General features: G+C 37.9%; 1 protein-coding gene across 1 annotated transcript; it reads right to left on the reverse strand.

Moving 5' to 3' along the window:
- Positions 1–29,013: 29,013 nt before the first annotated feature.
- LOC105057031 (uncharacterized) lies at positions 29,014–57,376 on the reverse strand. Its single transcript, XM_010939468.2, has 6 exons — positions 57,142–57,376; positions 45,740–46,121; positions 43,628–43,824; positions 35,683–35,824; positions 31,587–31,740; positions 29,014–29,507 (listed from the first exon to the last, which is right to left on the reverse strand). Exons 1-6 carry the CDS (start codon positions 57,207–57,209, stop codon positions 29,476–29,478), a joined length of 975 nt encoding a protein of 324 aa, XP_010937770.1. The 5' UTR covers positions 57,210–57,376; the 3' UTR covers positions 29,014–29,475.
- Positions 57,377–64,106: the final 6,730 nt, after the last annotated feature.

Below are 64,106 nucleotides of genomic sequence, written 5' to 3' on the forward strand. Positions count from 1 at the left end.
GCAGATTGACGTCTACCAGAAGATCCATCACCAGGCGATGGGAGAGTGGCTTCCTGGGACTAGGAAGAGGCATGTAAGTATTAATTGATTAAGTTTTATATTTTAATTTCATTATGAAGTTTAGACTTTTGATTACATTTTTTTTCTTTAATTAGGACTGGATGATGGAGATCTGATCCCAGCTTATCGCTGAGGGCTCTACCCCACTCACAGATAACGATATCTGTGATGAGATGCTTGGTAGGAGATCCAATTATATTACAAGATTGGGATATGCGGTTGCAGCCCCAGCTCCTCTAGAGCATCAGATGTTTCTTGTGATGCTTATCTCGATGAGACGGAGAGGAGACATGAGGAGGAGATGCGTCGAGTAGAGGAGGACCGCTGTAGATCTCAGGAGGATATAGCGGTCCTAAAGCATAACAATGTTGAGCTTAGATCCTAGCTTGCAGTATTTGGGACAAAGCTCGATAAGTTAGTTCGTCGCATACCTCCCCCATCGTTTCCCGACGTCCCTTTTGATGCTTATGATGATGACTCCACCGATGATGATGGGTGTCCTCCTGTGATCGATATTATTCTATATTATTTTTAATCTATATATTTTCATCATTTAGTAAATAATTAGTTTGCTAACTTAATTTTTCAATCTATTACAGGTCCGTGATATGGCTTGGCATGTGCAATTTTATTTTATATGGATGTATATATTTTTATATGATATTTTATACAATTGTATATGTATTTATTTTGCTACATGTGTGGTTGTAAAAATGAACACTATATATATATATATATATATATATATATATATATATATATATATATATATATATTGTATTATTGTTAAAGTGAAATGAATCTGATTCTGGCATATGTGTGAATGAAAAAGGTAGTGTACATATTATGTATATATTTTATATATTTGTTTGTCTACAGATTTACAAAAAAAATTATAAAATATTATCATGAAAGAAATTATTTCCTTTTGTTAAAAGGATAATTAGCGACACAAAACAAATGTAGGTAAAATCCTTTAACGATGCTAATTAGCATTGGCAAATAATATGTAGCATCGTCAAAGGGCGTGTCGGGGTTCCTGGCGCGCCACCATTAGCAATGCTAAAGATTTTTTCTTACGCTTGTTTTCCGTCACTAAAATCAATTAGTGATGCAAAATAAGCATAGGTAAATTCCTTTAGCGATGCTAATTAGCATCGACAAATAATATGTAGCATCATCAAAAGATGTGCTGGGGTACCAGACATTTCACCATTAGCGACGCTAAAAGTTTTTATCTACGCTTATTTTCCATCATTAAAATCAATTAGTGACGCAAAATAAGCATAGACAAAATCTAGATTTTTGGCAACACAAATTTAACATCGCTAATTATTTTTTCTGATGAAAATTTAGTATCATAAAAATTAATTTTTGTGATGCTTATTTTAGCGTAGATAAACTTTTGCGTCGCTATTTTAGTGTAGGTAAACATTTGCGTCGCTAAATTATTTTATCGATGCTTTTTGAGCGTAAATAAATTGACTATTTTCGATGCTAATTTTGCATCTCTAAAATATCTTTTTGCCCACGCTTATTTTAAGCATAAGTAAATAATAAACGATGCTAAAAAAAAATATCGATAAAAGACAAGATTTATCGATGGAAAAATTTTTCTATCGGCAAAAGGAATCAATGACCCTCTTTTTACCAACGCATAGTTACCGACGTATTTTACGTCGGTAGTTATATTTAACTATATTTTTTTATTATTTAGTTATTTTTTTTTATGTAGCTAATTATCTTATTTTTTATTGTATATGAATAAAAATACTAATCAAATACCGAGGCTGAGCATCCTCATTATTGATCAGATCTGATCTGCAAGGGGTTGGGAGTCACCTGCATGCAACCTAGCTAGTATCATAACGCGGGAGATATGTTGATGCGAGCACATCCGCTGTTAGTTTTGAAAAATTCTTCAAGGAAAACAGTTCGTAAAATTCGGTACGTTTGAAAAAAATTGATTGCCGGGCATCCGCATATTGAGGTCACGTTTGGTTTTGAATGAGATTTGTTTTAGAAGATTCAGCCAAACTATGGAGCTGACAACGGTTCGGTTGTCGGTAGAACGTCCAAATGCATCAAATCATGCTTTTGTTTCCGTAGGAACATTATTGGTGGCCCCATGAAACTTTATAACCCGGATAAATGGAAATGGACTCCACGTTTAACATTTACACTTGGTTCTTTGTTTGGTACCATTGGTGAAACGACAGCGCAACGGCCTACGCACAATCACGAGATGAGTCCCATAAGCCTTTTTGTTGTTGTTGTTGTTTATTTCACCCTGAAAATCAGATCGAAAGCGAAGCCGATGGTTTCCTTGTCGAGCCGCACATCAAAAAAACCACGGTCTCGTAATGAAAAAATTGGGACTCAATTTTGGCACACCCCGGTCTAGTATGTACTCCGGCCCAATTCACTCTTGCCTTGTAGCTTCGGCCAAGTCCCTAGGCATGCAGTTTAATCCTATAGAGGTAAATTTGGTTTGAGAGAGTTGATTTCTGGAATGAGAATGTGAATAGTATCGTTCGACTTCCATTCCCGCTCTTTGGTTGAAAAGAGTTCCAATATCATTACGAACCCAAGAAGAATGGGAATGCTCCAATCCTGCAAAATCTAATCCTAACTCTCTCTTAGCACTCGAATCCAATTCTGATTCTGATCATGATCCAAATGCGTCAGAGAATATAGCCATTCTAATTTTCATTTCCATCAATTCAAATTTTAATTTTGATTCTAATTCTAGTTACAGACCAAATGCAACCTAAGTGTATTCAAGATTAGGGCCAAACTGTTCGAAAAAATATCTCGAATTGGATCCACAGAAGTGAAAATCCAAATACGGAGAAGCCCAGCTCAAAGAGCATATCATGAGGAGCCCGGAGGCATGGAGCAGTGGGGCTTGCAGTGCACAGAGCAGTGGGGCCCACAGCATGCAGGCTAAGAGGAAGATCAAGGGGCCGCAGGGGGCGATCTAGTAGCCAGTGTGACCCAGGCCAGTGCGTGGGCTCAACACGTGGGGGTGCACAGCCCAACGTGGGCGCACACAGGCCGGTGCACGTGGTGCGCAGCCCAGGCCCAGGCAATGCATGGGACTCGCGACCTAGGCCCGAGACCGGTCCACTGCAATGTAAAATCATGATCCACACGATCTTTAGTCACGGTCCACGACGGCTAGTGGTTCATGATAAGTTTGTAGACTGGTGTGCGATCGGGTGGCTAAGAATCAATCTAACGCGTGATCGGATGACAATGGTGGCTTGCAGGCGTGATCTGGGTCTGATCTGATGCTTGGGAGCTTGATTGAGCGTGATCAAGCTCGATCCGACGGCCATGAGGTGTTGCGGCATAGATCGGATGGCTAAAGGCATTTTACAGTCCGATCAAGAGTAGTTCTTCAATGCGGTCAGGGTTTTAGAGCTTTAAACAATTCTGTGGGCAAACAGAACCATGAGTTCGCAGCAGAGAACCATGAGATGCTGGTAGAAGCCGTGAGAGGCTCAGACACCAATCGAGAGGAGTTCAACGGACGTTGAGTGCGTGCAGCGGGCAAAGAAAACACTGCAGAGCACCGACAGGAGATCAGAGGCAGAGCAGAGCATTAGGCAGAGCTGCTACGGTGAGGCATTATGTAGCAATTTGCTCTACAGAAAGCATCCAGGGGCATCGAAGATTTTGGTACTAGCAGGCCTGTGAGAGGGTCTCCTTGGGGGTTTTGAAAAAGCTTTTATGAAGATAGCTTCTAGTTGAGAGAGGTGTGTATATGAGAGTTGAGAGTGGATGTTTTCCTCCTATATTATTTTTTCTTTCATAGTGAAGCTTGCATGTCCTATGAAAGTAGCACTTGGGCTATCCACGTACTTGATTGTGTGTCTCTATTTTATTTCTTTTTTCTTTCTACTACAATAGGTGGTACCGGATCCTGGGCAACAAATGGTATCAGAACAAGTGATATTACAACAATTGATATCAAAGTCGAGTTGGTACTAGCGTAGGTTGCGACGATGGTGATCAAGATCAAAGATGGAGAAGACAGGCACAATCAATGTGGAGATCATTCACGAAGGGTTGATCAATACTCTCTTATACAAAGAGGAGCTGTTTACATTGGGGATGCCAGTGGGAGTCCAGTACAAGGTAGAGCTCCAGTACAAGATGAAGATAGATTGGGCACGAGATAGGAGACTCAGAAGGATGATGAGTGACGTCGCCAGGAGGCTATTCCGAGTAAGTCTCAGGTCAGGAGGTGCTGTGAGGTGCACAGCATATGACGAAGATGGGATCGAGTGGTCTGGCTCGACCGCCATATTTGTCCATCCATGAGTAGCAGATGATTGCCTCAAGGTGTGGGGATGAGATCCAAAAGCTCTCAAAGTCAAGTACAGGTTGAATATCGAGTTGAGATGGAGATTATTGAAAAAAATACCTCGAAATTGATCCACAAGAGCGAAAATCCAGATGCGAAGAAGTCTAGCTTGAAGAGCATGTCGCGAGGAGCCGGGAAGCATAGAGCAGTGGGGCATACAGCATGCGGAGCTTCGGGGCCACAGCGCACAGGCTAGGAGGTAGACCAGGAGGCGGCCTAGTAGCTGGCGATGCCCCAGCCAGCATGTGGGCTCGACCCAGGCACACATGGGTGTGCAGTCTAGCCATGCGCAGGTGTGCAGCCCAGTGTGCAGGGGCATGTGGCCTAGTGTGCAAGGGTGCACGGCCCAACGGGCGCGTGGCCCAGTGCGCGGCCTAGGCTCGGGCAACGCATGGGATGCACGACCCAAGCCCGAGATCGGTCCACCACGGTGTAAAATCATGGTCCACATGATCTTTAGTCACGATCCACGGTAGCTGGTGGTTCATGGTGGATTTTTGTGGACTGATGTGCGTGATTGGGCATGATCAAGCATGATCCGATAGCCATAAGGTGTTGTGGCATAGATCGAATGGCCAGAGGCAATTTATAGTCCGATCAGGAGTAGTTCTTCAATGTGGTCAGGGTTTTAGGGCTTTAAACAGCCCTGTGGGCGAACAAAACCATGAGGTCACAGCAGAGAGCCATGAGATGCTGGCAAAAATCATGGAAGGCTCAGGCAGTAGCCAAGAGGAATTTAGCGGGCATCGAATGCATGCAGCGGGTAGAGTAGACATTGCAGAGCACCGACAGAGGATCAGGGGTAAAACAGAATATCAGATAGAGCAGCTGCGGTGAGGCATGATGTAGCAGTTCGCTCCACAAAAATCATCCAGGGGTATCGAGGACCTTGATACTGGCAGGCTTGTGAGAGGATCTCTTTGGGGGTTTTGAGAGAGCTTTTGTGAGGATAGCTTCTAGTTGGGAAAGGTATATATATGAGAGTTGAAAGTGGGTGTTCTCCTCTTGTATTGTTTTCTCTTTCATAGTAAAACTTGCATGTCCTATGAAAGTAGCACTTGGGCTATTCCACGTACTTGATTGTGTGTTCTGTTTTATTTTTTTTTCTTCTTGCTGTAATGGGTGGTACCAGATCCTGGGTAATGAGTGGTATCAAACCAAGTGATATCACAACACAAACTACTCCAACTGAGCTATAAATATTCTTTTGACATATTAAGGACTCGTTTGGTTTGTGAGAAAAGGACAGAAGAAGTGTGATCAATGAAAAAATGAAAAAATAGCTCATATTTAGCTAGAGATTTTCAAGAAGAGAGATTAGAAAGTAGCTTTTCTATATGAATAACTTTTCATGTTTCATAAGAAAAAAATCCATGCATGGCATAAAAAAGTCACTTTCCCATGGGGTGAAAAATGTGGTTTTTTTTTAAACAAAAATGTGGTAAGCCATCATATTAAAATGAATCAAATTTGGTCTTTTTAAATAATTTGGAATGTGTGCAACCACCTCATATGACTAACTTTGGTTCAAACCTAGGATGCTCTATTGCCGATGATTATTCTAAAAATAATTATCATAATGTTACAAGAAGGAATGGTTATGAAGGCATTGACAATTATCTATCTCCGATTCAAGCATTCCTAGTTTACAAACAACGTTAGGTAGTGAAGCTCCTGTAAAGACATCTACATCTTAATATTCTCCTTCCGTTGATAGTACTGATGTTGCTATTCTATACATCATAAGTGAGAATATTGTATCTAATTTTAAGGGCATAATATATATTTTACATAATTTTTTAAAAAAAGTAGATACTTAACCAAAAATAAATTACTATGGATAGTGTGTCTTCTATACCATTTTCCTATGGTCAAAAAGAAATGCAAAAATATTTTTTCAAGAATCATATATTTAAGGATAAAAAAATAAAAAAAATTATATTTTTTTTCTGATTTACAAATACTCCCATGCATCTGCAATTTCAGCAATATCAACCCTATATTTGTTAAATTGTTGCAATACATCTCACCAATTTGAGCTCGCCATCAATGCCTATATGGTAAGTCAAAGAAGATATTAATCCGACCTGACAAGTTAAGAGCCATAGAGGAGCTGATGTAGATGGAGTTTAGGTAGAAAAATATTCACTACTTTGGATGTAATTTGCTGCAAACTTTGCTTCAGCCAACTAGGAAGAGAAACTGCTCCGATCTAAACCCTGATTTGGATCAAGGAACATCTGATTTGGTTGAGATATCTTCCTTTACTAATTTTACCATTCCAATGAATTATCCTCCAATAATCTGATGATTTCTTCAAGTTATGCTTGGTTTTCGATGTGTATTTGCCAAATCTCAATACTATACCAATGAATACTAAGTCCATGGCACAATCCAGATTGCTGAGAAAAGCACCCAAGATGAAAGGCAGTCCAACTTTGGATGATCAATAAAAATCCAAATTGCAACAATAGAGAGCTCTGTTTGAAGGAATATGATACCAGTAGCCCATGATGTGAAGGAAGAAGCACCTGTATCCTCATGTAGATGCACTAACTGTATCACAAACACCTCATGTTGCCAGTTTGAATGTATTGCCATCTAATATTGATAGTGAATTTGCAAAACCCCACCAGCACATAGAAGAGTGACATGTTTGCCTACATAGTAAAATTTGTAACCACTTTTCATAGCAAATATCTGAGTAGAAGAGGAAGCGTCTACGAAATTGTGCCAGCCCAAGCCCACGATCAATGGGATATCAGCCACCATAGTAGCCTGAACCCACATTTCACCCATATAAGCCATAGATCCTACAAATATTACCACCATCCCAACCTCCATACCCACACCTCATGAACCTTCCTGATGTGGAGCATAATATATATATATATATATATATATATATATATATATATATATATATATATATGGGGTAGATTTGGATAAGATCGATCGAATTTGGACTCAGATTCAGTCAGATCAAAATCCTATATCGATGATTCAAATCATTGGATATGATTTATAATCTTAAAATTACTTGTACATCAAAAATCATTTGATTTAAAGACCCCTTTTCCATACATCAAGTGATCAAAAAATATATCTAATTTAATTTTATTTAGGTTGTCCAACTTTTGACTACATGATGCATAGGCTAAAAACCTCAAAATCATTTAATTTTTTATGTGCAAACAGTTTTGAGATAGTAGATCATATTCAACAATTTGGATCATTGATATAAGATTCTTATATAAAGTTTTGATCTGACCAGATCTGAGTCCAAATTTGATCGATCTAATTTTAGTCTAGCTGTAGCTATATAGCTAATAGAGATAAGGGCAAAGGAAGATATAGGTTGAAAACACTTTATAGGTCAACTGGTGATATTGGATAAGTGGGAAGGAGAAGGGAGCATATAGAAACTAGAGGGTAGAGGAAAGTGAGTTTGACAGCATGGCAGGGGAAGAAAGGATGAAAGGTTGTAATGGGGCTGTAAGGACAGGAGGGAAGAATGAAAGAAATACTGACCAGTTAATTGCCAGTGATGAGATCTGATGTGCCGTAAGATACATATCATAATCTGCATAAAAAAGTTAGTTGCGTAAAGACTATACCATATATCCATCTGCATTAAGGAGATATAAATATAATAAGCCAATAACATCTGTAACAATCCATTTAAAATCACCTTGGAAAGCTTTGTTGGCCAAATAATCAGCAACCCGATCATTTCCTTGCTGAAAAATATAACATACTCCAAATGAAGTGCATGAAGACTTCCAAGCAATTATATCTTGAAGAAGAGGAAGATGCCTGTACCTATGCCCATGAGAAGCATGGATCCAAGAGACAACAGAAGCATAATGACCTTCGAGAACAAGATGAGTAGCATTTAGTGAAAAATTAGCTTCTTTTAGTCCTAGCTAGGCATGCAGCTGTTAATTCAGCAAATGGAATTGAAATATGAGGCAAAAGCTTACCTCCCGCATGGAGCAACTTTGCATTATGGTTCTTGATGATATAACATGTAGCTGCGTTATTAGAAAGAACCGAAGCATCAAATGTAACCTTGATAGTTCCAAAGGGAAGGGGGAAACCACGAAACTATATGAGGAGATCTAGGACTCTATGGAATGTAATAAGTATTACCCTAGTGCCTATCCGGAACCATCAAAATAGCCATGGTTAGAGCATGCTTAACAAGCTGCCTTGGATTAGAGGTTGTGTAATTAAAAAGCCTTTCATTACGGGCATACTAGAAACCTCAAGCAAAAAGCCACTAAAAATTTATGCATAGCATGCAGTAAAGGATCAGGCATATAATGTAGCATATGTTGTGTGAATGATGAGGACAGGACACATGACTCATTTGATACAAATAAGTTCAAGTATTAGAAGCACCAGGACAATGCAAAATCACATGATTTAGGTCCTCAATGACCCTACGATATGAATCACAATGTTGCTGAAAAATAATTAGCATGCCACAATGATGAAGATATGCTTTAATTGGAAATCTATCCTAAGCTATAAACCGCCAAAACATTTTCAATTGAGGAGGGAATTTTTGCTTCCAAATCCAGCAAAAAGAAGTCATGGGAATTTGAGGCTGCATATGTAAGTGTAATAAAATATTAGTCATATTATGCAAAGAAATATCAGGCATTTTCAACTTGCCCCAAACTAATTGGTCAGCCCACTGACCTTTCGGAATAGGAAGAGAAAGAATATGATGCAAAATATCCGAGGACTGGCTATCAATATTGAGGTAAGTAGGTATAATAAGCAATGGGTAGACAGCCATGGATTAGTGTAAAGATATATCTGCTCTCCAAATCCAATAAGCCATTGAACAGAATGTGCCATGGCATAGATTTTAGCCCAAATGACCGAAGAATATACATGGTTTAGACCAATGGACCCAACAACCCGTGAAATGATACTTTGCTTTAATCAATTAAGCCCACAAAGTATTGGGATACAAAATTAGGCAAGTCACTAGTTTAGATAAACATTGAGAATGCCGTAATCTCAAAGATACAATACCTAACGCACCCTTATATTTAGATAAGCAAATCTAATCCCTAGCCACCCGATGAAGTCCTCGGTGATCCATCACATGACCCCACAGCAATCCTCGAAATTCTTTTTCCAAGCTAATCAAATATATGAAAAAAAACATAAACATGATGATAATTGACACAAAAGATTGGTGGAATGAACCGACTGCAGTAAAGTGATTTGAGCAGCAAAAGATAATTTTTTCTATTTTTCTAAATCCAATCAGCTAGATACTTTATCGAACTATGATTGGAAAATCTATTCTTCGTGAAGGAGTAGCAAGCATCAAAGTTCATAAATAATACCACGAGAAGCTATTTCAAGTGATATTTAACAATCTACAAATTTGAGATTTAACTCTAGAAGGTGTAGAAGGGCTAAACGTGATATTGGATTTGAAGTAATTTACTATCTAGCCAGAATGATAGCAGTAGGCATCATCAAGAACAGCGAGAGAAGCAGTTTCTTTAACAGTTGCACATCCGAAAATGATACAGACATCGATATAGAAAACATGAGATATAACCAGATCACGACACGACCGATAGCCTTGAAAAAATGTTGAATAGCAGTATATAAAATAATAGAAAAAAATTCACAGCATAAAATGAGAAGCTAAGAGGACATATGATAATCTTGCCGAAGCCCATGTGAAACCAAGAATCATTAATTAACAAAGAAAATTGTGGATGTAGAACACAAGTCTGTATCCATTTCACAAAAAAAGGGATGAAATCCACAATGAGAAAGAATATCAATTAAGTCCAACTCATACGATCATAAATCCTTTTTATATTTAGCTTGAGTAACATCAGCCTTTTAAACCTTGGAGCCCTTGGCAGGAGATAAATAAGCCCTTGAGCTAACGTAACATTGAAAGAAATTTGACATCCATGAATAAATACTGTGTGCTCTTCGGAAATTAGAGCAAGTAGGATAATTTTAAGCCTATTAACGTATTATTTGGTCTTTGATGCTGGCCCACTACCCCACCATTCTGTGCTCTGCCCGCACCCCTCAGCCTGGGGAACGACACAATACGTACGGATAAGAAAAGGAAGGCACTTGCCATTTCCTTCGTAACTGTAGTTAACAATACTTTTTAATATTATTGACCCTTTTTTTTTTCTTTTGGAGCCACCGGCTCATCATCTGACGCTACGCGTCAGGTTGTTGCATACCAGGATCTCCGACGCAATCTTCACCGTAGATGTGGCAAAGCGAACGATAGCTGGCCATCCTTCGGTCTAATCGGCCACGCTCCACCATCCTGTCATGCATCCACCCTAACCGGCAGAGAGGCAGAAGGCGCGGGAAGAGGCTGGGCCGTAAACGTGGCAGAAGGCATGGAAAGAGACCAGACGGTGAGCCTCTCTATGTTGGGTGCCAACGGGTTCCTCTGCTTTCTTCTTCTTTCTCTCCTTTAATATTTAGTAATTGAGACTGAAATTCCCCTGTTGAGTGAATGTTTAGTTGAATGGTCAAATTGCTTTTCTTTCCATTTGCAGCAACACATTACTATAGAATTATATGGATGAGTCTTGCAACCTTGCAATCATCTCAATTGGAAGAATTTGCCTTACACGAGAACAAATTAATATTCAGACCGTGCACGCAATGTGTTCCAAACTAAACCAATTGGACATCCTCGCGATCACTCTCATGTTATATATGAACAAATATTCATGAAATAAGTATCCTCGTTATTGATCAGACCAGATCTGCAAGGGGCTGAGAACCACCTGCAACCTACTATCATAGTGTGGAAGATATGTTGATGCAACCACATCACCTGGAAGTTCTGAAAAATTCTTTAAGGAAAACAGTTTGTAAAATTAGGCGTGTGTGCTTGGACTGATTTGATTCAGGGGCAGGAAAACTTTGGTGGACAAATTTGATTGTCGAACATGCATACATTTAGGCCATGTTTGGTTCGGAATGAGCTTTATTTTACAAACTTTAGCCAAACAGAAACGGAAATAATAAGCACTACCACCTATATCAATGGAAGTATTTCTGGCAGTTTAAACTCTTGCTGGTAGAGACAGAAGAAATTGAAGTGCACTTATTACATGGGATCAAACCATTTAATGATCGTCTCATTTACTTGCAATGATCCATACTTTCTCTCATGTAGATAAACACATTATAAGCATCAGAGCCTATGATGGATTTCCTCTTTTGGTAGAAAGAAATTTTCAGGGATAGTCATCACTCAAATGAGTGTGGATATATTCTAGTCACCGGACTCCATCAGTACCAGCTATATAGATACAGATATATAAGCCTGATCAGTCATTCATCTACGTGTGATACTTTGTTGGAGGACATCTACTGGAAATCTGAACCTCTTCAACTTCATACGGAGGATAAACGAATCAAAAGAAAAAGCAAACTGATCTCTGATACAACCAGGCGAGCAACAGATTTCACTAGGGCCATGGCTCTCAAACATTCCTCTTTCTGCATGGCCTACATATCTAAACATTGAGGTGGAGTTGCCCAATGTGCAGGTGGCAGATTTTCTTTTAGCGCTGCACAGTGCACATGGAACTAGAGGCATTGGCAAATCTATTCCCAGCTGAAATGATGACCCGACTGCATGCTATCCCTGTGGCAAAGGGCCTATGGGCTGATCAGCTGTGTTGGGCCACTACGAGTTTCGCTTATATCTCGACCAGGGATTTTTATCACAGTACCTCCTTCTCTCCAATGACATAAATGGTAGGGTATAGTCCATCTTTGAATGCTATATGGAAACTTATGGTTCCCATGAGGGTTAAGTGCTTCCACAGAGAATTATAACGGCACAACATTCCTTGTAAACAAACCCTCTACAGCCGGGGGATCATTCTGGAAAGTAATTTATGTTGTGATTTATATCCTAACCATGCGGACGATGAGAATCATGTACTCCCACGGTGCCCTTTTGCGCCGCAATGGAGGAATCTGTTGGCCGCTCGCTTGCCCCACTGCTTTGCCGTCTTAGTGATCCAAGTGGATCACTATACTCAATGTGAATTCCTTGTTATTCAGGAGGACACTAAACTCGATGTGAATTACTTTCACCATTATGGAAACTTAATGTGGATCATGTTAGCACTACAAGCAGAGTTAGACAAAATCTATGAACAAGATCCATCATCAATCGGATCGCATGCCAAACTTGAAGAGACCATAATTTGATCATACGGTGCTTGATTGAAATGATCATTTTTTTAAAAAAAAATGAATATCTTTTCAAGATGTATAATTTTGGGCCAGCCCTTTAAAGGCTGGAGCGAGCTAAAATTCTATCATTATGGCTTGTAAACGAGTTGGTTAAACCAAAATTTTTTTTTCAAAAAAATTTAATTGAATGTTATCTTTCAGTCTGTGAAGAATTGGATAGAGTAATTAAAAACAACATTGATGTAGAAATCGAGATATATCTTTCAAAAAAAAAAATTTTGAGATTTTTAAATTTATTTTTTTAAGAAATTTACTTCTGTTCAAGCTAGAAAGATGAGTCCATTCCAACTGTTCAATATTAAATTTCCTTCTAGAGGATGACATGAGGAATTTGATCCGAATTATATAAAGATAAATCTCACTATTATAAACAGAGGCTATATACTTTAGTTTAAAATATGAAGAATTAATCAATGAAAGAAAAATTTAACTCTATTTTTATAATTTTTTCATCATCTTCTTTTTTTTATTTTGAGAGATCCAAGTTAAGTTAATTGAAGAAAGTTTTTCTTCTTCCCGATCGGATCATTTAGTCAATGTGATGATCGACACCTTGGTAGAGAATGAATGACTGTTTTAGGCTCAATCCTCTCTCTTCAGCAACTACTAAGGCAGAGTTTTATGTGCTGCAGTTGATTTAAGTTGGTATGGCCCCACCTTTATCCTTGCACACAAGCAAGGCCTTGGGGTAGTTTTCTCATTGTTATCCATGTTATTCACTTCTTCTATGTGTCCCAGCTACCCCCTTCCCCTTGTGTGTTAAAGATCAATTTTGATGGGGTTGTTTCTGCCAACTCAGTTGCCTATGGTCCTGTGCACACTGGCACCCTACTTTGGGCTACGAGTAAACAACTGGTCAAATGCAGTGTTGTGTGCTAAATTATCTGCAACGTGGGCTAGATTAGGCACTGCAATCAGAATATTTGGTGCTAATCAGGTTTGGCTTAAGGGTGACTACTTTCTCTTACTGTTGTCTCATGGCTTGCTTCTTCATCTACATGCAGGGTGTTTGATAATCTATTGCCACTGGATATTATCCTATGGAAAAGAACTTTTTTGCATTCCAAGCTACACATGCTCTTTGTAAAGGGAACCTGACAGCTGACTTTGCTGACCAAGCTATGTAAGGTAATCTTGCCATCCTCTGCAGGGCTGCGACTCCACCAGAATCTGGGCACATTTTATCTTCCGATGCCATGCAAATAAAGCTGAAAATAGGTTAGGTTGGCCCATGACCCAACCCAACCCATTTAAACCCGATTTGGATCCAATTTAAGGACCTGTGAGATCGAATTGGGTTTCAAATTTGGATCCATTCCACATTATGGGTCGGGTTTAAGTTTATTAAGTTCTAATCTGACCTGACCCTATCCAACACAACCTGATTGTTATATGGGTCTACTTTGGGTCTTCTCATCTATCACCCAACTTGAACCCGATGCACCAGTTAACCTGAGGTGATGGAAGGTGTTCAGCCAGTCTACAGTCCACTCTCCCCAAGTCCCGGTTAGAGATTACTCCCATATAATGGTGGCATCCATCATCAATTAATTAGTTTAAAATAAATAGCGTCAACATCCCACTAATCCATGCTTCTTGATTTGATTTTGTTCACATGACATAGAGGATGTTGTGGTAGACTAGATGACTAAGTGATCTCCTTTAATGAGAAGTTTAACTTTTAGATTGTAGATTGATATTGTAACTGACTTAGTATTCTATCTATGCTTTGTTTCAGTCTATTAGATATCTATAAACATAATAATTCATATAATCCATAGGGAATGCTCAACTTTTGAAACTATTTTTAATTTTCTTCTAAGTCTTGTTGGAAAAAATTATCATGTTAAATGGGTCATAACATACTATCCAAGAGATATTCCTGTTTTATGATAAAAGTAGGATTTCTTTTTGTCAAAATTTAATTCTTTCACTTTAGAACTCCATATGTATGACTCGCTCCTAACTTGGACTTGAGCTGCATCTGAATTTTTTAGGTTGACATTGGGTTACAAATGGACCAAACTCAATCCGACCTGAAAGATCTGTTGGATCAAAAATTTTAGACATGGATTCAACCCGATCTTCCATTAGATTAAATCTGAATCCAGCATATGAACTAGAATAAGAAATTGAGTTAGATCAGGGTCACTCATGACCTGATCTAACTAGACCCCTTTGCTGAAGCGTGACATTTTGGTTGCTGGCTACAGATGAAGTGTGTGGCATAAGTGATGTTCCATGGACTCCCAGATAGTATCGTTCTTTTGGAAATATGTGATATACAAATGTATAATGGAGCTACCATTCTGATGCTATGTGATATGTTGAAACTACTATTTGATATGGAATATATGGGGTCTTTGTTAAATAAATACTTAAATACCAAATTATTGGTATAGGAATTTTATAGAAGAAGAATTTTGATATTACTTTAGTAATTTACATGTAGTTTTGTTAAAAGCTATTATTGTATCTTTTTGGTGTATGTGTGCAGGATTCTTGTGAAGCTGTTAGCTCATATTATCATTATATCTCTTTTTTCAAAGATACAGCATACCTAGCTTCCCGGATTTAGTCTACAACTTTTGGTAAGAAAGTACTGATCAGATTTTTTTATCTAGTACCAAATATATCTGAACTCTGTGATTCAACAGCGATTAGTAAAATATTTTGTTAATCATATTTTCTATTATTCAGTAATTTGGTTCAGATCAATAGGTCTTGCATTATCTCCTGGTGGCATACTCTTGGGGATATGCAGTTGCGTCACGTACCTGGCTAAGTGACCGGGACTGGGTCATGATATTTAGAGTGGCGAAGAGATGATGAGACTGGAACTAGAAGGCTTGTTTTATCTATGGTGCAGTGCCCTTTTTTTTTTCCCCTTTTTTTCCTTCTTCTTCTTCTACATTTTTTTTTTAGCTGTTTCTGCCGCAAGAGTTGTGGTGGTTGGTCTCCACGGTTTCATAGGGCGGTTCAATGAGAAGATCTGAGATAGGCATCTCGTATAGTTTCCGGAGCTCTAGAACCAAAGTACCGCTTGAGGCTGAGTTGGTGAAGTTCTTGGGGTTTGTTACTCGGGACCTTCTTCAATTCTCAACCTTATCCCTATTCCTGCCAGGTTTAAATGGTGGAAGCCTAGAATCTCTCTCAGAGCCGGTCTGGATAATCTAGCACTTTGTTGCGTCGGAACTGATTTTTCACCGTCCTTTTTTTTTTTTCCTTTAGCATCTTTCTTTGATGATGAGGGAATCTGCAAAGAGCCGACCACCTTTTATTGAAACCTTTTCTTCTTTAGCATCGATTGTTTTCTTTTTCATGTTATTATGTTTTCCATGGTCGAAATTGTTATTATCTTCTCATGGGGCAGCTTTAAAAGTTGCAGCAGAATTAGAAGACAAAGTTGACCGCCATGCAAATTTATGATTATTAGAACAGGAAGAATTGCTGCAGGTCCAGGACAATAATTCTAACTTTCCATCTAAAAGATGGTAATAATATTCATGAGATATCTCAGGGCATGTGATCATCGATCAGATCTTAATGAGGCTCAGAGCAAGCCGGCATCCAATTAATCCATCCAGAGCAGCACCAACCACAACCTGCCCTGCACCTGACTTATACGAGACTCCTACGATATGAGAACAGAACGTTTGTGGCTATTTTGAATAAATTTATTATTCATCAATGTATGCGTTTTATTAGATGATTTTCTTTTAATCACTCATGATTTACCTCAGAAGTATTGCTATGGCAACGCTTGCTCAGTCCCCGGCTCATTTTTCTTGTCCTTTACGGCAATTTTTTCTGAGAAAACGGTACAAAGACACCGATTTTATTGCAGAAATGATATGATAAAGAGAGCATCCCAAAAAAAAGAAAAAAGATCATAGAAAGAGAGAGAAAAAATGAATGTCGTTCAAAAAAAAATAATTATTGGTAGAACCATGAGCTCCCCATCCTCTATGCTCCGCCCGGCACAACGGACGACGCAACGAGGCACCCTATGGTGACCTCCCATTCCCCATTCCTATCCTTTTGGTCAAATTTTCTTGATTTTTCTTTTCGATTTTGTTTCCTTTTTCTTTACACAATACCAAACCTCCTCTACGAAGTCCTGAACCCAAGGATCGGAAAAAAAGAAAAAGAAAAGGCCATTAAAGGAGCAGAATAAAGAGGAGGAGAAGAGGAGAGAGAGAGGGTGGGGAGAGGAGACGTTGGTGGGGGGCAGCGTTGATGAGATTCTCTATCTCATCTATATCGGACAGGGAGGAGAGGTAAAGGGGGATAATGTCGCCATGGGACATCTTCGCCATCCGAGGTGGTGATCAGTGGTGCAACCACCAGATCCGGCAAGGACAAGAGGAGAGGGGAGAGGGATTGGGGAGGCCGGTGACTTGGAAGATAAGGTGGGGAACGCCATGATCGGCGGTGAGGGAGGTGGTCCAGGGAAAGAGAGAGTCAGAGATGAGGCTGTCGACAGAGCGGATGTTGCAGAGGAGGTTGTCGAGGGGCTTGCGGAGGGTGAAAATGGCACCGAAGAAGTTGGCAGCAAGGGAGGGTGGTGAGGTTCTTGCAGCCGTCGGGGAGACCGAAGTCGGCGGCGGGGACAGGGTTGATGCAGAGGTCCATGCGGGGCTGGTGGGGGGCCGGTTGACACAGCCAAGGGTGGGTTGGATGGGGCGGGCATTGGCTCGGGTTGTCACGGCGGTGGCCTTGATGCAATCAATTGCAATTTTTTCCATCGCATCAGCGGTTTTTTTTCCCGTCCATTAAACTTGTGATGTATCGAGCCTTGGTTGAACTGGTCCGAAACTGACCTGATGGATCTGGTTCAACCAATAACTTTTCGTTCAGGGATCGGCAATAGTAGGGAGCTGCATGTGAGATTTAGCTTTTGTCGAGGGTGTGTCCAGCGAAACAGTTCGACTTTTGCACTGTAAAGTGCAGTACCATCTCCTTCCACCAAAAAAAAAAAAAAAAAAGAAAAAGAAAAAGTATAGTACCACCTCCCACGATAAACGCATGAGAGATTTGAGAGCCGAGCCGTCCGTCTCCGAGTGCTCGGTTACTTTCATCAGCCCATGGGACTGAGGCAAAAGCAAAAGCACAACATTATTGCACGGGTCTGGCGATCTGCGCCTTTATATTTGCCATCCGTGCCAAAAGAGAAGGAACAGGAGTGCTGGAACTGGACGAAAGGCGGATTGGAGGACGGGAGCAAGCAGTGGGTTTTGGGCAGAGGAATTCCTTCTTGGTTGTGGCGTCGGTCCTCTTCCTTGCTGTTGCTGCTGTCGTCCCTACTGGAGCTTCGGTGGCATCTGCCAACGCTTACAATGGCTCGTTCAGCATGCAGTGGCATGCAGTAGAAGAAGAGGAATGGGCTATAGATTCTGAAACAAATAGAAAGATTCTCTAGTCTACCAAGAACTACATAGATTACCGTCTGATAGGAAGCAGGATGGCAGCTGTCCCTGCCCCGTCTGGGCATCCATATAAACGTGGATGCACTGATATCTATAAATGTAGAAATGATCATCCACATCCACCTATTTAACTTGATTCCATTCTTCATGTACTCTAAATTAATTTCGTGTGTTGGAGTACCTTGTTGTTATTGTTGTTGATGCTGTTGCTGTTGTTTGTAAGGCTAAGAAGCCCTCTTGCCTGTAGAACGAAAAAAAAACAGGGAAATATGTTTTCTAGGTATTTGAAGATAAATAAGAAGGAAAAATTGTGGTGTTTTGCGATCTTACTTGAATATTTGTTTGATTTTTAGCTAGATATCCCTTTCTTGTGCTTCATTATGGTCTAAGAATTAAATAGTCAAGCCATTTGGTGAGTTCCGGATGGAAGCACACACAAAAAAAAAAAAGATCTCATAATTGAGGATGCATCCTAGGAAGAGGACATGCATGTGATCTTCTGCTTTTCATGCTTCTACAAGGCAGTTCCTGCAGAGAGCCTCATGTGGTTGAGGTATGCTTAGATATAACTGCCTCAAAGGGGGGAAAAATACACTAATCTTCTCATGATGCTATCCTTGGTGTTGCCTGATTTTCTTAAAATAATCTACATTTCCACTTGAATTTGCAGATCCAAACCATTAAGAAGCTTGTTTAAAATTCCTTGTTGCTTTTATAGATCAGTTTATCCAAACAAATTACCCGAGAGCATCAGTATTACCTAAGACTTACCGCCATTCAATCTTTTTCTTGGCAAATACAAAGCAAAGCATGCCTTCTTATAATACAAATAATGTCAAACATGTTTATCCTATATGAGTCATCATTGTTGTCACATCAGTACATAATTTTTACACATCTTTGCCATTCCTTTTACATTCAGTATGCTTCTCATTTTGTTCAAGTGTCCGCGTAGTTGGCTGCAAAACATTTAGGGCCTGTTTAACTGGTTGGGCTTAAAATTTTATGAAATTTAAGGCTCAACCACCACCAGATTATAAGCTGGCTAGACTTATATTTTCGAGTACCAAGGGTCATCTTTTAAGTAGACTGGCCCAAATTATGTAGAAAGAAAAAAAATAACCCTAACAAGTTTTTTTTTTTTCCTCTATAAAATTCTAGCCAGCCCACTCGAATGGTAGCTCTAGATACTTGAAAACATAGGCCTAGCAAGTTTATAGTAAATACTATGAGATGTTGGGCTAAGAATATTATGGGATGTTGAGCCCAACCATCCAAACAGGCCCTCCATATGCTTAATGCCGATTGATATTGTAGGAATTGCAATCCTTTAATCTAGGACAAAATTGAAGGATTTGCATAATCTCTGACCATTGAAATCTTGTTGGCAAGGTTTAGAAGATGCCTCACTTCACGTAATTTGTAACTTTCTAATGAAGGATTTGTTTTTCATGGTTCATGTCCCTGATTTTTTTGAGCTCAAGCACTAGACTTTCTACCAATATTTGATAAACCTTATATACTCCTTCATCGAGCTATACTTTATTTTTTCGTTGTTTAGCTTGGATTCAAAACTTAAAATACTTTTTTTCTCTTACAACAACAAATTCTTGGCGGCTCCTTAAAATTTGTGAATATATGTTTTCGTATTATATAGCTTTGTCAATACACCTCCATTTGTCAATGCTGTCACTCTTTACAAGTCCCTACATTTTTAAGCCAGTGGAATTTTTAAAGGATGTTCATTAGTCGCAGGGTGACAAATAATGCCACAATTTCAGTTAAAATACCAGCAAATTTGCATCTTTCATTTCTTTAATTTATCTTATAATTATTACTATCATGCTTGAAGCAAAATTATTAGCTTAATGAAATAGTATAACCAATCTTTTCACATCTCCAATTGATACCTTTGTCAATGTTTTAAATTGCCAACTTGATATTGTTTCATTGAAAAACTTACCTTGTATTTTCACATGGGGTTAGTTATAGGTCACCTCTGATGTAAAAATTATTATTTACATCCTAACTGCACTTTCCATTTGTCCCTTCCCCTTTCATGTTTATGTTTATTCATGACAAACTACAATGCGCATCACATTTCCCTTGAATCAAAGTGATGCTTTCCCATTTTGGTATAGATGTAGAAAAGCAATGCTCTAAAAGTTCGTTTGGTTGAGGTATATCAGGTTACGAGATAATCTGACGATTCTTAAGAATCATTTATTATAAAAATTGATTGTAGAGAAAAATAATTTTTTTTATATTTAGTTGATTAAAAAATCACTCTAAAAAATAACACCACAAAAGATTACTATGTTTGTTTAGATGCATGAATGTTGCCAAATTTTTAATAGTACCCTTAAATAATAAAAAAAAAAAAATTTAGTACATTTGTTGTCCATTTATTGTTCACTTACATGGATGCTATCAATATTGGCTATGTCAAATATTAAAATATAGGGTTAATTATGCTTTGAGTCCCTTAAGTTATCCATCTTTTTTAAAAAGGTCCCTAAAGTTCAAAAATGTGTAGCTTGGTCCCTCTAATTTATGAACCACTTTAATACAGTCCTTCACTTGGATTTCGGCCACTTTCTCTCATCAAAAATATCGGTTAGCAAAAACCAGTGCTTATGTGGTAAAAATAAATGCTTATATGGCAAAACCTACATCAACGAAGATGATATGGCATTAATTGAGGTGACATGGCATAGATGACATGGCATATATAATAGATAAAAATTTTGTTTTAGTGATATGATATGGGTGATGATGTAGCATGTGCTGTAAAATTTGTTGTCTGAAATTGTCCACTTGTCCAGTGACACATCAGTATTAAATATGCCACTTCATCATTAAGGCTGGATCTAGGCTCAGGCCAGTCCAAGGCCCATTGAATCGGGCTAACTTCAGATCAGATTTTGGGCTAAGCTTAAAATAGTTCAGACTGAAGTCGAGCTTAAATACAGGGCCTATTTATCTTTCAGACTGAGCTCAAGTATATCTTTAGTCCGATCTGAATCCGAAGTCAACCCAACAGTAGCCCGAAATCCATCTCACCAAATGCACATGGACAACCAAATCCCATAGTGAATAACATGCCACGTTACCCCTTGTTTTCTTTTTCCTCCACGATTTGCCCTGTTTGTCCGATCAAGAGCCTCTTCATCTTTGAGAAGCTTCTCCAGTTCTCCTTGCGAGCCGTCTTCTCCTCCTCTGTGGCCTTCCGTGCGGTGGCAGCAGCCTCCAAGTAGGGGCTCTTTTGCTCCTCTCCCTCTCTGTGATGCAACCTCCTCCTCCTCCTCGCAATGCGGCATTCTCCCTGTTTCTCTTGACCGCCCCCAAGCCCCAGCAGTCCGGCCCCAGAGATCTCCGAGGGCATCCTCCTCCTCCGCGGCCTTCCACACGACGGTAGTGGCCTCCAACCAGAGGCTCTTCCGCTCCTCTCCCTCTCCACGATGCGACCTCCTCCTCCTCCTCGCGATGTGGTGTTCTCCCCATCTCTCCTGACCGCCCCCAAGCCCCAACCATCCCTAGAGATCCTCAAGGGCATCCTCCTCCTCCTTCACAACATTCTATGCGGCGACGGCCTCCAACCTCGAATGCCTTCCCTTCCCTCTCTTCAATCTCGAGCTCTTCCTCACGCTTTTGAATCACCTTCCACTTTTTCTTTCTCGTCATGCCACGGTAGTCATTGGGTTCTCCCGTCGGTTCTAACAGTGCTCCACCGGCAATCAAGAAGGATCACACGAGATTGGTGGAAGTTGTGTGAGAGAGAGAGAGAGAGATAAAGGAGAGAGAAACAGAGGGAGAGGGAGAGGGAGGGGTTCGGGCTGTGTCTTGGGCTTGGACCGGTCCGATTGAGTTTGGACCAGACTCGGGTTTGGGCTCAGATCGAGCTCAGGCCTTAAATCTCAAAATATTTTCCGGCCTATGTGAAATCCAAAAAAAATTTGGAGCCGAGCTAGGATAGGGGTGTGGCCGCCCGGACCGTTTTAAGCCCTAATCATCACCCATTTGGAGCATCATCATATATGGGTGCCACATCACACATATCCGACATCTATATGGATAATAATGTGACATATAGATGCTGACATGGCATATACCATGAATTTTTTTTATCTAAAAATATCCAATCACTGAGCATCACATAAGTACCATAAATTATGGTTTTAATTCTCTAAATTTTGCAAATATTTTTATATAATCCTTATACTTTAAAAAAAAATTCTAATTAGGTCATTTTATTTTCAAATATAATTTGATTTAAACTAATATGATTCAGATAGTTAAAACTAATATGAAAAGGTAATACACACACACACACACACACACACACATATATATATATATATATATATATATATATATATATATATATATATATATATATATATATATATATATATATAATATATATATTAAAAATTAAAAAAATAATCAATAATAGATTATTATATTGCTGATTCTACTTTATCTTCGATCATACCATTGACCTCATCCTCCTTTTCCTCCTACTTTCTACTAGAACATACATAAATATATATAAGAAAATATCTACATCATCATGACTCATATATAACACCCCATCATACATTTAGTAAACCTTTCATTCCATCCCCTAATCTTATTTTTTCTAAAACTAAAAAAAAGATAAATGAAAGCAAAAGATGATAAACAAACAAGAAAGAAAATAGTTTTTACTATTGATTCATTTACTTTCTTGACTTTCGTATTCTACTCCACTCAAAGTAAATACCTAAGATTGTGTTTGGTAGTTGACAATCTATCTAGATTGCTGGTAATTTAAAGTGGACCCATCAGATTACTGTATTTTGTATGCTTTTTTGATGGCAATCTAGATTACCTTGACAATCTAGATTACCTCTCAGAAGGTAATTTAGATTTCCTTGAAAAGAGGTAGCTATCCATATTACCATTTGTTTGGTAATGTTACAAAAAAAATTTTGAACAAAATTACCCTTCAAAAAAAAATCACACAAAATCCATCCCTCCACCTTCCTCCCCCGACAGCTCTCACCCTCCCCTTATTATATATAATAATATATTATATTATATTATAATATAATATACTATTATTATTATATTATTATATTTTATAGTAACTATATTATATTATAATAATATAGTATATGATAATATATTATAATATATATTATATAAATCTTATTATATATCATAATAAATTATATTATATTATTATATTATTATAATAATATATTAATATATTATATTACAATAATATTATATTACTATATATTATTATTGTAATATATTATAATAATATATATTATATTAATATCTTATATTAATATAATATAGTATATAATATAATATTATTATATATAATAATATAGTATATTATATTATATTAAAATAACTTATATTATCATATAATATTAAATTATATTAATATATTGTAATATATATTATATAAATATTATTCTATATAACAATATATTAATTATATTGTTATATTATTATATTATAATATATTATAATATATTAATATATGAATATTATAATAATATATTTTATTAATATAACATAATATATAATATAATATTATTATATATAATAATATAGTATAATATATTATATTATAATAGTTTATAACAATATCATTATAATATTATAATATACTATATAAAAATATATTATATTATATTAATCATATTAATATTATATTACTATATATTATTATATTATTATTATTATATATTATAATAATATATATTATATTATATTAATATCTTATATTAATATAATATAGTATATAGTATAATATTATTATATGTAATAATATAGTATATTATATTATATAAATATTATTTTATATAATAATATATTAATTATATTATTACAATATTGTATTATAATATATTGTAATATATTAATATATTAATATTATAATATTTTATAATAATATCTTTTATTAATATAGCATAATATATAATATAATATTATTATATATAATAATATAGTATAATATATTATATTATTAAATTATTAATATAATATAATAGTTTATTATAATATCATAATATAATATTATAATATACTATATTAAAATATATTATATTATACTATATTATATTATTATTATAAGGTTAGGGGTATTTTAGAAATTTGATTTCATATTATCGATAATCTGATTGTCATATCAAATATGTCAATCAAGATTTTTGATAATTTTATTGTAACATTATCTATATATATCAAACACTGTAATCAATATTACTGATAATTTAATAGTGATAATCTATCTTGAAGGTAATCTAGATTATCTTTCAAGATTGTCTGGTAATGCACCAAATGCAGCTTAAGATCTTTAGTTGCATAGTCTACAATTGCCAATTCATTCTTTTCAAAAAAAACTCAACAACAACAGTAAGCTTAGCAATGACAAAACTGAAAATGCCAGGTTTGCATACTTATCCATCATCACCGCTATAGCCACAACAGTAATCTTCAGATCCCCGAACCTGTCTGCATTAGGATTATCTATGGATCTGGATCTAGCCTCTCTGTTTTGAGTACCATCATCATCTCTAGCTTTTTAAATGCATCTAGTTACTCACCCCACATCAAAATCATCACCACCCTGCCATCCGGCTAGAAAGATTAAATTAAATTATGCTTGAAAATCAAAGGACTTAATTAAAGACTTTTTTAACGTATAAGAACCATATAAAAATATTTTTGAAACTTAAATGATCAAAACTATAATTTATCATATATGTGTGATAATGTGGCATTTGGATGATAGCTGATGTGTCACTCAGTGATTGGATATTTTTTGAATAAAAAAATTTCACAACATATGCCATATCATCACCAAGAAGCCATGTCACCACCCATACCACATTATCAAAATAAAACTTTCTCTCATTTTGCCACATCATCTACATCATGTCACATCAGTTGATATCACGTCATCTCCATTTGGGCAAGTTTTGCCATATAAGCATTTATTTTCAACACATAAGCACTGGAGATAGATTTTCAATGAGAAGTAGCTGAAATTTGGAGGAAGGACTACATTAATATAGTTCACAAATTAGAAGACTAAAATACAGATTTTGGAACTTCAAGGATCATTTGAAAAAGATAGATAACTTTAGAGATTAAAAGCATAATTAATCCTAAAATATATTTATGTAAGTTAATTAATATTTTTTAAAATAATTATACATATATTAAAAAGTGTATTTCTTGTTACAAATAAATTCTAGTGTGTTTTTGTATACAAATAAATATATTAATTATTAATAAATCTTATGTTAGATTTATTATAATTAATAAATATTTATTAATTATTTATTAATAAATGTATTATTGTTTATAAATGTCATCAATCAATATATTAATATATTTATAATATATTAATATAATTAATATTAATTATATAGTATAATCAATATAATATTAACATAATATAAGTGATCAATCGTTTTTTCATCAAGAAATAATATTTTTAAATTACTTTCAATCGGTAATCCAATTAACATGGGAAAACATGATATTTGTCTTACATTCTATTTTAAGAAAATAAATGTGAAATTCACTATTTACTTTATCATTTGCCTCGTCTATTTTTCATATCAAATATGATAATGTGATACAAGAATTATTTTTTCATGATAGATTGCCACCAACCAAACGGGCTTGGAGGTATTGCCAAAGGTTAGAAACAGATTCCCTGCAGAAGAGCCTCCACGCCGAATAGGCTGCTACATTTTATTGTTGCATCTTCTTACATTACTTCAGGCAAAATTTTATAGTTGGATTCCAATTTGCATGTCAAGATTAGAACAATAGAAGGGACAAGTGAGAGAAAATTGGTGGGAGAACGGAGGCCTTTGAAACATTGATGCCCATGAAACCCAATTTGAGTTCTAACGTGCTGATGGATGGTTAGGATTCGTCCATGTGAGTCCTAGAGTCGGACGGTCTACCTCGTCACAGATGGCCAAAATCTTCTTGGTGCCCCCTTTTTTCAATGGTCTGATTTTTCTTCTCTCTCTCTCTCTCTTTTGTTGTAGTGAATCCTTTGGATTTTGGTGTCAATAATGTGCTCGGTTACACGCTGCTTTCCTTGCTCTTGTATAAAAAGAGATGCAATAGAGATGATAGCCAGCTAGCTGTGTCGATAGGAATGGAGATGGGGAAAGCTGGTTTCGCGTGTGTTGCACTCCTTGTTCTCATCTCTTGTGCTGGAACAAGAGCTGCCGTGATCGGTCACCAGGCTTGCAACGGTCGCATGGGGAGGTGCCATGGAGTGGAGGAGGAGTGGGCTATGAGTTCGGAGATTGGGAGGAGGCTTCTCCAGACCACCACCTCCGGCTTCATAACTTATGGAGCTTTGATTCCGGACAGAGCGTCGCCTCAAGCCATGCAGCGTGGAAATGCCTACACTCGCGGATGCCAAGCCAACGTCTACTGCAGGTTCAAATGATGGAAGCCTTTTCCTCTCTGTTTGGTGCCAACGGGTTCCCCTGCGTTCTTCCTTGTTTCTCTGCTTTAATAATGAGTAGTAATTGAGACTGAAATCTCTCTCTCGCTCTCTCTCCCCCCTTGTATGTGAATGTTTAGTTGAATGGTCAAATTGGTTCTCTTTCCATTTGCAGCAATACATTACTATTGAATTATATGGATGAGTCATGCCACCTTGCAATCATCTCAATTGGAGGAATTTGCTTTAGACGATGACAGATTAATATTCAGACCGAGCAGGCACTATGTTCCAACCTAAAGCTATTGGACATCCTCATGATCAGTCTCATGTGATGAACAAATGTTCATGAAATACTGAGGCTGAGTATATTGTTTCTAATATTCAAAGCATAACAGACATTTTTCATAGCTTCCTGAACAAGTATTTGCTCAACCAAATATAAGATATTTTGAAAAGTACTATGCTTTCTATACCATTTTTCTATGGTCAACAAAGCATACTAAAAATTGTGGTGTAGAGAGGATTTCTTTAGTCCCACATCGGTTATGAGTCAAGAGGGAATATGATTTATATAGATTGAAAACTTCTCTTCCAATGTGAGGCACTTTTTAAAGGACAAAACCGTGAGGCTCTAAATGATCAAGGCCCATTGAAGCCTAAAGGTCCACTGAAGCCGAAAGATGATCATGAGTCAAAGCGAATAATACCTCACGTATGCGGAGGCAACAGGCATAAGCCAACCATCTGAGCCCATTCGACCCCATGACCCATGACCACAGTATATACAAACAACTATTTTCTCAAGCATCATACAATTAGATATTAGCTTTCTAGAAAATATATTAAATTCTTCTTACGAACCAAATTTGTGTTGAAGTCAACCAATCATATATAAAATACAATCTCTTCATCTTATTTTTGATGGAAAAAAAACTTTTTTTTTTTTTTGAAGCCAGTTATTTACTATCTTAAGTTATTTTTAATTATTAAATATTTACATTAATATTTAAGATAGTAATTATTTTTAAATTTATTATTTGCTGCAACAATGTTATGTCGGTGTTAAAAGACATCTGGGTCCATTTACTTGTGCGTGAGTTTTATCTCAACCGCAATAATCCGAGACTTTGGTCCATCTCTGTCCGGGAGAAACGATAGAGAGAGAGAGACCCACTGAATTTTTATGAGTGGGAGCGGCGTACCAATAAAGGATCGTTGCTTCATTCACGGGAAGTGAAATGGTTACAAATTTATTGTCCAGCAAGATTTGGCTGAGATATCCAAAGAGCGAAGTTATGCCAGGACTAGCACTTTAAGGTGCTTTAAAAGTTGAAACGAGTACAACTTAACTGCTTGCTTCTCTGGGCAAAGGCAACAGCATCACATGCAAAAGAGAACGCATCACATGTTCAACTCCCCATTTATGAAGTCCTTATCACGCCAGGGTTCGAACAACAGGCGGCCAATGTCTCTAATCATTGCCTGTTACACCATTTGTATATGCGAAGCTAAGCCATAGCTCTTGCACCATCATCAATGTCTGCCCATATAATCCTATCATAAAGCCATGTGAATAATTTGTTCTCTGCAAGTGCAAGTCCACGTATCTTACAACTAGATCAGGCCAGAAAAAACCTTGCCAAGGCATTAGTATCAAAGCACCAGTGGCAAACCTCAGGAAGCCTAGAGTGAAAGCCTAACATCATATACTGACGCCCTTGACTCATAGGTGCCCGAGGAGGTTAAACGTTCGCAATCGTAGAAAGCATCATAGGTAATTAGGAAATACCGTAGGTAGCAATAAGATCAAAATATCATCAAAATTAGCATACGTAGAATTTTACTGTCTACTTTGAATGTTTCTAACATCAAGTAACCAACGCAAGTAGAATCACAATCAATCGGAGGTTGGATAAAAAAATTATTACCAGAAAATTGAAGGTATATTAATGTAGTCAATCAACAGCCCAAATCTACTATCTTTCTGGTATGGACAGTGACAAGTCCACCATCGCTACAGATTGGATGGTAGAAACTCCCATTGTTAGTTGGTTTTCAAGTCGATCTAGAAGTTTTTAGATAATAGTTACTACACCATCCACCCAACCTTCAAACCATTTCACATTAATGACATTTTTTTGGCACTTGTTGCCATTTTTATTAGCAAAGAAATGTTATTTTTGTATACGGAATTCACTGATGTTCAGCTTTTACTGGATGTAAGGAGCCATGGTGCTGTCTTCACATCAAAGACTGAAAACAAAAAAGACTGCTATTTTTTTTCTGGGCATTGTAAACAACCAGTGTTGTAGCATAAGACCAATCAGCACAACATCAGCAAGATATAGAAATCATCACAAGAAAGCTACAGATGCAGATCAGAAAGTCCTAAAACCCTTGCCTTAACTGATAATTTATTACACGCCTCTGTTTCACAGAAGTGTTCCGGTTTTTACGGATACGTCTCTGAAAGGAAAGCACCAGCAATTGGCTGGAAAAAGAATTATGACGCTCCATTTGGGAATATATCAAATGGATGTGTCAGTCAAACAATTTACCACCAGAATGGATGGGGGAGTTCCAAATAACAAGAATTGGCAATCTATGTTTTACTGCCCTATAAAGGAGATCTCACATATAATGAGTGCTATCATCTCTCCACGGAATATTGAAGAGACATTGAGATGACCAGAGTAATGGATTGTCCGTGTCGATTCATGGAGTTTCTCAGCCTGAATGATAGGCTCCCTGATTTACACATCGCTGCAAAAGATGGATAATGGAATTTGCCGAACCTCTTGCAGCATTGCAACTCAAATGGGAGCATATAGGAATCAAACCTCTTCACTTTTAAAACATAGCCGCTCTGGAAAAAATGCCCACAAGATGTATATTTAGGAGAAGATACACATAAAATAAGTAAAATGAAACAAAACTAGAATCAATTTATTAAGAAATATATTAAGGAATAGGCAACTTCAGATTTATTACTGCAATTTGTTTGCATGGTCTTCCAAGAATTTAGAATAGATGGGCTTTTCAGAATCTACTATAGTGAAACTTGGCCGACCATTTAACTGGTGACTTGCTGACACTTGCTGCATGGCTTCAAACAAATAGCATGCCAAAAAAAGGCATCTATGGCAGATTTTAAAAGCAGTAACTTGCCTGGCTGCCTTGATTAATGCTCTAATAAAAGTTTAAAATACATTCAAAAATTTGTGGTTGTTTATAAATAAACTTTTATTACACAACAGCACATTATTATCTAGCTTCTTCATCGCAAAACCGGTTGAGCAGATTGGCTTTAGCTTGTCACATAATTTTTTTTCCTCAGGATTAATGAAATGGAAATCTTATTCTAAATTGCAAAATTAGGTAAACCAAATAATCATCCATTCTGAAAACGATGTCTTTTCAACCACATAATAATTATGATAACAAATAATAATTGACCGACTTTGGAAAGTTTAACTCTAACAATTAAGTGCAAATTGGTTTCAGGAAGTTATGTCTACATATGTCCCTGGAATAATCCATTCATAGCAAGCTACCAACAGAATATTAAAGAAAAAGTCAACCACCCACCAGTTTCTGACTTGCATTAGCAGGTCAAAAAGTCACAATAAATAACGTAAAAGGAAAATGAAAAAAAGGAGCAAAAAAAAAAAATCCTCAGAGTTCTTTTAAAGGAAATGACAGGACAATCATTGTGGGTTTACTATTGATCAATGTTTAATGTTTGTTCCCTACACATATCAACCGCATATTCATATATGTCTAACATATCACAAGAAGTATTACAGGAACACATAAACTTTGATCTACTCAATCCGTGAGGAAAATTAACTCTCCTGTTTCCTATGTCATATTCTACTCATAGCTACGAATGCCGATGAAATAGTTTCATCTGAGATGCTACCATGATGCTTCATCATAGCAAAGAGTTTATTGATCATCATGGCCATATAGTTTTCCTTAACGATATTAAACAAATTACATGGTGAATTTCTCTCCATTTAACATGAAACTTCAAATACGAGAATACATTAGGATTGATCATCATGCCCAAGTAAATCAAAAGCATGACATGCTGATATATATTAGGGTGACATATCTTCGTTGAACCAAGTATGAAAAATTGTGATGTTGAGAAATCAAAAAGATGCTTAGCAAATCTTATGAGAACTACAGCAACTTCATGGGAACAGTAATTTCTGAAAAAGCTCAAGGATCTTGCTCATTAATGACAGTGGCATCAGCTGGGTTCCCATTCTATGAATGACTTAGAAAACATGACCAAAGAACTCAATCCTGTCAATTTGGGTCAACATATTATGGTGGTTTCACCCATGCTCTTCAGAGCCCTGAAAACCGAAAGTGCCCCCACACTGTCAAAGTTTTTCTCTGGCCTTTGAATTCAAATATCTGAAGCATCCCAATCAATTCTCCACAGATCTTTTTTAGTAAATGCTGTCATTTCTAACATTCTCCTTAGTTTTGCTAGATATCTTCATTTAAGATATGCTATATTTTGCATGCTCGATACATGTAAATATGCCATTTCTAGTAAAAAGATGAGTCATACAACATAGCTAGTTTTGTTGTTGTTTTAAAATTCTTTTCCTTTTCCCACTCGCTACAACCAGAGAAACCCCAAAAGGTGTATTTCCTCTATGCAATCTCACTACATCGGAATTGATGCTTTTGAGTTAGAATAGACTCATAATGCCAATAATATTCACTTGTAGGGAACAAGAAGATAAACCTCAACAGCAAAAGAAAACCAGGTTTTCTAAATAGAACAGGCAGGTTTTCTAAATAGAGAACAGGAAGCTGATACATACTAAGTATAAGAACCAAAAGAATATAAAGATAAATGAAATGACAAACTGATAACACAAAAAGTAACCTATAGTAAGTAAAGCAAGAAGAGTTTCCCTACTCAGATATTCATATGTTACTATCATTGTGGTACCCCATGCTGACATGCTGAAAAACCTTGGACCTAATCCTCTATAGAAGCCTTTCCATCCATCTTCAACAATCAATCTTTTGATAACTTGTCTCACAGTTTGTCTCTGTTTACTATCCATGACCTACATGAAAATTAAATAAAGAAATGAATGAATGAATAAAACAGTAGATGATTGAAACTTGGCGGAATAAGAAAATTCATCCCGAAAATAATGACAAACAGCCTTTCTTTTTCCTTCTTGTAAACAGCAAAGTCAAAATGAAAATTTAAGAATTCAAATAAAAAGATAAAAATGTGCAAAATACAATATGAACATTCAAAAAACAAAGACCGCATGCCTCCTAGCACTGGACCCAATCTAAGAATCTACAGTTCATAGTACTTATATTGGGATCAGAATCTTTAATGATCAATTACACATACAAAAAAGCTAACATGCAGATATTGTACAAACATTGATAAAATTACTCCTTCACAGACCAAAAAGCCTACCATTGTAGCAACTACTCAAATGAATCCCCTCAAAGTACATGTCCGCATGAAAGCCTTGAAACTTGGAAGTTATGAAAAATGACTAGTTCTAATGCTCATGCCAACTGCATAAAGTCTCCAAGAGTAAAAGATAATAGTATTTTCTCATTCCATCTGCACATCCAAGCATCTATAGTACAATACAGTGTCTAGAGACCTAGACAAGCCAACCGGCTTGACCCGCTTAACCAGCCACCTGACCAAAAGCCCAGAAATATTAGAGGTTAGGCTGACCAAAAGCCCAGAAATATAGAACAACTATTATAGGTTAGGCTGACCAAAAGCCCAGAAATATAAAAAACCATTTGGCTCATTAAACCAGATGGTTTAACCCCTAGAACAGGCCAGGTCAAACCACCATCAACTGTTCCAGGTCAGATGGAATCGTGCCCCAAAAGAAGCAGAAAAATGAGTCCACAATTGCTCCTCCTCCCTTTCCCCTTCTCTTCTTATTCTACAGAGGTGTTGCGGCTACATTTGGCCACCTACCGGAAAGGGGCCTGGGATGCAGAACTGGAGGTGAACTGAGTAGATCCATTGGAATCAGACACAACATGACAAATTTCAGTGGCAGTGTTCTCAATGCAACTAGATCGAGAGGGAGCAGAGGTAGAGCAACCAGATAGGACCAGATTGAGTGGGCAGCATGACACAGAGTAATAAAATCTAGTGCGATCGAAGGCAGCAAGGCATGATCAAGAAGGGAGGAGAGAGAGAGAGAGAGATGGGAAGAGGATGGCTTGGTTGGGATCTAGAGGATATGGGAAGGAAGAGATGCAATTGGGAGTAGGCCAGAGGAGAATAAGTTTCATGCAAGAGCCTGTCAAACCGGGAACTCCTGATCCGGATGTTGCAGCAGGTCATTCCGGTTCAATGGGTCCCAAACACTGTATGATATGACAAGTTAGTTTCAACTTCATCAATATTTATAATTTAACTACTCCATTTGCTAGCATGCATGTACATACATGTTTTGCATGTCCTATCTTAGCAATGTTATCAGGATCAAGATCGTAACATAAACTATGGAGCAGACTGGATTAGATTGGATCATAGTTCTTTCCAACTTCTTTTAAATGTTGAAGGACAAAAGGTAAAATTATGAAAGTAAGGACATGAATATACTTCAATTTTAAAGGAATTAAAGGTAAGAAATCATCATATAAGTTCATAAGAAGTAAAATCTTGAATGCCTTGAGCCCATGTGTATGATGTCCAAAAAAACAAACACCTCAGGTTATTCCATATGACCAGAAGCAACCATTTAAGTCCATATTATATCTTAATTTGATCCCAAAAAATATAGATATAGGATTGTAGAATGAATACGCACACAAACACACACACATATACATGTATGTATGTATGTACATAAATAAATAGATAAATACACACACACACACACACACACACACACACACACACACACATATATATATACATATATACATAGATATGTACATATGTACATATCTAGATATGTACATATATACATATGTACATATATACATATGTGTGTGTGTGTGTGTGTGTGTGTAGATACATACATATATACATATATACATCTACATATACATATACATCTACATATATATACATATATGTATAGATACATATATATGTACATCTATACACATATATATATACATATATACATCTACATATACATATACATATACATATATACACATACATACATATACATATACATATACATATATGTACACATATGTATCTACATATACATATACATCTACATATATGCACATATACGTATAGATACATATATATGTACATATGTACATATATGTATAGATCCATATATATGTATATGTATAGATGTACATATATATACATACATATATACATACATATATATATGGATATAGATACATACATACATATATATAGATACATACATACATATATATATATATATATAGATACACACACACACAAAGCCAGAGGAGTATAAGGTCGATTGGATTCGGACTCAGATTCGATCAGATCAAAACTCTATAATAAAGGTTCTATATCAATGATCCAATCCATTGAATGTGATCAACTATCTCAAAACTACTTACACAAAAATCATATGATTTGGAGACCCCTAGCCTATGCATCAAGTAGTCAAAAATCGGACGACCTAAATAAAATTAAATTAGATGTATTATTTAATCACTTGATGCATAGATTAGGAGTCTTTAAATCATATGATTTTTAGTGTGAATGCAGTTTTGAGATAGTAGATCACATCCAACGACTTGGATCATTGATGTAAGATTTTCATTATCCAGTTTTGATCTGACTGGATCTAAATCTAAATCTGATCAACCTTATCCAAGGCTGCCCCTATATGTGTGTGTGTGTATGAACATATATATGTACACATATATATATACATATGTATGTATGTATGTATGTACATGTGTACATATATATATATGTGTGTGTGTGTGTGTGTCTAACAACATGTCACCATCTTCGGCATCATCTTTATCAGATTCAAGATGCAAAATTACCCCCTTTTCCTTTTACTTCTTGAGGAATAATCGATGAAATCTTCCTCATCTACTTGTTGAACCTTATACAACATATAACGTGTTTTCTTGCCTTTATCAATATATTTAAGCCTAATCATGAATATATTTGCTCCAGATGCATCAACTCAATCCTCTTTCAAGTAAAAGGCCATCAAAAAAAGTAAGACAATTTTAAAAAACAGATGCAAAGATATGAGAACGTGTGACCATGTAAGACATTTATCTACAAATCTTACTTTCGAAAATTGAAAAGGAATGCACCTATAGAGTTCCAAGAAGTCTTTTTTTCTTTACTTTCAAAACTCAAAGACTTAAAATAGCTAGGTGGATTTTTAAATATGTCCCAGGAACCTATGAATGATGAATTGGCCATTTAAAATTTTAAATGAATTAACTAATCAAAAGGCAGAATTCTAATTGCTTTAACATGTAAATGAAATGATGCAGATATGGATCTTATAATACGGATGACTGTATGATTTGTCATCTGGATCTTATGATCCAGATTCTTGTCTAGGCTGCAAACTGATCCCAATTTGGAGATCTAATCCAAAGACCATCAGGTCAATTTTGGTCGAAATGAACAATTTTAATATGGTATCTAAGTCCCCTAAAACAATATCTTCTATGAAAGTTTTTCCCATGCTGGATCCATTTAACCGTGCAACCCCCATGTCTGCTGCTAACACATTATAGATTTGTACTTGTAGCTAAGGTTACAGACTGACAAAAAGCTATGATGTATTTAGTCACTAAGTAGGTTCTCATACATATTGATAGGCTCCTATCATGCCTAATTTTCCTTTCTTTTCTCTTCTTTCTTCGAAATGATGACAAAGCTCATATATTAAGAATGCAAGTGCAAATAGACATGTATAGATCAGAATGAACTTAGACTTGCTCAAACAGACCATGCAAGAAACATCAGAACTGCATGCAGAAATTAGAAAACGAGCAAAACCAATGATAAACTGACATTAAGCACACACCTGCAATCGAGTCTTGATCGTGTCCAAAGGGGTTGTGATGCTAGCTGCCACCACACCAGCAACAATTCCACCTGTAGCTTGAACACACATTATGTTCCACTGGCTAGGAACAGTTTCCGTTTCATTGCCATGGCCTAGAAGCCTGCTCAAGACAATAAAGAGAATTATGGTAAGGAACTTTCCAATGTTTCAGGCTCTTATAATATAATAAATTATAATACAATGATGAGAAGAAGAAGGGAACAGTTTGAACATATCAAGTTGATTCTAGACCAGATGTTTGTTTGTTTGCATGCCTTACAGCTTTGCAAGGTTTTCAAAGTCAGAGAACCTATTGTTTAGAAGTTGGTTATCCACCTCTTTTGATGCATCAAAAAGTTTTTTTTTCTTTGTAGTTCATATCTTTGTTAATTATAAAGTTTACACCAGAGAGATTACAGGGCTACAGTCTACAGATGTCAAAAAATGTCATCAAATATGTAACAGGCATGCGGTACAGGATTAAGGTATAACTCAAACAGCAAGTATTTAAGATGGGAAAGATCTAAAATTATGTAATGAGAAATTTACTTTAATAGATAAAGATGGCAAAGAATGATTCATAAAGCTCGCATATATGTCCCAGAAAAGCTTTTCTTCAAGGTAGGAGGCAAAGCTTGTTCATTAGTCATAAAAGGAGTCATATTTGATTTGTCAAGGAAGAGTAATATCTCATTTGTTCATCTTCCAAGAAATGTCAGCAACTTGGATCCATATGTTTTTATTCCCTGACACCATCCGAAAAAAATAAAACTCCATGACCATTTGTCAGGATTAAACATTAAAAACTTAAGGACATATATTTTACTTTAGATGTTTTCCACATGAGAAAAAAAAAAAACCAAAACTGAGAAAACTGAGAAGATTCGACTGGTTAAGTGCACATAACACTTTATCCCACAATATTAAGATTGTATGACTCCCAAGAAACCAGGCCCAAAATGATGTACAAGGCATGTATGAAGGTTAAATTACAAGAATAAAATAATGCATAAAAAGAACACCCAACTCTAGTACAGAGCCTCCACATGATTAAGGCACTTGCATCTAACATATCTAGACACTAAAAATCTATAAACTACATTAAAGGGCAATCCAGAGGCACTCTCCGCAGGACGCATGCGCACATTGCTTTTTTGCCATATGGCTATCTATATTACTACATTGAAGGGAGTCCAACAGCCTCCTAACATGCCATGTGTCAAGCGCCACACGCCCGAGAATGCTTTTTTTAAGCAAAGCGAAGTAGGGCACTTGCCCTCTGCTGCACACCAATCCAGCACCCCTCACACACCACATACGCTCCCTCATCCGGACCATAGGTGGTTTTTTATTCCTTTTAGTGGGCCCATCCTCGGCAATTTCTCCAGCAGGAAGGAGAGTGCAGCAGAGGGGCGCAAGCCTGCCATTCTTTGTGATAGAAGGGATAAATTTCCTATATTACTTGATGCCCAAATATGTTACAAGATGCCTCCTTATATACATAAGAAGTAAACCAAGTCAGGCAAGTGCCAACCTATGCCTACTCATATACAACTTATATACAACCCATATACATCTCATCCAAATCTTACTAGAAAAAAAAGCTAGCTAGGTAAATCTTGACACCCATGTACAACTCACCCAAATCTTATTGAAGAGGAAAGCTAGCTATGTGTATCTTGACAACTAATACACAGCTGTCCAACATTCCTCCGCAAGCTGAGCATCCCAAATCACGAAGAAGAAAACGAACCCAAACTGTTTCAACAAGTGCCAAAACCATGGCATGATATTCGACCTCAGAACTAGATCTGAAAATGGTGGGTTGTTTCTTGACAGACCAAGAAATGAGATTGGACCCGAGAAAGAGGCAAAATCCAGCAGTGAAACATCAGGTATCAGGACACCCAGCCCAATCAGCATCTGAATAAGCAATAAGCGATGGATTTTGACACTGAGAGAAATGTAATCCATAGCCGAGTGTACCACAAATATGACGGAGGATCCACTTCATAGCCTAAAGATGTGGTTCATGTAGCACATGAAGAAACTGATCTACCAGATTCACAGCATAAGATAAGTCAGGTCGGATGAAGGTAAGGTACTGTAAGGCCCCAACAATTTGATGATATTCATACGGGTCTAAGAGAGGCTGTCCTTCATGAATGGATAGATGTGTACTATAAGAGAGTGGTGTGCTGACAGATTTGCAATCCTTCATACCATGGCGAAAAAGTAACTCCATAGCATACTTGCCTTATGAGAGATAGACTTGAGGAACTAGACTTAACCTCAATTCTCAAGTAGTGAAGTGACTCAAGGTCCTTCATAGCAAACTCAGATTAAAGAGTGGCAATGAGAGAATCCAAAAGAGGGCTAGAACTGCCTGTGACTATAATATCATCCACCTACAAAAGTAGTATTAAGGTGCCATGAGTACTAGAATGAACAAACAGAGACGCATCTACAGCACTAGAACGAAAGTCAAGCTCAGCAAGAAATGAGGTAAACCTCTGAAACTAGGCACGAGGAGCCTGTTTGAGACCATATAAGGCTTTCTTGAGTCTACAAAGGTAATACGGATTAGCAGCGTCAACAAATCTCGGAGGCTATCTCATATAGACCTCCTCCTGAAGAATGCCATGAAGGAAGGTATTCTTCATATCAAGTTGCCGAAGGGGCCAACCTTGCGATAATGCCACAGAGAGTACTGTACGAACAGTAGTGGCCTTAACAACAGGAGAGAAGATTTTCTCAAAGTCAATACCTTGTTGCTGCTTATATCCCTATGCCACAAGGCAAGCTTTAAGGCGCTCAAGTGAACCATGAGCATGAGTTTTGACTTTATAGACCCATTTGCATCTAATAACGTTAGCATGGGATGGAGGAACAAGATTCCAGGTACAGTTTAATATCAAAGCATCATATTCTTCCTACATAGCCACGACCCAACCAAGGTGCTGAGAAGCCTCCTTGAACGTCGATGGTTCCTACGGAAAATCAGAACTAGAAGATACAAGCAATGCAGAGGGGTCAGCCTAAGAACAGGATTGATGTCTAAGAATTATATGGTGCGAGCATTGCAGAATAGGATGAGATTGTCTCGAAGGTTTAGGGTCAGCAACAACATTGGATTGGGTAGAATTTACCTAGGGGGATGTGGGAACCGAGTAGATTCAGGAGGAGTTCGTACCCGAGTGCATTGATACACAATCCGAACCGATGGCCGATCCACGCGACTACCAACAGGAACCTTTGCAGAACTATTAGTATCCATAGTAGGAGCAAGAGAATAAGTAGCAACAACACTAAGTGAATCTAGGGCTAGATCAGATGCAGATGCAGATACAGTGATGTTGTCATTGATATCAAACTGTGACATGTGAAATATCAGCTCAGAAATAGAGTTGGCAGTAGAGGGATCTAAATCATGTTGTGGATGTGAGACAAACAAATTCAATTTATTTAAGTCACCAGCAGTAGGTATGTCATGTGATTGCTTTAAAAAGGACCGTAAACAAGTGTAGGAAAATACAGACTCAACAAGCACAATATGACAAGAAATGAGAACTTTACCAGAGGAAGGATATAAAAAGCGAAATCCCTTATGATGCTTAGAAAGGCCAAGAAAAACACAAGGCAGAGACCATGGATGGAGCTTATGCGATGCAATATCCTGAATGCTCGAATAACAAAGACACCAAAAACTTTAATAACATTCACATCAAGAGGAGAATATCCATGTAATTTTTGATAAGCAGTGGAGCCATTCAAAACAGTCAATGATGAAGTGCGATTTAAAAGAAATACAGCATAGTGTAGGGCTTCTGTCCAAAACCGTACTGGCACGGCAGATTGAAATAAAAGAGTGCGAATAGCATTTGCTATATCTATTTTTGCACTCGGCAATGCCATTTTGCTAAGGTGTATAGGGACACGATAATCGATGAAAAATACCATTGGCACTCAGAAAATCAATAAAAGCCTCATTAACAAACTCTTTTCCCCCATCAGAATGAAAGTAACAAATATTTGCTTTGTAAATATTTTTTAACATGGCATGAAATTCCACAAATTTATCATAAACTTCATGTTTAAATCTAAGAGTATATATCCAGACATATCGAGAAAAATCATCAACAAATAACACATAATACTAATATCTAGAGAGAGAGAACAGGTGATTGCCAAATATCATAGTGAATTTGTTCAAATGGATAAGAAGATTTTGATCAAGAAATACTAAATGATAATTTGACATGCTTTCCAAGATGACAAGCATTACAATTATTGAATTGAACAGACTTAACAGATGCATGCAAAACATTATTAATATCTTTCAAGAAACGAAGCAAAACATCACTACTGGGATGACCTAATCTCCTATACCAAAGTTCGGGACTCAACTGGACAGCTGCTAATGCTGTCTTATTCCTAATACCGATAGTGGAAACTTGAGAAGCAATAGGGTAAAGTGACGAGCCAGGACTATTGCACCGAACAAGCTCCTTCCTTGTTCTCAGATCCTTCATAGAAAAATCAGATGAATCAAATACCATAGAACGGTTATTATCATAACAAAATTGTCGAACAAATAACAATTTTTTCTTAATAGAAGGAACGACTAAAATATTATGCAAAGGAAAGTTAGTATGAGGTGTATGCAGCCTGGATTCACCAACAACATAAATAGCAATTTGTTCTCCGTTTCCTACTAGAATACGATCACTACCATGATGAGGTTGAGAGTGCGAAAGTATTCCTGAAGTGGCAATCATGTAGTTCCTCACCCCCATGTCAGGGTACCACACCTCCTAGTCAGACTCATCCTGTGAAATACTCATGACCACAAAGGACTGTGGTATATCATAGGAAATATAATTATGATTAAAGCGATGTCTACACTGAAGTGCTGTGTGATTAAATTTTACCACATATTTGGCACGTGGGACCAAATTGCTTCTGAAAGAGGGAAGGGTTAGGAGGAGGTCTGGGAGGTGGTGTGGCTCGATGGTGTGGATGTTGCTACTGGTAGTAATTGGGCTGAACACCATATTGATAGTTAGTCATCTGTCATGGTCCTTGATGTCGTCCTCCATGATTACCTCTGCCTCCACGAGATCGATCTCTGCAGCCACCCTAATTATCTAGCTGACAACCACCACGTGCAGCCACAAAGGCAGTAGAATGGCCAGTGGGAGGAGCGGAACTGCGAAGAGCACTAAAGCGTTGATCCTACTGTTCCTCCTGAAGAAGAAGCAAGCGAATCTCCTCAAGATCAAGAAGATTACCACGCATAGTAACAGTGGTAATGAAATTCTTGTACTCCTCGGGAAGACCATGAAGAGTAGCCATCACAAGCTCACGATCTGTCCCATGACTACCAATGGAGCGAAGACTCTGACCAATATCCTTAATTTTTAGGATATAGTCAAAGACAGACATAGTGCCCTTCTTCAAAAGGCGAAGCTCACTCTCCAACTGAAACTCCATAGCGGTGGTCTTGTCACCAAAGTGCTTCTCAATGGCAAGCCAAATATCCTTAGCAGTGTTCTCAGTCTACAAAGAATGTGTTGAAGCATAATAGGGGACATGGTGGCAGTGAGCCATAGCTGAACAGTGCTGTCCTTCTCTTATCAGGTCTCAAATGCCGGATTAGGAAGATGATTTTTTGAATCATCTTCAATAAATGCAGGAGGTAGGAGGCTGATACCATTCACATGTCCTAACACCTTAAAGGTAGAAAGAACATTAGAAAAGACCTTCCAAAGTAAGTTGTTCTCAGTTAACTCGATGGTGACAAGACTCTCGATGTTGACGATCGAAAGAGCCATAGTAGTGGAACTAGAAGCCATGGCCGGGATGGAATGGCGCAGCCCAAGGCGAGTGCGGCGTGGTGGCACAGCAGGGATCTAGGGCATGAGCCCTAAAGCTCGATACCATGATAGAAGGGATAAATTTGCTATATTACTTAATGCCCAAATATGTTACAGGATGCCTCATTATATACACAAGAGGTAAACCAAGTTAGGCAAGTGCCAACCTATGTCTACTCATATACAACTTATACACACCCATGTACATCTCACCCAAATCTTACTACAAAGGAAAGCTAGCTAGGTGAATCTTAACACACATGTACAACTCACCCAAATCTTACTAAAGAGGAAAGCTAGCTAAGTGTATTTTGACAACTAATGCACAGCTATCTAACACTTTGTCCTAGCATACCTCTATCAGATTTGGTTCAACTATAAAGCTTCATGTAATATGGTGCTTAGCATGAGAATCAGCTAAGCCAATAGCTAAGTTGAACAGGGTAAATGCTTGGGCCTACAAAATGATGTGGGATGCTCTGTCTTGAAGTAATTAATATGGATACCAGGAAAGTCAGACTCGGGTTAAAATAATTGATAAGGTTGAAACTGTTGGGCTTGAGATTTATAACAAGAAAAATAATAACTTTAGATACATCGATGCTCTATGAATCTTAAAATCCATCATGTATAATATTAGATGCAATCTTTGTGAAACTATGCATTTATAGACCTAAACAGCAATGTAAAATCCATCTGCAGGGTCCACCGCAACCTACTAACTCAAGGAGCAGTTTTGTTCATTTGAATTTCATATGTTGCGACATGGTTGTTCCATATCTTGCAAGCAGTCTTGAGGGAAAGTTTCCATTTCGATGATGGGTTTTCCTAAAATTGATTTCCCCCAAAACATTAGGGTTATGAAAAGAAAATATTTCTTCACCATTCTTTGTATTTTTTTATTGTTTAATTACTATTATCATTTAAATTAGTCTAGATGGCTTAATTGCTCCAACTATTTGGTGAAATGCAGGAGGATACGTAGAAAGAGGATTTATCTGCTGAAGTAGAAGAGATTGCTAATAAAGTTGCTGCAAATGTGAGGACCGATAAGGTGGATTTGATGGATTGTGCTACAAAAGAAATTAAAGCTTTGCCTGGTATAATGATCCTCCACTTTCACCTCTCTATTTTCTGTTGTTATATGATGGCTATAAAGGATAATATGCTTTTCCCCTTCAATGATCAAAGTGGCTAGGATTGAAGTTCAGTATTTATATGAGGAAACACCTGCAAAAACATCCTCAGTTGCAGTAGATTAATATTTTTTAACTATTAAACCTCTTACATTATTTTTTTAGTATATATTTTATTAGAAAAAAAAAAGAAAAAAAGAAATTGCTGCTTTCATAATATCATCAATCCTAACGTTAATGACCTTTACAGACAACCATCTGAAGAGATTCCCACCCCCCCCCAAAAAAAACCTACATGGAGTGTAATGTAGCTTTAGACAAAAGCATATCATCGTCTTTTTTTCTGCTAAATTTTCCCTTTCTTTTTTTCCCCAGCTCAGGCAAAGAAGCCAGCAAGAATAAAACAACTGTAAGTTTTTTGCCCTATCCAATTATTATTTTTTCAGACTTTTTTCTACAAAATTTGTTTCCCAGCCAACTGCATAGTGCGGCTTCCTTGCTGGTATTACACCGAGCAGCAAGCAGGTAATGGATTCCTCTCACATACATGGAGCACATATCTGGTAAAACTGTTGCTAAGAGGATCGGTTATGACACAAAACCTTAGAACCTCAAGAGGACAGGGGAAACCGCATCAGGATCATGCTTGTAAATAGAAAACCAAACAAATTTTATTTGTTATCACTATTATTTACCAACATACCATAAATTCATGTGTTACGACATACATGACATGTGAAACAATAGTCTTCCAAGAACATCGTCATAACCACTAAAGCAATTAGATGGATAAGCAAAAATGGCAAGGTACAAGGGAAAAATAACTAATATAACCAAATCCTGTGTGTAAGCATGTGCACTAGTTCCAACCATTTGGTGCTTGGTGTCTATAGAGAAAGCCCAGCATCTTACCTCCAGATTATGCGTTGGCTGGATCCATAACTTGCCCACCATACGGCACTAGATGGGGAATATGTCATGACAGACAAGCCAAATCCTCTGTACAAACCTCTGATTCCATCAGATTTGAGAATTCTACGAGCAACATCCAGTCCACCATTATACTTTGCATAACCAGAGTATCCTTGCACCATCAACCTTTGGCTAACCTAACATGAGTCCACCTTGATCACAAACATATACTTGGATACTAATTTGTGTTTTTGTGCAATATCATTAGCTTAGCATTGCATGTTACACACCCAATGGAGCAACCTTGAAACAACTAGCAGACATATGATTACATTAAGTTTATAAATCTTTCTTGCAACATCATCTCATCATTAAACTAACATTTGCAGAGAAACATGCACTTAAAATATATTAAAGATACAGGGTCTGTAATCTGTATCAATTAGCTATGTATAAACCTAGTCAGACTCACCTAAATAGGCTCAATTTACAATTAAAGCAGCTGGACTGTTACAAGGAGAAGTGATTGAATCACTTCCCAACTATGCAACAAAAGGAGTTAAGAAATACCCCATACTTTGATATAATGTTCCTTTCAAAAAGTGCTTTGATTTTAGCTAAAGTAAAGGGCACAAATATCATAACGTGTATAAACATTTAAGTATAGACCAGAAAAACGTGATGGAAAAGTTTACAATGTACAGATCAGCCATTCCGCTTCTTCAAAACAAATCTCACCCAGTATGCATGCAATACATGGTTAGGTAGTGATTGATGTTAGGAAATAGGAAGTATGAATATTATTACAGTGCAGCATCTTCTGGACTCAAAGAATAATAAATACATTCATTAGTTTAATCCTGTATATACCAACATATTTGCAAGAACAGGGATCACACTTTCTGAATATGGTTATACCCATGGACACAATATTTTTTTATATGGAAGAAAATATGTACTTCACCCAAAAAGAGAAATTATGTAACAAGAAAATAGGTGCCAAAAATTGGTGCACTAACAAACCATAACTCTTAAGCATTGTCTTAACCATTTGGGTTGGATTTATGGAAAAAGAACTATAAACCAAAATTTATAGAAAAATATTAAATATAAGAGAATTTAGGCAATATAATTATCTTACAATTTTGATTAAATGAAATGTACTGGAATGAGTATTGAGAAATTCTCATGTAATAATAATTCATACATGTTTTACAAAAGACAAGCATTTTGATAAGAAACAAATCTATACTTGCAAAAACCTCCATTTCAAAAGAAGAAATGATTTTAAATGTTCCTCCCATTTCAAAAGACACTAACAATTGAAGATATGCAGAAGAATAACTGATGAACATCATACATAAACACACTTAGAGAAAGAATTAAACCACATAAATACTCATACATTACCCTAAGATAATAAAGGAGGAAAAAAAGATTTTTTCATCACTATGGGCATATTTGCATTTATCAGATAAAAATCGCTCATGATAAAATAAAGAAGTAAACATAAATTCTTCACATTGTGCCTGATAGGAAAGTTCTCCCAGTACAAAGCAATGTCCAGGCACTTATTATTTTGAACATTAATCCCAGAAATCAAGGTCAGCTGTTATAGAGGATGCATCTTGGATAAAATGGGCTCGTGGAATATTAGTACATCATAAAGATGGGATTGCAGGCTATTGTTACACTGTCACAGTCATTGTAAAGCAATTTAGTATCTATTATACCTACTTGTATTCTATAACCAAAATTATGATTCAGCACCTCTATATTAGGTGGGCTTTCATCTGTCCTACTTTCTCCAAAAAAACAAACCTATGATTCAGCATATTTACAACTTACCATGCACAGCAAGAGGCAGATCATGATATACATGAATTTGTAGATAACAGCATCTAAGAAACTGATTCTGATACTAGACTAACAATAATTTGTATTCAATGAGATCAGTTTTCATGTTGAAATACATGACTTCAGTTTTCAGGTTCCTTGTTATGTTTCTTCATAGAGAAGCAGAAAGATTTGCTTGACTTCAACACTTTGAAAAAGAAATTAAAAGATGTAATGATAAAAGAAAAAAACAAAAAAAAAACAAAAAACTAATACCACATCAATAGGAACAAATACGGCCTGAGAACAAAGAGAAGCTGCCATGCCTGCAATGCCATTTGCTATGGCAGCCTGCACTGGTTCAGAAAGCTTAAATGGTTCAACCAGCTTGAGTGAAGCTGCTTTTGTTGTTTCCAAAGAAGTGAGGAAAATGATCCTGACAGGAACAGCACCAGTGATAACTGTGCCAAATCCCCTGTATAAGCCTGGTATACCATCAACCTTTAGAATATTTCTTATTGCTGCGAATGCATTATTCTGTGTGGCATCTTTGGAAGCAACCTGCATCCTCGTCTTTATTACAGAAGCTGGATACAGGGCCACTGTAACACCACTAAAGAGGCCAGCTCCTACTACATACAACTTAGTTTTGTCGAGCCTGCAGGATTGGATGGAATAAGTGTATGGACTTGGTTTAAGCACAAATGTTGCACGGAAACAATTTTTAGAAACATGCACATTAATTTCAGTTATAGAGAAGATATACTAGTTATCGGTGGAAGGCCTTTGAGTAAATAGTACAAGCTATATGAGTACTTACATGGTAGTTTAGTTTTTTGAGGATTCATTACTGGTGGCAGCACAACAGAATACATAAAACACAATAATAACAGTAACAAGTAGAGCACCGAAGAACATTCCTGATTGTCTTCAAGAATAAGTGAACAACTATGACAACTGTATGCACATCGACAAGCAAAGAAGAAAATAATCTAAACAGGGAGGAACTGAACAACAAAAAAGCATTCATTATATCTTTCACCAATTTATAGAGCTCTTCATCTTTTGGCTAAAACAAATCACATATTTAAAAGGTGCACCGGTAATTAGAGACAATAATCTTTTGAAAATAAATGTAAAAGTAAAAAAGTAGCATGAAAGAAAAGAGTGTGACTAAGAGTGATCTGACAAACTGAAGAAATGAAGTTTTACAGTGGGCAGCAGTTTATAAGCTGCAAAGTTGCTAGAAATTACAATTAACAGAAGCAAGAAACCACAAAAGCAATATAAAATTGAACAACATGAATACAGGCATAACCTCAATATATAATCAAGTTATAAAGTCATTACCAGGAAGATAAAGTATATGATTTATTTTTTGCACAAGAAAATGACCATGAAATTTACATGCGTAAGGTTAACCTTAACCACAAATGGTTGCCCATTTTAAGCAAAGTACGATGTGTTATGGTTGGAGAATGTTTGAAAAACATATTCCACAGATAATTATCAATTCATCATGAGTTGGTGAAAGATTCTTTGCCGACATCTTTAGGCAAGATAAAGGCCACATCATGGATGAAATTGTCAATAGGCATATCTACCTCATTCGTCACAAATAGCAAGCTCATGAAACCAAAGGACAGCACTCCTAACAAAGCAGAAAGAAAGAAGGCAACAAGTTTATAACTTTAAAATCATTTCAAAAAACATCAGGATCAAATAGGTAGCCTTCCACAAGAACAAACGTTTATTCATAAAGATGGCGCCTCGGCATTTCCATGCATGAATCTTTTGAGAGCTACAGTTCCATGCTCTCATTGTCCCACCCAAATTCAACTCCTGCACCTGCTCTTGGTCTCGAAAACCTAAAGTCTGATGATATGAAAGAGATGTAAAAAGAATTACCATCTAAACCTCCAAGCTATTTCCTTCCATATCAAACACCACCGTTCTAAAGAGCCTCACTGTTAAGCATTTAGACAGTTAGCTTATAGGCCCTGACCATGACACAAGAAGTAATATTCCATAAAGTATCTTCCAAATTATACTACCTTTGATTTTTTTTCTTTTTTAATACTCCTTTCTCAAATACAAAGAATAGCAAAAGAGTTGGTCATAAATCAAACATAGTTCATAAGTGTGTGTGTGCGTGCGTGTGTGTGTGTGTGTGAATTTATGTTACCTACACACTCCATTTTTAAGCTATCTGCTAGTATTGAGACTTTTGGACATTTTGGACATGGCACAACATGAAACACTATACCTTGTCGACACTTCAAGCGAAGTGTCCCGATGTTCTTAGTATAAAGATATCAAGATTACATGAAAACTTTAAGCAAAGTTCAATGTGTTTTTAATATAAAGCTATCATAATTATATGAACACTTTAAGTGAAAAATCGTTATGTTTTAAATATAAATATATCATGGCTCGTTATCAATATATGTATCTCAACATATCGTAATTAGCATTAAGTGTACCTAGCAAATAGATTAGCTTACAATCTCAAAGCTATCACTAATTTATTTGTTGGCATTTATAATTCTTTTTTTCTTTTTGAATAAGAATCAAAAAACACAAACACGTGTGTACATATCTAAGTATAATATTTAATGTATATGTATGTGAGTTTGCAGGTGTTCATGTGTATATTATGTATGTCATGTCTATGTTACTGGATTTTTGGAGAATATGCTTGTGATGATATCAAACTGGTAAATTTTGGATTCACTAAATGAAATGGTTTGCAATTTACCTAAACCAAGTTAATCAAAAATCAAGTAGAAGCATTACAAAGTGGTCAGATCAATACTTGAATTAATACATTAGAACACTCAAAACATCATTAATTAACATGTATTTGTTTGAATTTGATGTTTCCTAACTTATTTTGCAAGTAATTAGAAGATTAGGTTCAATTAGGCTCAATTGGGTCTAATCTGGCTTTGAATCCAAGTACACCCAAGAGCCACAATGAAGATCTAGAGGTTTTCATGGAAGCCCCACATCCAATGGTGGAGATATTAGGCGCCAACCATGAAGCAAGTGTGGAAGGTTTTTCATGAGAAACAAAGATGGAAGAAATTCAGCATGGACCCCATTGCAAATTCAGCATAAAGCCACTTTGGATCTAATCAAATTCCCTCCACAAGATATGTGATGAAGCTCTAGATCCAAGGGTCCACAATCATGGCGCCATGAGGGAAGCATAAATGGAAGAAAATCATAAAGATACCAAGGTGTGAACACAGCTTAAAGATCAAGGGTCAAGATTAAAAGAACATCTTTCTCATGGATCATGGTGTGAACAAAACTAATTAATCAATGGAGGAAAACCAACCAAGCAAGCATCCAAGAGCTCTTATTGGAGGTGCCAAAAGGAGATCTTTTAAGGAAGATTTGATGAAGAATTGGAGAAAAAAATCAGATTGAGCAAAGAAGGAAAATCATTAGTGAAGCAAACATGGAAAGTAATTAAGGGAGGAACCAATGGAAGAGATCTTTTGCCCTAAATCCTAAGGCTATTATTCCTTGCACCCTCCACCCTCAAAGCCCTAGCCTCTCACCTATTTAAACACCCTTTTGGCCGACCCTAGGGAAAGGGGCTAAGTAGTTTCCACATCCATAGCCTCAAAACCCCTCCACTTCCTAACCCTAGCCGCCAAAAACTTCCTCCCTCACACCTCTACTTCCCAACCCGAGCCGGCCAACTCTAGATCCTTTTTCTTCCAAACCACAGCCGTCCAAGCCTTAATCCATCCTTCTCTAAGTCCTCAAAATCCCACGTCCAAAAGCCATAGGGAACCCCATGTCCAAACCTCTACAACTTCAGCCCCTTTTCCTCTTCCACCAAAAATCAACAACCTGTCCTTTCTTTTTCCATCTTCCAAAACTCACTTCGCTCAGCTTATTCTCCACCAAATCTCCTCCTACTGCTGAAAATCTTCTCCAAGTCCGTGGCAAAGAATCTCCAGAGTCCAGGATGCAGATTGCAGTGAAGAGCTTTCCCATGGCCGGCTAGATACTCAATTCTCAGGAGATCGCTGTGAATTGTTTTGACAATTTGTTTTCTTTTACAACATCTCTTGTATTTTTCTTTCATTATGCAATAAAGATCTGAATTTCTTGATTTATATCTATGCATCTTTATTTTCTTTGCCTATGTTTTCCATCTAGAATAGTCTATACTTTTGGAACAATCTGTGATCTACAGGTACAGATCGTACTCTTGGGATAAATTATATTTAGGTGAAACTTTTTCTCTTGTATCTAATTTAATTTAGACTAGCCTACCACTTTAAGAGATGGGCCGTGATCTACGGGTACGAGCCATGCTTTCTAAGATAGGCTATATCTTTATTATTTAGATACCCAAGCAAAGGCAGGTGAAAGAAGGATACCAGCTGTCTAATAAGAAACAGTTGAGAACTTGAGAATCCATCTCCATATTTGAAACCCAACCTCTAATTAGCTTATCTGTACTTGCTTTCTAGATTAATTGCTAGTTTCTTAATTGCTCTCTACTTTACTTTTAATCTAAAAACTAAACGACTCAACCACAATTAACACAGTCCCTGTGGATATGATCTCAACTCACCCTATCTATATAGTTGTGAGTTAAGTAATTATTTTTGACCGCCTACGACAGCGATCATGGTCCTTTTTGACTCAACCCACCAACTAAACTTGCTCAGTCAACTTGAACAAATACCCAAAACAAACAGCTTTGGAGACAAAGTTCTGTTCTTAAACAATGGGAAGAAAAGATTGCAGAGAAGATAAAAATATGTTGCATGGCTTAGGTATAAAGGAAAAGCTTACAGTTAGTTATTCTAGAAAATGTGTATCTGCAGCCAAAAAATTTCGTGAAGGTCAAAACCCAACGGATGTCGCCAATGGTGGTGGAGAAGAGGGTCGACCTGTTGATGGAGGATCAGGGAGATGGAGCTCCAGCGATCGATGAGCATCATGGCTCAACCCTTGGCTGGTTATCTCTCAGATCCGGCAACCTAGGGCACCCAAGGCCAGACTCAAGGCAAGGAAGGAGGCCGAGTCCAACCCAGACTCGTCCGGCCCCAACTCGTCCTTGTCTAGGCCGAGTTCACCAACGAAGCAATTGGGCTCAGCTGACTCACCACTCAAATGGGTGGCAGAAGCCCACCAAAGTAGCTCATTATGGCACTTGATAAATGGTCTAGGGGCTCGAACTTGGGCAAGTTGGAACTAGGGTTCAGGTCAGCATTCCAGGCCTTGATGGAGATCAGCCTGACTGATAAGGCGATAGGCCTAGGCCATGGGAAAGCCCAAGCCTGCATGATATAGTGATGGGGGGAGGCAGGCCAATCCAAACTAAAGGGGGCCAGGAGCCCGGTGAAGGCCCACCAAGCAAAAGGGGCTGGAAGCCCACCGCATCCACTAGTTGAGCATGGAAAATCTACAACAAGATTGGAGCTAAAACCCAATTCTGGGTCATCTGGGAAGGGTGAAGCGGCGATAGAGCCAGTGCGCCACCCACCAGCAACCATGCCAGAGAAGAAGATGGAGGAAGACCTCCGATCAAAGGGGAGCACCGTCAACCAAAGCCGACCAAGGACCTTTGCCATGGGAAGGGACTGGTGGAGGTCATCCCCACCCTCTCGCCCAGAGTTGAGAAGCCTTCTTTGGACGGTGGCAGCTAAGTAGATGTCGACAGTGAGGGCCCCCACCAAGTGGAGTAGCTAGCAGTCGGTCCAGCCATGAATCCCAAGGATGACTAGTCGGTTGGGCAAGGGGATTTGGGGAAGAAGGAAAAGGGGGAAGGCTTGGGACTTAGCGGGCTGAGCCTTCAAGCTGATATGGGTCATGCCATAGTGGTGGACAAGATGAAAGCAGCCTTGGAGGAGGGTGCTGGTTCTAGGTTTGCTGTGAAGGAATGGATCTGATTCGTGATAAGTGTGCCAGAGGCTATGGGGACACGGCCCCCCATCCTTGACCAGTTCTCTAATGAATATTTTGATATGGCATACCCAGGGACAGTCAAGCCCTCATTTGCTTTAACATTTAGAAGATTAATGCAATAGCATAGTCCAAACTTGTGCATGCTTTTGGAGACCCATTTATCGGGCAACAATCTCACTCGTGCTAGGCATCGCTTTCCAGCATCATGAGGGTTCTATGTACTTGAGTCCCAAGGACTGATAGGGGGCACCATTGTGGTTTGGAGGAATAAGGTAGCTAGTGTTGATGTGTTTCATAAATGTAACCAACATGTTGTTATTAACATCATTGAAGCGAATAGATCTCTTTGGCTCTTATCTGGTGTATATGCTAGTACAGATTATAAAGAGAGGCAGATGCTCTGGAGTGAAGTGGCTAGATTGATTAAGCAAGGTGTTCTTTCGTTAGTGGCCGAGGACTTTAATTGTATTGATGGGGCCCAGAAAAAAAAGAAGCTGGCCTTTCACTGACAGCCGAAGATCAAAGAGTTCCAAAATTTCATCTAGACGAACAATCTTGTGCACCTAGGCTTCTCTAGGCCCAGATTCACTTGGTGCAATAAGTAGCAGGGTGGGGCCAGGGTTTGGGAGCGAATTGATAAGGCATTTGCTACTGCTACCTAGATTAAGGTTTTTTTCAGTCACCAGGTACATTATCTTACGAGGATTGCATCGAACCACTATCCAGTACTAATTTCCACTGACCAAGCCTTCTCATATCGGAGCCCTTTTCAATTCAAAAAGTTTTGGCTCTCCCACCCCCAGTCTTGGGATATTATGCACAGATTTGGAGGTTGCTGGTCCGTGGTGATACTATATACCGAGTCACCCATAGGTTGGAGTTGACGAGGCACAGACTTCAACAATGGAACCAAGTTGAAGTTGAGGACATCTTCAGGAGATTGGGGGACACTGAGGCTGTCATCACCAAGTTACAGCAGAGAGAGGATCAAAAGGGGGGCTAACTGGGGATGACCTTGCCAAGCTTTGGGGGAAGCTTGCCATGCACCACTCTATCAAAGTAGCATGAGGTCCTCTGACGATAGAAGTCCGAGATCTAGTGGATCATAAAGAATGATATAAATACCAAATTCTTTCACCAATCCACCATCATTAAAAGGCATAGAAATTGGATCGATGATGAGGATGCTGGGCAGGAGATATGCACTTATTCAGGGCAAGATGGACGGTCAGGTTAGGTGGTAACAACTTCTTTGGTTTGCCCCCTCCTGCTAGCCAGGTCTCAGCTCATAAGAACTATGCTCTGATTGGTGCTGTGTTGACAGATGAGGTCCAGAGGGCTATCTATTCTATGGTAAAGGACAAAGCGCCCGGGCCGTATGATTTTCCATCCCTCTTCTTTAAGCGGTATTGGGTGATCATCCAAAAAGAGATTGGAGGCTATCTAGTAGTTCTTTCTTACAGGACTGATGCCAAGAGCTTGGAAAAGGACTTTCATTGCCCTACTTTCGAAAGGCGGGATGTTTCAGAGCCAAATCACTTCAAACCAATCAGTCTTTGCACTACCATGTATAAGGTTTGTGCAAAGATCTTAGTGGGCCAGATGAAATTGGTTCTTTCTCGCTTGATCAGTCCAAAGCAGAGTGCATTTGTTAGATGTCACAGCATCTCCGACTATATGATGATTGCCCAAAAGTTCATACATGATTTATAAAGAGCTCCAGCCTATCACTGTCTAATGGTCATCAAGCTTAATAAGGAGAGGGCTTATGATTGTATGAGCTGAGAGTTCCTCTGCCACACATTGGAGAGATTTAGGTTTCACAGAGCGTGGATTGGTTAGATTATGGGCTGCATCCGGTCACCATCCTTTGCCATCCTGGTCAACAACACTCCAATGGACTTCTTTCAATCAATGGTTGGTCTCCATCAAGGTTGCCCCTTGTCTCCTTGTTCATTCTATGTACTTACGCTTTATCTAAGGCTCTGCAGACGGCCACCCTAGGGCAGATGTTAGACCCATATGTGCCGATTCTAGGGGCGCAACCATTCTCGCATCTACTTCTTGCAAACGATTGCCTTCTACTAGGCCAAGCGACTGCTTGGAATGCTTCCAAATTCAGGAGTATTTTGGAAGAATACTACAGAGGCTCTAGATAGAAGGTGAATCTGCTCAAGTCAATGATGTATTTCAGTCCGAAGACCAAGGTTCTGAGGCAGATGATTAGGGAGAGGCTGGGGATTGCAGCGCAAAGTAGGATTTATCACTAGTTAGGGGTCTCCACCATAGGGCAGAACTCCAGAGGGCTGAGTATTCTAGGATGGAGGCAATGATCCAAAAGCAGTTGAAGGGATGGCAGGCCAAATTGCTGTCCATGACGGGCAGGATAATCTTGGTGAGATCCATGCTTACCTCAATTCAAGTATACCTGATGTCCAATACCATGCTTTTAAGGACTTCACTGACAAAGTTGGAGCAGCTCTTTAGGAGATTCATGTGAGGGTCACACCGGAGTGGTAGTGCGGTGCATCTTCTAGCTGAGATGTGGTCTGTCAGTCAAGCAAGAATGGGGATTTAGGTATCCGATCCTTAGTAGTGAGGCATGATGCCCCAATTGTTAGACATGCTACACGATTCCTTCTCCAGCTGGATGGTATCTGGAGCACAATGATGAGAGCTAGGTATGGTTCATGGCCCTTTGGCACTGATGTCTGACCTGGTCAGAGCAGTGCTTTATGTGGAGCGAAATCTGCTCCCGAGTGGGCTGAGCTCCAGAGGTGATGATCCAGATCAATGGTTGGCGACGACAAACAGTCAAGATCTCTTGAGATTCGTGGATTGATGAGCTCCCATTGGATAGGTGGCCGACTTTGTTCAACACAAAGGTGGCTGATTCGATGCGGATGTGTGACCTGCTGCTAGAGGAAGGGCTGAAACGTTGGTTTGATGTCCTAATTCTTTGGAGCTCCACTAGCTAAGAGGGTGCTTTCCCTTGCAGTTCCTTTGCATGGAGGCAAGGATGTCAGAGTCTGGGGGTCAGCTTGTACACCGAGAGTGGCAATCGGGGATCTTTATGATTTGTACATAGAGGTGCTGGTCAAGAGATTGGATAGGCCTGGATTTGGAGATCCCAAATTCATTTGAGAGTCAGCCTAATCCTATGGAAGGTTGCCTGGTGCTGTCTTCCAATCAAGACAGTTCTACTTGCCAGAGATATAGATCTCCCATCTACTTGTCTTTACCGTGGTTTGAATGATGAGACAGTAGACCACATCCTCTTCCATTGCCCGAGAGCAATGCAGGTGTGGCAAATGGCTGGATTCTTCCCCATGATTACTCATATTGCGTCGCCAGTCTTTCTTAAGGCACCGTAGTGGAGCAACCGGGTTGGAATCATCCAAGGTATGGGGCATCAAAGCTATCTATATGGCTTATCACATCTATTTGGCCAAGAACAATGACGTCTTTGAGGCAAGGTGGTAGCCAGTGAGGTTCACTCTAGAAAGGGTGCAAGCTCAAGCTATCGAGATCATTAACTTGTCGTTGATTGATCCAGCCTTATCGACTGACAACACTTGGGGCCCCCTACCTGCCCATGCAGCGACTCGCCTAGTATTTATCACTTAGGAACCCCCACCTCTGGAGTTTTCTCAAGATCATCTTTGATGGCGGTGTGAGGGGTAGCAGGGGAGGATCAGGATTCATCATTTAAGGTCCTGACTCCAGATTTGTGGCAGCAGATGGGAGCCACCTCTTTGATAGTATTGTTTCGGAAGTGAAGCTGTAGGGTGGCCTGGGTGGGCATTATCTTCATCAGGATGACACTAAGAGCTGAAAGGCTGATTATTGAGGGGTACTCGACCACGATGGTTGGTTGGATGCAAGAGCATTCTAGAGAAGATCTGGTGCATTTGCTCTTGCAGGACATATGGTGGCTAGAGGGGGAGTGCACCTTGATAGATATCGGACATGTCTACTAAGAGGCAAAGAAGGCTACTAACTGGATGGCATCATATGTAGCTGAGCACACGAGAGATCTTGTGGATCGATGTTGCGATTGTTCCTATACCACTACGTGATATCCTTTTTCTGATCTTTTTGGCTATATTCATACCAAACTTATATGAGTGCTCCATCTTAACCAAAAAAAAAAACAAATTGGTAAGAGAAGGAGGTGTATATTGTTTGTGTATGAGTGAGTGATTGAGTGAGTGTGTGTGTGAGAGAGAGAGAGAGAGAGATCATAGGCTATGGACAAAGCAACAACAATAAATATGAGATAAGCATGATAAACATAACCAAAAAAAAAAAGAGATAAAGGTTAATTTGCTTCAAATAATTAGGAAAAAGTAGCTCGGAAAGAATGCAACTAAAGAAAGTGTTTCAGACTAATGAGATAGTTGCAATGATCGATGATGTCCAAAGGACAAAATCCACGTAAAGGCAGGCATGCAGAAGGAGCTGTGGAAGCTTATTATGATGAAAGATCTACTTAAAGCTGTATGTTTCAAAGAGCTGAACCTAGTGATTAGAAAATAGCTGCTTAGATATTTTTGAAGGCTACAGCAGCACTTAAGGAGTGAAATTTCTAGTCTTCTTTGCTACTAAACAACTATTTCTACTTACAGGTTCTCTGCACTTTATCCTCAAGCAGAATTTAGTACAATTAACTATCTTGACAAAAAACCATTCAGTTATTGAGTTCTTCTGCATATATTCTTCATCACCTGTGTTTAATAAAGCATGAGCAAGAGGTGGTCTACCGGTTCATTGATGTGAAGAAACAGCAAAACAAAGCAATGAACAAGATACCAACACTTATCAATTGCACTCAACGTTACGCCAACAAAAATGCAGGATACTATTTACTCAATGGAAGAGAAAAAAGCAAAGAAAAAAAAAGAATTGATGAAAGAAAAGAAGAAAATGAATTGCTGAACAACTGGTCTTAAACAAATTATGAATCATCAAGCAATAAGTGAACTGGGAAAAATCATCATCATCGAAATTCAACAGAAGTAGCAACTTCTGAGGATCAGCAACTTCTTATAAGCTAAACTACATGAATCTAAAATTCAAAAAGAAGAAAAAAAAAAATCTGATCTTTTGATGGAACTCAACCAACAATGGCATTATCGCAAACATAAGCAACCTGAAACATAAGAAAAGCCAATATTTTCGGACATAACAGAAATCTGAAGCACAAAAAATGTTAATGAGAACTTTCATCCAAAAAAAAAAAAAAAAATGTTAATGAGAACTCTATCAGCTGAGTGAACTGATATGAATGAAAAAATATCATATGATAAGTCTATAAGATGAAGAAAGAAAAGAAACCCACTGATAAGAAAGATAAAAATTAGTGTACAAGAAAGAGCTAGACAAGGAAAAAGGGGCAGAAAGGACCAACGTGGAAAATGTACTGCTCTGAAAGATCTAGCACAAATTCTAATTAAAGAATAGATATCCAAGAAAATGGATCGATATTTAACGATGTCCAAGAAAACCGAAAATCTAACAGACATAAAGCATGAAAGATTCTTTCATTCTCCGATAACCTCCCTCCAATCCATCAAACCCATCAAAAACTTGAAGAGACATAAAAAGGGGGAAGAAATGAAAACAAGAAATGATTATAAATTAATCACGTAATTAAAAGAAAAGGATCAGGGAAACGAATCAAGGATCAACGATTACCAAGAAAACAAAAACAAATCGAAAGAAAGAACGATCCTTACTTGTCCCAATTGATCTCGGTTTGGTCGAAGGCGGGGACCTTGGGACGAGCGATTTCCCTCGAATCCATCGCTTTAAGACGTGGCCAAGAAGTAGGAGAATGGAGGGAAGGAGAGACCCCCGCGGTTTCTTGTCGAGACGAAGAAGCACTCGCGAAGAAGAGATCACAGTGCCGTTTCAAATGAGCGCTCTTCTTGTTTTTTTATTTTTCGCGGACCGACGCCGCCCACCCAAGTCGTTGCACCCTCTGAACAGCCTACTTGTCTTGAGCCAAAAAAAAAAAAAAGGCATTCGGGCATACTTGTTGATATATTATTATTAGTTAAATATTGTCCGTTTCTTTGACAGAGAACACCGATACCAGCTGCAGTGTCATCCTTTTATCGGTACAAAAATTTCATTTGATAATTATTTTTAATTAAATAAATGTAAGACTTTTACAAATAAAACTGTATCTGATTTGTATTACATGGATTTTGAGTTGGGAAGTAGCGTTTTGATAAATTCTTGTATCTGAGTTTTCAGCCTCATACTTGGCCATGCACGACAAAAAGATCCAATTTGTATAGCATATGAATCATATACCATATAAATATAATACATCTTGTCCATCTTATATGGATCTCAATTTTAATTTACACGACATAAAATCCTGTAATTGCCTTTGGGGGCCTTTGCATGTTAGCTCAAATAATCAGATTTCTTTTATAAATTTCTTAACAAGATTATGATTGATGTCTACTTATTTTTGCCATATTTATATCTAATTAAATGTTCGATTTAGTCAGCATCGCTAAATTCATAGATACAGCTCTATTTATCTCATATGTTTATGTACATAGCACCATCGTATTTTTGATTCAAATGACGTAGTATGGTGAGAAAGATGGCATTTATTCTAATGGATCCTCAAATATATTTAGATATTAAAAAAAAAATGTTGCAATGATGGCTAAAACAAAAACTCAAATAAAATGATAGGAGATTCAATAGATTTGCATGACACAACTACGATAATTTTTTGTTGTGCCTCCCACTATATTAACCGGTAGTAACAATATGCTACTTCCAAAATATTGATTCTTTAATGATTGTTGGAGAAATAAGAATTGATGGGCGATAAAGACAACTTGCTAATAATCAAAAAAAATATCATAAGAAGGTTTTGTATAGGTCGGAGATTAGATTGTAACCATATGGATGCAATAGATGCTAATTTTGCAGCAATAGAAGCATAACATTGAGAATAAAAGGTATGAGAATGTAAGGGCCATATAGGCAGATAATAAGATGTAAATTCACTAATGATGTATTAGAGGAAGGAAAAAAGTTTTATAAGATAGTCAATAAAAAAAAAATTCGAGATTAAGTCTCTAACACTATCATTTAGAGGCTTTCTCAATAAAAGTTAGCTAGCCATCACCCATTAGAAGAAATGGATATACCAACACTTCACAGATATATTTAACACCAATAAAATTTGTCCTAAATTGAAAAATGATGCTCCAATTAAAATGAGTAGATATCCCCTCAAAAGATCTAAATTGTATAAAATAGACATGAGAACCTGGCCAAAGATAATTTATAATATCAGAACCAACCAATGACATCACATCCAACCTAATTCTCGAATACAAGGCTAATCTAACTTACCATTATAATATTTAAATTACATGTATTTGTGTGCATCCAAATTTTAGATGTGATATTAGTTGGATGCAATCAGCTTGTTAGCCTTGGACTTAAAAATATTTTAACGCATGCAATTAACATAACCCATTTGCAACCACTCTCTTATATTATCATTGTGTCTTTTTTACAAAAAAAAAAAAAAAAAAAAAAAAATTCACCTCAACTTTATGCAACAACAATCTGCTACTACGGAATACTAGGAGGGATGTAAAGTACAGAGTGTCATGTTTCTAGTCAAGGACGGAATTACACTAAATTTATTGCAAAGCCATCCTGTCGATTGGTTACTTGCCATCTACAACAAGCTAGCTAGTATTTATTATTTAAATACATGTTGCACGCGCAATATAGTGTATTAAAGTGCGAGTTGCGTCCGCGTTCCAATTTATCTGCTCTATTTTTTTAAAAAGATAGTCAACAATAGCCTTCCAAGTAAAGTCTATTCACAGAAAAATATCTCATTGTCTTAGCTTGAATGTTAGCAAAATCATGTTCAATCGTTTAATTGTCTATTTTGTAATGATCCATAAACAATCAGATCTCTTTCTAAACTCGAGCTCATTGGTTTGATTCTAACATTAGTTTTCAAGTAAAAGTTCACTCCAACATAAATATGCTAAATGATATATTAGTCTTAAAAACATATCATATTGATTATAGTTAATTCTCTCCCATTATAATGCGCAATCTATCTTATCTCATCGGACATTTTCAGATTTGCAGATTTTGAATATTCTTTTGCACATCCCTAACTAATAGTAATTGCACATAACTAAAACATTTTCAAGTTTTTACAACAATACTTGCAAACAAAGTGATTTAGAGTGCCAATTTATGGAACATTATTTGTATCCGCTAATGTATTTCTCACCATAAAGCGTTCCAGTATGCAAAATTCTTTATCGCCGGTGCTACTTTGGCAACCCAAGATTCAATCATTCTTTGTGTATCATGTCAATCAGAATGACTTGCATGAATCCTCTTGCATCGTGAAATGAAGTCAAGTCTTCGTATGGACAAATGTTTTTTTTTTTTGGTTGGAACTGGAGCCTGAAGCCTTCATTATCATACAGAGTTAGTAGTATACAGTACGTAGAAGAACCTGCTGTGATAACCATCAGCATGGTACAAGCATGCCAACGTCTAGACAGATGGTTTGCCGCCAAGTCCTTATATACAAGTACGATGAACAGCAAAAATGCAATAACCAAGAATTTTGACAAAAACAAATAAGTAACCCTTATTTTAGTTAAAAAGCAAATATAAAATCTAATTTTTTTTATAAGATAGAGTACTCACTAGCTAGCCACACTACATGATATCATTCTCTGTCGAGCGTTTCCTCCTACTCTCAAGGAGACAACTCGATAATGATATTCGAGCTTGAAGCCAGCTTCCATCCACTCCTTTAAGAAGCTATGTCGGTTCTTCATCGGTCACTTCGTCAACAACCGGCAACAGCAAAAGCAGTCTGACTACTTTCACACCATCAGATAGAAGGAGGGTGAGTTGATCCGCATTTATGTTAACTATTTCAAAGCAGCGACCCTGAAAGTTCGTGATCTGGACCAGTCAGCCGTGATGGCCGCAATGATAGGCGGCCTATTGAAGAACGACTTAAAAAAGTCGTTGACTAAGACTTATCCCTAGAACTTTTCGGACATGCTTGTCTGTGCAAAGAAGTACACTCGCACAGAAAGAGGCTTTTGTGGAGGAGACTCTTGCCAATTCCGTGGTGGCAGGGCAGAATAAGGAGCATTTTCTGAGGTGAGAAGAGAGAACTCACCAGCGCTCTCGATCTCCATTCCAGAGGTGGAAGAATAGGGGCTCCCAAAACTGTCGATCTCGAAGTCCTCAGAAAAGGGATCGACAACCCTCACCTCCTAGACGTTATACTAACTACATGCCTTTGAATGTTTTCAGGGGAGAGGTATTAATGGAGATATGAGCCAAGCTGCCTGAGCCTCCGAAAATGCGGATGAAGCCAAGGCACCGCCATGACCCAAATAAATATTACTTTTACCATCAAGAAAATGATCATGATACCGAAGATTGCATTTAGCTCCAAAATGAGATTGAGAGGCTCATCAGGTAGGGGAGGCTGAATCACTTCGTTCAGAGGGCAGCATCTCAACATCGACCTCTGAAATCTCAACAGCCACCTCTTTTGCCTCAACAACCATTCCCTCTGTCTCAGCCACAGTCAATACCGGTGCAGCAAGATAGGCAAAAAATAGAGAGACAGGTGACAGTGGAAGACTAACCCATCTAGGAAGAAATCCATATGATAGTTGGGGGGTCGTCTGGATCAGTGAAGCCTCCAGAGGTGAAGAGGCCAAAGCTCGGAGATAGGCACGAAAATGCCATTGTCTTCATTGAGCGAGATGCGGAAGGTATACTTGCCCCGCACAATGATGCGATGGTTGTGACAGTAAATATCGTTGATTTTAATGTACACTGTGTTTTTATTGATAATAGAAGCTCAATTGATATTTTATATTATTTGTCTTCATCCAAATGGGGTTTACTCCAAACCAGCTAAATAGATTCGATAACTCAATTCAAGATTTCTCTGAAAGTTCAGTGATTCCGAAGGGGATGATTAAGCTCCTTATAACTGTGGGTACTCCACTGCAGAGAACCACAATCCAAGTTAATTTTCTAGTAGTTAAACTTTCCTCACCCTACAACATAATCCTTGGCCATCTAAGCTTATGGACTTTAAAGGCCGTTGTATCGAGCTACCACTTGATGGTAAAGTTTCCAACCAAGAATGGAGTGGGGCAAATCTAAGACAATCAGGCCATGGCTCGACAATACTTTATCGCCAAGCTTCAAGCAGAAGGCCACCTTGCCCAAGCGAAGGTCCAGCCTGAACTTCTAATAAGATTGGACGCTTGAGATGATTTGGTCGAGGAACATACCCAGCCAACTAAGGACCTCCTGGATGTTCCTCTAAGGAAAGAGGATCCTAACCGGATGGTGAAGATCAGCTCACATCTAGATGAGGTAATCTGGAGTCGACTAATTACTTTTTTGTAGGAGAATGCAGATCTTTTTGCCTAGTCAGCCACGGACATGCCTGGTATAGATCTAACGGTGATATCCCACTATCTGAAGGTAGATCCCACCCGCCGTCCGGTGAAGCAGAAGAAGCGGAGCTTTGCCCCGGAGCGCCAGAAGGCCATAACCAAAAGTAGACAAGCTGCTCAAGGCTGACTTCATCAGAGAGGTCATATACCCAAACTGACTGACAAATGTTGTGCAGGTCAAGAAGTCGAACAGAAAATGGTGCATGGGCATTGAGTTCATCGATCTGAACAAAGTCTATCCTAAAGACAGCTATCTACTACCTCGGATCAATCAGTTGGTGGAGGCTCCTTCTAGACATGAGCTCTTTAGCTTCATAGATGCCTTTATCGGTTATAATCAGATCCAAATAGCATCTAAAGATGAGGAGAAAATAGCCTTTATTACTGATCATGAGCTTTCTATTACAGAGTGATGCCCTTTAGCCTAAAGAATACATGGGCTACCTATCAACGGTTGGTGGATAAGATTTTTAAAGACCACCTTGGCCGTAATATTAAGACATACGTAGACGACATGCTTATCAAGAGCCGAGCTACCCTAGATCATATTGCTAACCTTCGGGAGACTTTTAACACCCTCCGTCGATTTTGAATGAAGCTGAATCTAGAGAAGTGTGCCTTTGGAATTACTGCTCATAAATTTCTTGGGTTTATAATCTCACGAAAAGGCATCGAAATAAATCTCGAGAAGATTAAGGCAGTCTTTGAGATGACGCCATCAAGAACCATCAAAGAGGTGCGACGTCTTACCGGCAAGGTCATTTTGCTCAACCACTTTGTCTCTAGATCAGTCGAGAGGTGCCTTCCTTTCTTTCAGACCCTCAAACAGTCAAAAGACTTTCAGTGGACTATCAAATGCTAAAAGACATTCGAGAAATTAAAGCAGTATCTCAGTTCTCCACCATTGCTTTTGAAGCTCCAGTCTGGTGAGGAGTTGCTATTATATATCGTCGTTTCTCCAATGGCGATCAGTTCAATCTTTGTCCGAAAAGAAGGATAGGTTCAGAAGCCCATATACTACACTAGCAAAGTCATTCATGATGCAGAAATCAGATACTCCAAGCTTAAGAAGCTGATTTTTGTACTGGTTGTCACAGCGAGGAAGCTACGGCCTTATTTTTAGGCTCACACCATAGCGCTGCTAACGGATCAACCGATCAAGGCCGTTCTCCACCATCTAGACACCTCAGGATATATTGCAAAGTGGGCTTTGAAACTTGCTGAATTGGATGTGCAGTACCATCTGAGGCCTTCCATCAAGGTCTAGGTACTGACAGACTTTATCCTTGAATGCACCATTTTGGATGGAAAAAGCTTAGAAGCTGTAGAAGTCTTGAAAGCTTGAGAAAGCTCAAGAATTGAAGAGGCACATATAGGATCGGACCTGAAAGAGCTGTGGACACTATATGTCGACGGCTCATCAAATGCGGTAGGAGCAGGGGCTAGGCTCATCTTAACTAGTCCAGAAGTAGACGTGGTGGGATATGCTTTGTGCTTTGAATTTTCGACCACTAACAGCGATGCAGAATACTTAGCTTTGCTTTCTGGTCTCAAAGTGGTGAGAGAAGTAGAGGCCAAGCATCTGAAAGTTTTCAGTACCTCCCAACTGACGGTTGCATAAATCAAGGGTGAATATGAGGCCCAAGAGAAGAACATGAAGAAATACCTTCACAGGTAAAGGACTTAACCTTGACCTTCTTGAGTTTTGACATTCAAAAGGTCCCCAGGGTGGATAACGCCAGAGCAAATGCACTATCGAAGTTAGCGGCCTTGCTGCCCACTGACTTGTAAAAAGGAATCTATTTTGAAGTACTGAAAGCCTCGAGCCTCAAAGAGCCTCTCGTCATCCAGCAAGTTGATGAAGAATCTTGTTGAATTAATCCTCTACTCAAGTATCTCAGGTCGGGGAGCTACCACTTGACCGCAAGGCAGTTCAAAAGATAAGGAAGCAGACCGTCTACTATATTCTGTATGATGATAAGTTGTATAAGCGATCTTTCTCCCTACCTCTATTGAAGTGCTTGCACCTGTTCGAGGTAGATTACGTGCTACGAAAAGTTCACGAAGAAATCTGTGAAAACCACTTTGAGAGTAGATCCCTATCTTATAAAATACTTCGACAAGGCTACTACTGGCCACAATGCAGCAAGATGCAGGTAATTTTATCAAGAACTGTGATAGGT

Source organism: Elaeis guineensis, chromosome 2 (assembly GCF_000442705.2).
Source record: "Elaeis guineensis isolate ETL-2024a chromosome 2, EG11, whole genome shotgun sequence".
NCBI classification, from domain to species: domain Eukaryota; kingdom Viridiplantae; phylum Streptophyta; class Magnoliopsida; order Arecales; family Arecaceae; genus Elaeis; species Elaeis guineensis.

Bases quoted from the DNA above. Each gene is read 5' to 3' on its own strand.
- LOC105057031 (XM_010939468.2), bottom strand. From the start codon at position 57,209: ATGGATTCGAGGGAAATCGCTCGTCCCAAGGTCCCCGCCTTCGACCAA. The intron at 35,825-43,627 runs GTAAGATGCTGG...TGTCTTGAGCAG, and splicing joins AGCCAACGCATAATCTGGAG to GCTTCTAGGCCATGGCAATG. The intron at 29,508-31,586 runs GTAGGGAAACTC...CATTTTTTCCAG, and splicing joins AGTAACATATGAATATCTGA to AGCGGCTATGTTTTAAAAGT.